The sequence below is a fragment of the Aquarana catesbeiana genome, linkage group LG01 (genome assembly GCF_042186555.1).
Source record: "Aquarana catesbeiana isolate 2022-GZ linkage group LG01, ASM4218655v1, whole genome shotgun sequence".
NCBI classification, from domain to species: Eukaryota; Metazoa; Chordata; class Amphibia; order Anura; family Ranidae; genus Aquarana; species Aquarana catesbeiana.
In genome coordinates this window covers 593,212,581-593,284,669 of record NC_133324.1, presented here as the reverse complement: position 1 = coordinate 593,284,669, position 72,089 = coordinate 593,212,581, and the positions used below count along the sequence as shown (strand labels likewise).

Sequence of the window (72,089 nt, the reverse complement as noted above, 5' to 3'; positions counted from 1 at the left end):
GGACCTCTCAGGTACGAGGGAACAAGCCAAGTGAGGAAAGAGAGGAGAGTTCGCCATGTCACAGCCTCTAAACTTAAACCCCCGAGCGGGAGCGTTGGGCTACGCCCCTAACGCCATACGAACGTGGCTGAGGTGGATGCCCACGCTGCGCATGCGCGAGCTCCTCCAGCCAACGTGATGACGCACTGCACGCCAAATCGTGGAACCGCAAGGATGCGGAAGTCACACGATGGGTGCAGGTGTATGGCGCCGATGTAAAGGTGGCCCCGCCCATACAAATTAGGAGGGGAGGGGACAGCAGGGGAGAGGGTAGCCCCCCATTTATACATCGCAGCTCCCGGAAAAGAGAAACAAAACCGCGGCCACCGATGGATACAGCACATAGGAGACACTACCATAAATCAGCTAGAGTGGCATAAATAAATGATATAGTACTCATATATAATGTATAATGGCAATTGGTAATAGTAAATATGACCACGAGAGCAGCGAACGGACCAAGTGGGCTAGTAGGTGTCTTCCACCTTAATAATTCAATAGAAAAAGAGGGCGGTCTGGATGCTGCCTCTTAATATAACACAACTCCATCCCTATTAAACATTCAAAACAAGAGAAAATTCGCCCATGGGACTTTAAATGAGTTGGTCATATAGGTCATGATGAGTAGTGTAAAGATTTATTGAAGTTCCATAATTTATAATGAGCATAAAAACATCATAGGGCATGATTAGACCATTGACATATTGATTACAGTATAAAAATACATAGTATACATATACAACTTAGTACTCGACGCGTTTCGCGAGCTCTGCTCGCTTCTTCAGGAGTTGGTGTATATGCAGGATATCTACAAAATAATAGGTATCAATATGATATAACATTCAATAATGATAATGGTCAAAGAAGAAGTACATGGCCTAAAGGAAATACCCCATACTTGCATTATGGTCAATGGGTCCATAGGACTGATCTACAAAGGCAACAGCGGAAGGTACTCCAACCGGGAGCTGAAGGTGCGTAGCCCGCAGTAAGCCGAGCGGGGGTCCAGTAGGGGGCGGACATGGCGAGGAAAATGGAAGAAAAGGAATGTTGTATATCCTAGGATGTCCCAGAGGCCACATATGTCATGACAACTGTAATAAAAATTATATGTATGTATGTATCTTCTAGAGTAATATAAGGGTATAAATAATATGATATCGCTCTCGTAAAGAAATCCATGACATAATAGGTGTGGGTGCAAACAGGAAAGAAAGGAAAATGATAATAAGAGAGTGTAAAGGATGCATGGTGTGAAAGGAAAAGAAAAGAATTGTGTTCCTTGGTGTGTCTCAATAGCCATATATAGTATGTTCACAATGTTGGCAATAAAATGTATGTAGATCTAATGGTAAACACCATAAAGGTGAGATAAATATATAGAGATAAGGTATCTTTGGATGTCCATGTAGTATACTAGAATGAAGAGAGAACACAAACAAGCAAGGGTGGATATGAACACAATACGAGGAGTAAGATGAAGACAAACCAAGATATAGAAAGAAAACTAGAGAGATGTATCTTAGTAATAAGTAATGAGTATAGCATTCCACACATAGTATGTGCAAGTGAGGTTGAGTAAAAATAAAATAACATTTTGCATGATAGTGATGTGCTTACCCATGTGTAGGACCTCTCAGGTACGAGGGAACAAGCCAAGTGAGGAAAGAGAGGAGAGTTCGCCATGTCACAGCCTCTAAACTTAAACCCCCGAGCGGGAGCGTTGGGCTACGCCCCTAACGCCATACGAACGTGGCTGAGGTGGATGCCCACGCTGCGCATGCGCGAGCTCCTCCAGCCAACGTGATGACGCACTGCACGCCAAATCATGGAACCGCAAGGATGCGGAAGTCACACGATGGGTGCAGGTGTATGGCGCCGATGTAAAGGTGGCCCCGCCCATACAAATTAGGAGGGGAGGGGACAGCAGGGGAGAGGGTAGCCCCCCATTTATACATCGCAGCTCCCGGAAAAGAGAAACAAAACCGCGGCCACCGATGGATACAGCACATAGGAGACACTACCATAAATCAGCTAGAGTGGCATAAATAAATGATATAGTACTCATATATAATGTATAATGGCAATTGGTAATAGTAAATATGACCACGAGAGCAGCGAACGGACCAAGTGGGCTAGTAGGTGTCTTCCACCTTAATAATTCAATAGAAAAAGAGGGCGGTCTGGATGCTGCCTCTTAATATAACACAACTCCATCCCTATTAAACATTCAAAACAAGAGAAAATTCGCCCATGGGACTTTAAATGAGTTGGTCATATAGGTCATGATGAGTAGTGTAAAGATTTATTGAAGTTCCATAATTTATAATGAGCATAAAAACATCATAGGGCATGATTAGACCATTGACATATTGATTACAGTATAAAAATACATAGTATACATATACAACTTAGTACTCGACGCGTTTCGCGAGCTCTGCTCGCTTCTTCAGGAGTTGGTGTATATGCAGGATATCTACAAAATAATAGGTATCAATATGATATAACATTCAATAATGATAATGGTCAAAGAAGAAGTACATGGCCTAAAGGAAATACCCCATACTTGCATTATGGTCAATGGGTCCATAGGACTGATCTACAAAGGCAACAGCGGAAGGTACTCCAACCGGGAGCTGAAGGTGCGTAGCCCGCAGTAAGCCGAGCGGGGGTCCAGTAGGGGGCGGACATGGCGAGGAAAATGGAAGAAAAGGAATGTTGTATATCCTAGGATGTCCCAGAGGCCACATATGTCATGACAACTGTAATAAAAATTATATGTATGTATGTATCTTCTAGAGTAATATAAGGGTATAAATAATATGATATCGCTCTCGTAAAGAAATCCATGACATAATAGGTGTGGGTGCAAACAGGAAAGAAAGGAAAATGATAATAAGAGAGTGCCATACACCTGCACCCATCGTGTGACTTCCGCATCCTTGCGGTTCCACGATTTGGCGTGCAGTGCGTCATCACGTTGGCTGGAGGAGCTCGCGCATGCGCAGCGTGGGCATCCACCTCAGCCACGTTCGTATGGCGTTAGGGGCGTAGCCCAACGCTCCCGCTCGGGGGTTTAAGTTTAGAGGCTGTGACATGGCGAACTCTCCTCTCTTTCCTCACTTGGCTTGTTCCCTCGTACCTGAGAGGTCCTACACATGGGTAAGCACATCACTATCATGCAAAATGTTATTTTATTTTTACTCAACCTCACTTGCACATACTATGTGTGGAATGCTATACTCATTACTTATTACTAAGATACATCTCTCTAGTTTTCTTTCTATATCTTGGTTTGTCTTCATCTTACTCCTCGTATTGTGTTCATATCCACCCTTGCTTGTTTGTGTTCTCTCTTCATTCTAGTATACTACATGGACATCCAAAGATACCTTATCTCTATATATTTATCTCACCTTTATGGTGTTTACCATTAGATCTACATACATTTTATTGCCAACATTGTGAACATACTATATATGGCTATTGAGACACACCAAGGAACACAATTCTTTTCTTTTCCTTTCACACCATGCATCCTTTACACTCTCTTATTATCATTTTCCTTTCTTTCCTGTTTGCACCCACACCTATTATGTCATGGATTTCTTTACGAGAGCGATATCATATTATTTATACCCTTATATTACTCTAGAAGATACATACATACATATAATTTTTATTACAGTTGTCATGACATATGTGGCCTCTGGGACATCCTAGGATATACAACATTCCTTTTCTTCCATTTTCCTCGCCATGTCCGCCCCCTACTGGACCCCCGCTCGGCTTACTGCGGGCTACGCACCTTCAGCTCCCGGTTGGAGTACCTTCCGCTGTTGCCTTTGTAGATCAGTCCTATGGACCCATTGACCATAATGCAAGTATGGGGTATTTCCTTTAGGCCATGTACTTCTTCTTTGACCATTATCATTATTGAATGTTATATCATATTGATACCTATTATTTTGTAGATATCCTGCATATACACCAACTCCTGAAGAAGCGAGCAGAGCTCGCGAAACGCGTCGAGTACTAAGTTGTATATGTATACTATGTATTTTTATACTGTAATCAATATGTCAATGGTCTAATCATGCCCTATGATGTTTTTATGCTCATTATAAATTATGGAACTTCAATAAATCTTTACACTACTCATCATGACCTATATGACCAACTCATTTAAAGTCCCATGGGCGAATTTTCTCTTGTTTTGAATGTTTAATAGGGATGGAGTTGTGTTATATTAAGAGGCAGCATCCAGACCGCCCTCTTTTTCTATTGAATTATTAAGGTGGAAGACACCTACTAGCCCACTTGGTCCGTTCGCTGCTCTCGTGGTCATATTTACTATTACCAATTGCCATTATACATTATATATGAGTACTATATCATTTATTTATGCCACTCTAGCTGATTTATGGTAGTGTCTCCTATGTGCTGTATCCATCGGTGGCCGCGGTTTTGTTTCTCTTTTCCGGGAGCTGCGATGTATAAATGGGGGGCTACCCTCTCCCCTGCTGTCCCCTCCCCTCCTAATTTGTATGGGCGGGGCCACCTTTACATCGGCGCCATACACCTGCACCCATCGTGTGACTTCCGCATCCTTGCGGTTCCACGATTTGGCGTGCAGTGCGTCATCACGTTGGCTGGAGGAGCTCGCGCATGCGCAGCGTGGGCATCCACCTCAGCCACGTTCGTATGGCGTTAGGGTCGTAGCCCAACGCTCCCGCTCGGGGGTTTAAGTTTAGAGGCTGTGACATGGCGAACTCTCCTCTCTTTCCTCACTTGGCTTGTTCCCTCGTACCTGAGAGGTCCTACACATGGGTAAGCACATCACTATCATGCAAAATGTTATTTTATTTTTACTCAACCTCACTTGCACATACTATGTGTGGAATGCTATACTCATTACTTATTACTAAGATACATCTCTCTAGTTTTCTTTCTATATCTTGGTTTGTCTTCATCTTACTCCTCGTATTGTGTTCATATCCACCCTTGCTTGTTTGTGTTCTCTCTTCATTCTAGTATACTACATGGACATCCAAAGATACCTTATCTCTATATATTTATCTCACCTTTATGGTGTTTACCATTAGATCTACATACATTTTATTGCCAACATTGTGAACATACTATATATGGCTATTGAGACACACCAAGGAACACAATTCTTTTCTTTTCCTTTCACACCATGCATCCTTTACACTCTCTTATTATCATTTTCCTTTCTTTCCTGTTTGCACCCACACCTATTATGTCATGGATTTCTTTACGAGAGCGATATCATATTATTTATACCCTTATATTACTCTAGAAGATACATACATACATATAATTTTTATTACAGTTGTCATGACATATGTGGCCTCTGGGACATCCTAGGATATACAACATTCCTTTTCTTCCATTTTCCTCGCCATGTCCGCCCCCTACTGGACCCCCGCTCGGCTTACTGCGGGCTACGCACCTTCAGCTCCCGGTTGGAGTACCTTCCGCTGTTGCCTTTGTAGATCAGTCCTATGGACCCATTGACCATAATGCAAGTATGGGGTATTTCCTTTAGGCCATGTACTTCTTCTTTGACCATTATCATTATTGAATGTTATATCATATTGATACCTATTATTTTGTAGATATCCTGCATATACACCAACTCCTGAAGAAGCGAGCAGAGCTCGCGAAACGCGTCGAGTACTAAGTTGTATATGTATACTATGTATTTTTATACTGTAATCAATATGTCAATGGTCTAATCATGCCCTATGATGTTTTTATGCTCATTATAAATTATGGAACTTCAATAAATCTTTACACTACTCATCATGACCTATATGACCAACTCATTTAAAGTCCCATGGGCGAATTTTCTCTTGTTTTGAATGTTTAATAGGGATGGAGTTGTGTTATATTAAGAGGCAGCATCCAGACCGCCCTCTTTTTCTATTGAATTATTAAGGTGGAAGACACCTACTAGCCCACTTGGTCCGTTCGCTGCTCTCGTGGTCATATTTACTATTACCAATTGCCATTATACATTATATATGAGTACTATATCATTTATTTATGCCACTCTAGCTGATTTATGGTAGTGTCTCCTATGTGCTGTATCCATCGGTGGCCGCGGTTTTGTTTCTCTTTTCCGGGAGCTGCGATGTATAAATGGGGGGCTACCCTCTCCCCTGCTGTCCCCTCCCCTCCTAATTTGTATGGGCGGGGCCACCTTTACATCGGCGCCATACACCTGCACCCATCGTGTGACTTCCGCATCCTTGCGGTTCCACGATTTGGCGTGCAGTGCGTCATCACGTTGGCTGGAGGAGCTCGCGCATGCGCAGCGTGGGCATCCACCTCAGCCACGTTCGTATGGCGTTAGGGGCGTAGCCCAACGCTCCCGCTCGGGGGTTTAAGTTTAGAGGCTGTGACATGGCGAACTCTCCTCTCTTTCCTCACTTGGCTTGTTCCCTCGTACCTGAGAGGTCCTACACATGGGTAAGCACATCACTATCATGCAAAATGTTATTTTATTTTTACTCAACCTCACTTGCACATACTATGTGTGGAATGCTATACTCATTACTTATTACTAAGATACATCTCTCTAGTTTTCTTTCTATATCTTGGTTTGTCTTCATCTTACTCCTCGTATTGTGTTCATATCCACCCTTGCTTGTTTGTGTTCTCTCTTCATTCTAGTATACTACATGGACATCCAAAGATACCTTATCTCTATATATTTATCTCACCTTTATGGTGTTTACCATTAGATCTACATACATTTTATTGCCAACATTGTGAACATACTATATATGGCTATTGAGACACACCAAGGAACACAATTCTTTTCTTTTCCTTTCACACCATGCATCCTTTACACTCTCTTATTATCATTTTCCTTTCTTTCCTGTTTGCACCCACACCTATTATGTCATGGATTTCTTTACGAGAGCGATATCATATTATTTATACCCTTATATTACTCTAGAAGATACATACATACATATAATTTTTATTACAGTTGTCATGACATATGTGGCCTCTGGGACATCCTAGGATATACAACATTCCTTTTCTTCCATTTTCCTCGCCATGTCCGCCCCCTACTGGACCCCCGCTCGGCTTACTGCGGGCTACGCACCTTCAGCTCCCGGTTGGAGTACCTTCCGCTGTTGCCTTTGTAGATCAGTCCTATGGACCCATTGACCATAATGCAAGTATGGGGTATTTCCTTTAGGCCATGTACTTCTTCTTTGACCATTATCATTATTGAATGTTATATCATATTGATACCTATTATTTTGTAGATATCCTGCATATACACCAACTCCTGAAGAAGCGAGCAGAGCTCGCGAAACGCGTCGAGTACTAAGTTGTATATGTATACTATGTATTTTTATACTGTAATCAATATGTCAATGGTCTAATCATGCCCTATGATGTTTTTATGCTCATTATAAATTATGGAACTTCAATAAATCTTTACACTACTCATCATGACCTATATGACCAACTCATTTAAAGTCCCATGGGCGAATTTTCTCTTGTTTTGAATGTTTAATAGGGATGGAGTTGTGTTATATTAAGAGGCAGCATCCAGACCGCCCTCTTTTTCTATTGAATTATTAAGGTGGAAGACACCTACTAGCCCACTTGGTCCGTTCGCTGCTCTCGTGGTCATATTTACTATTACCAATTGCCATTATACATTATATATGAGTACTATATCATTTATTTATGCCACTCTAGCTGATTTATGGTAGTGTCTCCTATGTGCTGTATCCATCGGTGGCCGCGGTTTTGTTTCTCTTTTCCGGGAGCTGCGATGTATAAATGGGGGGCTACCCTCTCCCCTGCTGTCCCCTCCCCTCCTAATTTGTATGGGCGGGGCCACCTTTACATCGGCGCCATACACCTGCACCCATCGTGTGACTTCCGCATCCTTGCGGTTCCACGATTTGGCGTGCAGTGCGTCATCACGTTGGCTGGAGGAGCTCGCGCATGCGCAGCGTGGGCATCCACCTCAGCCACGTTCGTATGGCGTTAGGGGCGTAGCCCAACGCTCCCGCTCGGGGGTTTAAGTTTAGAGGCTGTGACATGGCGAACTCTCCTCTCTTTCCTCACTTGGCTTGTTCCCTCGTACCTGAGAGGTCCTACACATGGGTAAGCACATCACTATCATGCAAAATGTTATTTTATTTTTACTCAACCTCACTTGCACATACTATGTGTGGAATGCTATACTCATTACTTATTACTAAGATACATCTCTCTAGTTTTCTTTCTATATCTTGGTTTGTCTTCATCTTACTCCTCGTATTGTGTTCATATCCACCCTTGCTTGTTTGTGTTCTCTCTTCATTCTAGTATACTACATGGACATCCAAAGATACCTTATCTCTATATATTTATCTCACCTTTATGGTGTTTACCATTAGATCTACATACATTTTATTGCCAACATTGTGAACATACTATATATGGCTATTGAGACACACCAAGGAACACAATTCTTTTCTTTTCCTTTCACACCATGCATCCTCTACACTCTCTTATTATCATTTTCCTTTCTTTCCTGTTTGCACCCACACCTATTATGTCATGGATTTCTTTACGAGAGCGATATCATATTATTTATACCCTTATATTACTCTAGAAGATACATACATACATATAATTTTTATTACAGTTGTCATGACATATGTGGCCTCTGGGACATCCTAGGATATACAACATTCCTTTTCTTCCATTTTCCTCGCCATGTCCGCCCCCTACTGGACCCCCGCTCGGCTTACTGCGGGCTACGCACCTTCAGCTCCCGGTTGGAGTACCTTCCGCTGTTGCCTTTGTAGATCAGTCCTATGGACCCATTGACCATAATGCAAGTATGGGGTATTTCCTTTAGGCCATGTACTTCTTCTTTGACCATTATCATTATTGAATGTTATATCATATTGATACCTATTATTTTGTAGATATCCTGCATATACACCAACTCCTGAAGAAGCGAGCAGAGCTCGCGAAACGCGTCGAGTACTAAGTTGTATATGTATACTATGTATTTTTATACTGTAATCAATATGTCAATGGTCTAATCATGCCCTATGATGTTTTTATGCTCATTATAAATTATGGAACTTCAATAAATCTTTACACTACTCATCATGACCTATATGACCAACTCATTTAAAGTCCCATGGGCGAATTTTCTCTTGTTTTGAATGTTTAATAGGGATGGAGTTGTGTTATATTAAGAGGCAGCATCCAGACCGCCCTCTTTTTCTATTGGATTTCAGTGAATGGACACTGCAGAAACACATAAAATCAGCTCGAGTGAAGAATTGGAACTTGTGTTTTAGAGACACATCTACAAATATCTCCAGCATAGCTTCTCTGGGACACATGGAGGAATTTGATGTGGCTAATTCATCGTCATGGGACTCTTATGCTGACAGGTTAGCGTTTTTCCTAGAAGCTAAAAGGTAGCCAATGCTGTGCAGAAAAGAGCTGTGTTACTGAGTGTTATTGGATCTAAGACTTTTGATATTGTCCGCTCATTGATATCTCCTGCTAAACCAAAAGACTATTCATATGAGGAAATACTGTCCGTGTTAAAAAATCATTTTTCACCCACTGTATCTGAAACAGTGAGGCGTTTCCATTTCAACAGACGAAACTAACAACTGGGTCAGAGTATTGCATCATATATTGCAGAACTGCGCAAGCTATCCGAAAATTGCAATTTCGATGCCGGTTTAGAATCCTTGCTTAGGGATAGGCTAGTGTGTGGAGTAAAAGATGAAGCACTGCAGAGGAGACTTCTAGTCAAACAGAACTTAACTTTTATTACTGCACAAGTGGAAGCGCTTGCATATGAGGCTGCATACCTTCATTCAAAAGAAATTCAATCCTCCTCCAGCAAAGTTAATTCACCGGATTTAAATCAAGTGGCAAAGGTAAATGTTAAATAAAAGAACTTTATACCACACACTGATGTCGCAGTTCCATTTACAGGGAAGTGTTACAACTGCGGCGGGAAACACAGGCGTAATACATATCGTTTTAGAAATGCAGTTTGTCACACGTGCAAACGTAGAGGTCACATACAAACAGTCTGTCAGACTAAAGATCAGTCTACAAATGTGAATACAATACCAACGGCAATCACACTCCATTAATGCTCCAATTGTTGTTCTGAATGATGAAACCTCTACGGGTGTTTATACAAATGACTATGTGTATAAAGTGGAAAACTCTTCATCGGGACTGAAGATTTACACCGAGATTGTGTTACAAGATGCAAGATGAAGTAGATTCAGGGTGTGCATATTCCTTGATTTCAGAAGAAACGTTTACCACTTTATGGCCTCACAATGCTCCTTCGATAGCACCCTGTGATATCCAGTTGGTAGACTACAACAAACAAGTTGCGGAAGCTGAGGGTCCTTGCTTTGTCCCAGTGAAATATGTAAATTTCAGAGGATGCATACGCTTAAAAATTACTAAGGGACAAAGAGCAAGTTTGCTGGATAGAGAGTGGTTTGAACCCCTTGGAATTTAATTATTGGGAGTTCATAATGTACTGTATCTCCAGTTACTCTACAGAGTGTTATAGAGGACTTTAGTGCAGTTTTTGAAGAAGGCCCTGGCATGTATAAAAGCCCAACATTTTTTAGTCATGTTTTATATATTTAGGTGAGGTTCGGGACGCATGTTGTCGAATCCACTTCCGATTCCGCTGTGATGGGGGAGGACTCATACAATTTTGTAATTGATGTATAGCTTATATATTTGGTAGCAATGTGGGGAGGTAAGGATATGCCCCAGTTGAAGACTACTTAGTCGAAACGCGTCGGCCCAGCACTTCCTGCTTCCCACATTGCTGTTTTTTATATTTTTGTGATCACTTTTATCCATTAATGTTTGGTATTTTTATCTTCAATAAACCAACATTGGTTGACCTGCGCCATGTGGAGCTTCCTTTTTTCTTTTCCCCCCATACTTGAGCGCTGATGACTACCTTCTGATTATCACTATTTTGGACTGTTGATCATTTTGGAAACCTCGCTTTGGAACCATCACCCAACCTCGAGTGGATCGGAGTTCGTGGTCATTACATTACCATCCAGCCTGGCATCATCTCACCACTGGGGATCCAGTACTATAAGTCTATCAGACGCAATGGGGCGTCCACCTGTTTCAGCAAGAGTACCCACCCTATCATCTGAATGTTTTCATATGTTTTTAGTGCATTTTTGGTCCATTGTGACCACTTATCTTTTGTTTCAGTTGAAGGTTGAAGAGAAAGTCCTTCATCTATTGGACACTATACATGTGGACATTTGGTCATTGGATCATTGCAGTTCATCGCTATTATTTCACAGCACTTTGATGTCACTTATATTTATTTTTGTCCACAGGATTTATTTATTTACACTTTATTTGATTTGAGGTGGTCTGGTTGATTTCATTTCAGTGCTACACTATATTTTTTTGATCTCACTACTTGGACTTGGTTTGTTTGTGTGTTAGCAGCTTATTATCATCTTTTTTCTAATGTATTTTGTTGGTTTAAGTGCAGTATTTTCACCCTTTCCCTCACATGTATAAAAGCCCTCCTGTTTTTTTCAAATTAGACCCTACAGTAACCCTAATTCATATTAGTTGCATTATCTCTCAGACCAAACATTGATGCTGAGATTACACGTTTTGTGGAGCAAGGTATACTTTAATCTGTAACACCCTAAGTGGTGTACCCCAAAAGTTCCAGTATTGAAGCCAAATGGTAGCGTTAGAATTTGTGCTGACTATAAATGTACAATCAACAAAGCACTGCAGAAACATCCATATCAAATTCCAGCTGTACATGAAATCTGACTATGTTAGCAAAAAGGGAAGGTATATGCCAAACTGGATATGGCACAAGCTTACCAACAATTACCTGTGGATGACGACGATGCGGATGCACAGACAATAATAACACACAAAGGAGCTTTCCGAGCAAAGCGTTTGCAGTTTGGAGTTTCCACTGCTCCTGGCATTTTCCAGAAATTAATAGAGGACCTCTTATCTGGACTTCCAGGTGTAGTACCTTATTTTGATGATGTTCTTATTGGAAAGGATTGCTTTTGGTCTTTGACTTCACAACTACAACTTGCTTTGAAACTTTTTCTTGATGCTGGTCTCAAACTTAAAAAAGAAAAGTGTGTTTTTGGGGTAAACAGCATGGATTTCCCTGGATACAGAATTGATGAACACAGAATTCATCCAACTGATTCTAAGCTATCCATAAAGCTCCAGTCCCAACAAGCAAGCTTTCCTAGGGTTACTTAACTTTTTACCATTCTTTTCTGCCCGACAAAGCCACTGTTGCTGAAACCCTGTATTGTTTACTAGATAAAAGTGGTCCATGGAAGTGGACTGACGTTCATTCTACAGCTTTCAATGCTGCAAAAAAGCTGTTCTGACAGTGCCGCATACACACGCCCGGACTTTATGGCAGACTTTGTACGGCGGACTTTTCGACTGACTTTACGACGGACTTTCCGAATGAACGGACTTGCCTACACACGATCAACCAAAGTCCGACGGATTTGTACGTGATGACGTATGACTGGACTAAAACAAGGAACTTCATAGCCAGTAGCCAATAGCTGCCCTAGCGTCGGTTTTTGTCCGTCGGACTAGCATACAGACGAGCGGACTTTTCGACCGGACTTGAGTCTGCCGGAAAGATTTGAAACATGTTTCATTTCTAGGTCCGTCAAACTTTTGGGGGAAAAAAGTCCGCTGGAGCCCACACACGATCGAATTGTCCGACGGACTCCGGTCCGCCGGACCAAGTATGCCATAAAGTCCGGTCGTGTGTACGCGGCATCACTTTTACCTGCAATGCATCTCCATATGGCATTGGAGCTGTTTTGAGTCATGTTTTGGAAACTGGTGTTGAGGCTCCTATTGCATTCTATTCAAGGACCTTGTCTATGACAGAGAGGAATTATGCTAAAATTGACAAGGAGGCGTTGCTATTGTGTCCGGGGTAAAAAAAAAAATCATGGCTATATGTATGGAGGTTTACCATTATAACAGACCATAAGCCTTTACTGGGTCTGTTCACCAAAAGTACTCCCACTGCTCAAATTCTTTCCCCATGAATGCTCAGGTGGTCACTCAAGCTGAATGCCTATGCCTGTGATTTTGAATATCGTCCTGGCAAGAATATCACTCATGCCGATGGGTTGAGCCGGTTGCCTTTTGTTTTCTCCTGATTTCCTTGTCCCTCCTGTGCCTGAGGTTCTCGTGTTGGAATCCATTCCAAACCCTCCGTTACATGCTAGAGACATTGTTGGTATGACTGCTAAAGATCCTGTGCTCGCCCGTGTGCTCAACTGAGTGTGGAGGGGATGGCCCAAATCAAAAGTTGAAGAGAAGTTCAAACCATTTTTAGTGTGCCAACATGAACTGTCTGCCTATAAAGATTATAACAAAGTTTAAAAAATACTGCGCTATAGGGTGTACAAGGAGATGAGCTGCAACTAAAAAGTGTTATACGACACTAAACAGATGAACTGAGCAAAAAGTTGAAAATGCTGAAATGACAAAATAACATATACTACCTAATGCTAGGTGCCAAGAAGCCACACTAGGTGACACAAATAAAGGTTATAAAGAACCCAAAACAAAGGTGCAAAAATAAGGTGCATCAAACTGTATGTAAACAAAATATGAATGTAAATACGTGATAATAAAAAAATACAAATAATACTTTGGAAGGAGGAGCTACGTTCTAACGTCACCGCTGCACGTCTAGTCCCAGAAGCTACGGGCTGTTTGGAAGTCGGCCGGCTCATCTTTTTATGCCTATCTTGCCCAATTACATCCTTCATTTTGTAAGTGTCCATTTGTCCTTTTTATATTTCAATAAATGTTAAGGTTTTATGCTATGTGGAGTTTTCTGTTTTTTTTGGTGAATTTACTGCCTACCCATTGATCCATCTGTTGACCATTCCTGCTGACGCTGAGGAGTCCAGTGCTTGCCAGTGAGATCCCAGGCTGGGGTTACAGCCACTCGCTCAGTGTGGTCCCCTGTAAAAAGGGACCACCTTTTTCTGGTAAGCGGCTGCTTTTTCTGTGGTGGAGGATATTTTTCACATGTCACTTCAGTGTGGAACTTCACGATGCGTCACTTTAGGATCAACACCTTTTTTGGACTTTTTATGATATGGATTTATTCTTTTCCAGTATGGATTGATTTTTTGTTATGTTTTTTCACTTTTCACTTAGTCATTGGATAATTTTTCATAATCAGATCTCTTTATTTTTTTTGTATTATTTGTATTTTTTGATTATCACATATTTACAGTCATATTTTGTTTACATACAGTTTGATGCACCTTATTTTTGCACCTTTGTTTTGGGTTCTTTATAACCTTTATTTGTGTCACCTAGTGTGGCTTCTTATGTCATTTCGTCATTTCACCATTTAGCGCGACTTTTTGCTCTGTTGCCTATAAAGATTGCCTATTATGGGGAAACAGAGTGGTAATTCCAAAGGCAGGACAAGCTCAAGTACTGCATGTTCTCCATGAAGGACATCCTGCAATAGTCCGCATGAAAGCAAGAAGTTCTGTTTGTGACCTAAAATGGATGAAGTTATTGAGAAGTGGGTACATAACTGTGTACCGTGTCAATCCACCCGCCATGCTCCACCTAAAGCCTCAGTATATCCCTGGGAAGTGACTAGGTCACCTTGGTCACGGTTGCATATAGATTTTGTGGGGCCTTTTCAAGTACAGTTTTTTTTTAGTTGTCAATTCCTTCTCAAAATGGCTGGAAGTTGTATCAGTTACATCCCCCACCTCAGCCACTGTCATAAGAGTTTTAGGAGGCTGTTTGCTACACATGGATTGCCAGATACAATTGCGTCTGATAATGGAACGCAATTTACCTGCTCAAAATTCAAAACCTTTATGGCAAGCAATCTTATTCAACATGTTACAATTGCACCATTCCACCCGTCATCAAATGGTCAAGCTGAACGTATGGTTCAGACCACCAAAGACTCAATGAAGAGAATTGTTCAAGGAGACTGGAATCAGAAAATTGCAAATTTTCTTCTGCAACAACATGTGACACCATGCTCAAGCACTGGTTGTAGCCCAGCAGAGCTCCTAATGAACCGTCATCTAAAAACATCTTTGGATCGTTTACACCCTGATCTGACATTGGAGTTACAAGAAAAGCAAGAACTGCATTTTAAAAAGGATACTAATGTTTCTGTGAGAGTGTTTGAGCCTGACAGTGCTGTCAATGTCAGAAACTATGCTGCTGGGCCTCGTTGGATACCGGCAAAGGTGCTTGTGGCTACGGGACCCTTGTCATACAAAGTACAAATTACTGATGGTAGAATATTACAAAGGCACGTTGATCAGATCCGAGAAAGAAGTGGTGAAATTGTACTGGCTGCTGGTTCTAGTGGTACTGGGATTCCAGTGATGCCAGATCATGGTGAACCATTGGTTGATATAGGTGCTATTCCTCCAGGAAATGTTGTTGCAGAGTCAGTTTCTCTCAGTCCCTCTAACACATCACAAGAAGAAGAATTGCACCCAACTGAGGGTCCCAGGGAACTGTCTCAAACAGTGGTCCTTATGCCGCGTACACACGAGCGGACTTTCTATCCTACTTGGTCCGGCACACTTTCCGACGGACTTTGTCCGCCAGGTGCGCCGGACTTTAAAACGAACGGACTTGCCCACACACGCCGGGATTTTCCGGCGGGCTAAGTCCGCCCGTCTTTCCGACGGACTTTCGCCGGAGTTCCGGCGGACTTTCAGAATGAACGGACTTGCCCACACACGGACAAGTCCGTTCATTTTGAACGTGACTCAGGTGCGACGGGACTAGAAAAGGATGTCAATCTTGCCGCTTTTATCGGCTAGATTGACACCTTGCGAGCCCCGTCGCGGGGCATACCAGGCCCTTAGGTCTGGTATGGATTATAAAGGGGAACCCCGCTACGCCGAAAAAACGGCGCCCCCCCTAAAATCCATACCAGACCCCGATCCGAGCACGCAGCCTGGCCGGTCAGGAAAGGGGGTGGGGACGAGCGAGCGCCCCCCCCCTCCTGAACCGTACCAGGCCGCATGCCCTCAACATGGGGGGTGGGTGCTTTGGGGGAGGGGGGCGCCCTGCGCCCCCCCCCCCAAAGCACCTTGTCCCCATGTTGATTAGGACAAGGGCCTCTTCCCGACAACCCTGGCCGTTGGTTGTCGGGGTCTGCGGGCGGGGGCTTATCGGAATCTGGGAGCCCCCTTTAATAAGGGGGCCCCCAGATCCCGGCCCCCCACCCTATGTAAATGAGTATGGGGTACATGGTACCCCTACCCATTTACCTAGGAAAAAAGTGTAAGTAATAAAACACACTACACAGGTTTTTAAAATATTTTATTAAACAGCTCCGGGGGGGGGATCTTCCTCCGGCTTCGGGGGTCTTCTTCCGGCTTCGGGGGTCCCTCCGCTTCATCTTCTCCCGGCGTCCGGTTGGTTCTTCTCCGCTCTCCGGCCTCTTCTCCCGGTGTCGCAGGTCTTCGGCCGGCCCCTCCGCTCTCTTCATGTAGCTCTATTGCGAGCGGAGGTCCGGACTTCTGGGCTTCTGGGCTTCTTGGCTTCTCTTCTCTTCCCCCAGATGTTGACACGACGCTCTCTCCGGCTGGACTGGTCTCTGAGGGCTGCGTTGTGACTTATATAGGCGGAGACCCCGCCCCCATATGATGTCACAGTCCTTGGGCATGCTGGGACTGTGACGTTTTAGGGGGGCGTGGTCGACCACGCCCCCTAAAACGTCACAGTCCCAGCATGCCCAGGGACTGTGACATCATATGGGGGCGGGGTCTCCGCCTATATAAGTCACAACGCAGCCCTCAGAGACCAGTCCAGCCGGAGAGAGCGTCGTGTCAACATCTGGGGGAAGAGAAGAGAAGCCAAGAAGCCCAGAAGCCCAGAAGTCCGGACCTCCGCTCGCAATAGAGCTACATGAAGAGAGCGGAGGGGCCGGCCGAAGACCTGCGACACCGGGAGAAGAGGCCGGAGAGCGGAGAAGAACCAACCGGACGCCGGGAGAAGATGAAGCGGAGGGACCCCCGAAGCCGGAAGAAGACCCCCGAAGCCGGAGGAAGATCCCCCCCCCGGAGCTGTTTAATAAAATATTTTAAAAACCTGTGTAGTGTGTTTTATTACTTACACTTTTTTCCTAGGTAAATGGGTAGGGGTACCATGTACCCCATACTCATTTACATAGGGTGGGGGGCCGGGATCTGGGGGCCCCCTTATTAAAGGGGGCTCCCAGATTCCGATAAGCCCCCGCCCGCAGACCCCGACAATCAACGGCCAGGGTTGTCGGGAAGAGGCCCTTGTCCTCATCAACATGGGGACAAGGTGCTTTGGGGGGGGGGCGCAGGGCGCCCCCCTCCCCCAAAGCACCCACCCCCCATGTTGAGGGCATGCGGCCTGGTACGGTTCAGGAGGGGGGGGGGCGCTCGCTCGTCCCCACCCCCTTTCCTGACCGGCCAGGCTGCGTGCTCGGATCGGGGTCTGGTATGGATTTTAGGGGGACCCCACGCCGTTTTTTCGGCGTAGCGGGGTTCCCCTTTATAATCCATACCAGACCTAAGGGCCTGGTATGCCCCGCGCTCGCCGCAATAGGAAGATTTGTTTTTCCTATTGCAGCGAGCGCGAGATGCAATACCATCCCCTCGTGTCGTATTTGGTCTGTCGGACCAGCCTACACACGAGCGGGCTTTCCGTCGGACCAGCACACACACGAGCGGACTTTCCGCCCGAAACTGAGTCCGACGGAAAGATTTCAAACATGTTTAAAATCTAGGTCCGGCGGGCTTTTGGGAAGAAGTCCGCCGGAAAAGTCCGCCGCCGCCCACACACGGGCGGATTGTCCGGCACACTCTGGTCCGCCGGACCAAGTATGCCGGAAAGTCCGACCGTGTGTACGCGGCATTAGGCGTCCAATGAGAAATATTCATCCTCCCAGTTATCTCAAAGACTTTGAGGTCTAGAGGGAAGGTGTGTTATAGTGCTCTCCATCCAGTAGGGAGAAGCATTGTAAATATGTTCACTTGTGTATATTTCTGGTAGAGCTATATATTTACCGTATTTATCGGCGTATAACACGCACTTTTTCCCCCTGAAAATCAGGGGAAAATCGTGGGTGCGTGTTATAGGCCGATCCCCGGCAATTTTGTGTGATCGGAGTGATCGCGGCGTTTGCCGCGATCGCCGCCGAATACACAGCCGTGTGTAAATTCAAATATGGCGCCGAGACTGCAGGGACTCGGCGGAGCCGAGATACACATACCCGAGAGTCCTCGGCTTTTCTCGGCGCCGCTTACAGTCCCGCCATTGGACCTGTGTGATGTCCATCATAGGGCGGGACTGGGCGGGACTGTAAGCGGCGCCGAGAAAAGCGGAGGACTCTCTGGTATGTGTATCTCGGCTCCGCCGAGTCCCTGCAGTCTCAGCGCCATATTTGAATTTACACACGGCTGTGTATGTCGGTAGGGATCGCGGTGATCACACAAGGCTGCACTGGGGCAAGGCTGCACTGGGGCAAGGCTGCACTGGGGCAAAGCTGCACTGGGGCAAAGCTGCACTGACATGGCTGCACTGACATGGCTGCACTGACAAGGCTGCAATGGACACTGGGGAAAAGCTGCACTGACAAGGCTGCACTGACAATTCTGCACTGGGTCAAAGCTGCACTGACAAGGCTGCAATAGACACTGGAGCAAGGCTGCACCGACACTGACAAGGCTGCAGATGGGCACAGATAACGCTGCATTGATGGGCATTTTAATGTAAGTTTTTCTTCCTTAAACTTTACTCCTAAAAGTTTTTTTCCTTAAAATTCCCTCCTAAACTTGGGGTGCGTGTTATACGCCGGCGCGTGTTATACGCCGATAAATACGGTATTTAGCATCTATGTTTCTGTATTCCTGTGTGTGATTAAGTAAAGAAGTCATGTGAATGCCTGGCCATGTCTATGCTTCAAATTAATTTTAAATACACAAATGTTTGGCAATCACAGCACAGCCTGTGGCAATGTTAGTAAACACAGACACGGGACCTGCGTGGATCTTCTCTCTTTGAACCCTTTTCAGTTCAGAGAAAGAAGAAAGCAGGTCCTGCGTGAGTACAAACAGCACATACACACTTGCAAACACCTAATTAGGCACATTAAAGTGGGGTTCCCACTTAAAAAGAAAGAAAATTAAAAGTCAGCAGCTACAAATACTGCAGCTGCTGACTTTTAATAATCGGACACTTACCTGTCCCAGGGTCCAGCGATGTGGGGAATGGAAGCCCCGCTCGTCCCCCCCCTCCGCTCGGCGGCACATGGATGCGCTTCTCCTCTTCTGACGGTTCTTAAATAACGGGGGGCGGGGCCACAGGGAAGTCCTGTCAAGTCACCATGCGTCAGAGGGGGGGGGGTCACCGGGTTGCCCCGCCCCCCGTTATTTAAGAACCGTCAGAAGAGGAAAAGCGTCACACAGCGGGAGCCCCCCTCCATGCCATCATGGATGCGGAGCGGCCCGAATAGAAGAAAAAGACAAGAAGATGAAGAGAAGAAGATGAAGAGAGAAGCGTCACACAGCGGGAGCCTCCCTCCATGCCATCATGGATGCGGAGCGGCTCGAGGAGAAGAAGGGAAGAAGATGCCAACGCTGCGGAGAAAGATGCCGGACGAGAACACCGGAGGAAGAACCAGAAGAACCAGAAGAAGAAGAAGATGGAGGAAGAAACCGAAGGAAGATAGAAGAAAGAAGAAGCATTTAAATAAGGGAATTGTCAAAAACTGTCTCTTGTCATTTTTAACATTTTTGACAGTTTTTTTGTGAAATGGTACCATTTCACACAGGGGGAGGGCCGGGATCTGGGGGTCCCCTTGTTAAAGGGGGCTTCCAGATTCCGATAAGTCCCCCGCCCGCAGACCCCCACAACCACCGGCCAAGGGTTGTGGGGATGAGGCCCTTGTCCTCATCAACATGGGGACAAGGTGTTTTGGGGGGCTACCCCAAACCACCCTCCCAATGTTGAGGGCATGTGGCCTAGTACGGTTCAGGAGGGGAGGGGCGCTCTCTCGTCCCCCCTCTTTTCCTGCAGCCTGCCAGGCTGCGTGCTCGGATAAGGGTCTGGTATGGATTTTTAGGGGGACCCCACGCCATTTTTTTTTTTTATTTTGGCGCGGGGTTCCCCTTAAAATCCATACCAGACCTGAAGGGTCTGGTATAGATTTTGAGGGGGACCCCATGCCATTTTTTTTTTTAATTTTGGCTGGGTTTCCCCTTAATATATATACCAGACCTGAAGGGCCTGGTATGGAATTTAGGGGAACCCCCACGTCATTTTTTTTTTTTAATTTTGGTTCGGGGTTCCCCTGTGGGGAATTCCCATGCCGTTTTTATCAATGAACTTTTATGTGTATTGTCAGACCGGCAATTCATTAATAGCCGTGAGTAGTTTTAAATTACTTTTTTTCCTTTGAAATGTCATTTTGCTGTCAGACTGTTCTAAACACGGGAAACATGCGCCCCTTTACAGGCATACTATAGACACCCCCCAGGTAGGAAATTTAAAGGGATATTACACTTTTATTATTATTATTTACTTTAAGCATTATTAAAATCACTGCTCCTGAAAAAACGGCCTTTTTTAAAACTTTTTTTGCATTGATCCTTGTCCCCTGGGGCAGGACCCAGGTCCCCAAACACTTTTTATGACAATAACTTGCATATAAGCCTTTAAAATTAGCACTTTTGATTATTCATGTTCGTGTCCCATAGACTTTAACGGTGTTCGCGTGTTCGAACAAATTTTTTGCCTGTTCGCAAGTTCTGGTGCGAACCGAACAGGGGGGTGTTCGGCTCATCCCTAACTGCTCTGGTATTTTAGCACCTCAACAAATGTGATAGGCAGGCAGAAATTAAAAGCTGCGTAAATTCCAGTGTGTATCCCATAGTTTGTAGACACTATAACATTAACATAAACCAATTAATATACACTTATTGGGCTTTTTTTGCCAAAGACTTGTAGCAGAATACATTTTGGTCTAAATTGATGAAGAAATTACATTTTATTGGGTATGTTTTCTAACAGAAAGTAAAAAATATATAAAGCTGAAAAGTGGTTTGAAGAAAAACTGTTTAAAATGGTGCAACACAGTGGCTTAATCATTAAAAGATTGTAATCTCTTGTGGGGACAGGCTTATATGAATGCTTGTGCTATATAAATACTCTGTAATATAGACATTTATTTATATTTTATTGTATTGCTTTGAAATAGTTAAACGTTATTCCGAAGAGTGTTATCTTCCTTTATTGTTATTGTCCCTCTCTAAGTTTCCTCTTAAAAAAAGAAAAATATAACCCTGTTTTACAGATGACTTTGTATTCTTTTTTAGATTCACTGTTACCCTATATTCACACCTAGGCATTTTTTGGTGCATTTTGTGGTTTGCAGAAACACACTACAGTCCATGTAACATGGTTTGCCTATAGACGTAGTTCACATTTGTGCGTTTTGCGGTGCTAAATTTTTTTGAAAGCATCAGGTACTTTTTTTCCCCCAGCAATTTGCGTTTTCCATGTATTAGACTTCAATAGAGCCACACCATGTTGTGTTATTTATGCGTTTTGCATTTTTTTTTCTTTTTTAACACACCGTATATAGCTGGTTACTATGGAGCAGGCCAGGAAGCCGGCCGCAGCGTCCTTAACAACTGATGAGTCATTAGCTGCCAGCTGATGACTTGCCCCCCCCTGTGATGTCAATGACCGGTGCATAGTGGGCCACTGATGTCACAGGGGACGGTGCCACAAGGTGACATCACCGGGTGGCCCTGCCCCTTACCTATTCAGGAACTGTCAGACAGAAGAGTAGTCAGTCGGCGGTTAGCCTTCGTCGTGGGAGGAACTTTTTTTTCTTTTTTCTTATACGGCGGTGCGGCAGTCAGCGTGATTGATGATGGATCTACATCGGGGGATATTGTTTTTTTATTTTTAATAAAAGAATTGTCAAACTGTGTGTGTGTTTTAATTTCTTTTTGACACTTTTTTTGGTGAATGAGTAGGGGTACAATATACCCCTACTCATTCACATGGGGGCTGGGATCTGAGGGCCCCTTTAATAAAGAGGGCTTCCGGATTCCAATAAGCCCCCTGTCCGCAGACCCCCACAACCATCGCCCAGGGTTGTGAGGAACATGCTTTTGTCCACATCAACAAGGGAACAAAGTGCTTTGAGGTCCCCATGTTGAGGGCATGCAGCCTGGTATGGTTCAGGAGGGGGGGCTCACTCGTCCCCTTCCTTTCCTGACCGGCTAAGCTGCATGCTCGGATAAGGGTCTGGGATGGATTTTGGGGGGGAACCCATGCCTTTTTTTACAAAAATGTTGCCATTTGGACCCCTCCAATCCATATTGGATTGGGGGGACCCCCACATGTTTTTTTTCCCTGATTTCTTGTAGCCACAATTCTTTTTTTTACATTCAGCTTTCAGCAGGGAACCTACTGGCAACCCACTGGGCCCACTCCTTAGCAACCAGCTATACACAGTGTGTTTAACCACCTTGCGCCCGCGCTATAACCGAATGACGGCTACAACGTGGGCCTTAATTGCTGGGAGGTTGTCAATAGACCTCCTCCCGTGCATGAGCTGCCTGAGCGCCCTGTGATCACGAGTCTATGAGACTCAGCTGATCACAGATCGATGTAAGGGGCCGATCACGGCGATCAGCCAATGACAGCTGATCACGTGATGTAAACAGATGATCGGTAATTTTTTTTTTCCTCACGCTGTCAGTGTGAGGGGAAAAAAGCCAATCACTGACTTATGTCAGAGGGACATCGATCCCTCACACAGAGAGCTGCGGCTGCCTCAGCTGCCTACCAGTGCCAGCTATCAGTACCTACCAATGCCACCTACCAGTGCCCACAGTTCCACCTACCTTTGCCCAACAGTGCCACCTATCAATGCCCACCAGTGCTGCCAATTAATGCCCATCAGTGCCTCATCAGTGCCACCGATCAATGCTGCCTATCAGTGTCACCTACCAGTGCCTACCGGTGCCCATTAGTGCCACCCATCAGCGATCACCAGTGCCCATCAGTGCCGCCTATCAGTGCCACCTATCAATGCCCTTTAGTGCCACCCATTAGTGCCCATCAGTGCCACCCATCAGTGCCACCTCTTAGTGCCACCTATCATTGCCCATCAGTGCCACCTATCAGTGCCCATCAGTGCCGCCTTATCAGTGCAGCCTTTCAGTGCCCATCAGTACAGACTATCAGTGCCCATCAGTGCTCATCAGTGCAGCCTCATCAGCGCACATCAATGATGGAGAAAAATTGCCTGTTTTCAAAATTTTATAACAAACTATAAAACTGTTTTCTTTTTGTTTTTTTTTTTAAATTGGTCTTTTTTAATTTTTTTAGCAAAAAATAAAAAACCAGCAGTGATTAAATACCACCAAAAGAAAGCTCTAGTTGTGTAAAAACAAAGATAGAAACTTCATTTGGGTACAGTGTTTCATAACCACACAACTGTCATTCAAAGTGTGACAGCGCTGGAAGCTGAAAATTGGTCTGGGCAAGAAGGGGGTTTAAGTGCCCTGTGTAACAGTAAAGTAACAGTAAAGTATCAGTAACATGATACACTGTATACTTAGCTGCTTTCTTCACAACAACCATATTCTTCTCTTTGCAAACCTTACGCAAAATCAATAAAACTTACAATTATAAAAAATTCAGACATTAAAGGGGTTGTAAACCCTCATGGTTTTTCACCTTAATGCATTGTATGCATTAAGGTGAAAAACCTTCTGAAGTGCTGTAGTGTTGCAGCCCCCCCAGCCCCCCGCCCCCATTTTTCTTACCTAAATGCTGTCATCCTCCAGCCAGGAACGAGCACACCAGTTCTAGCTCGTGTCTCGTGTCCTAATTAGATAGATTGACAGCAGCGCAGCCATTGGCTCCCGCTGCTGTCAATCAAATACAATGACGCGGACCGAGTTCTGCATTCTGTATGAATGAACACACGCACAGGTGTCCATCTTAGGAGAGCCTTCTCCAACGTGGACACTTGATGAGGGGAGGAGCCACCAGCGCCACCGGGGGACCTCCAGAAGAGGAGGACCGGGGCCACTCTGTGCAAAACAAACTGCACAGTGGAGGTAAGTATGACATGTTTGTTATTTAAAATAACAAAAAAAAAGAAATTAGGGTTTACAATTTTTCAGTAGGACAGTTCATCTTAAAAGTTGTTTGTAATCCCTTTTATTTGGGGTAATGCAAATGTAAAGAAATCAGTAAAAAAAATGGAAATTATGATTACTGACCCTCTTGTCAGAAAAACACCAATTTAGTTGTGCACATAACTGATATCTCTAAGGAAAAAAAGAGAGAAAAAAAAAGGAAACATTATGAAAGGAGGAAACACAATGAAAGCGAGTGCTGTGGCCGTCTGACACAACAGCCGGTATGGTAAATAGACTGATTTGGGAAATCTACAGGTGTGTTGATAGCTTAAGACTTTACATTTGTCCTTCCCACTCTTTGGGAAGCATTCTAAATAAACTTTTCACTTATCTGTAAATGTATTAAGCCACAACAGGTCATGTAATGCCTTTATCTCTTATTTGTTCAGTCCTTTTAAGCCAATGAAGGTCAGACATTTTAGCAACACTTGTGTCCCTGCCAGGAAGACTGAAGTCAGACAGACTTCTTCTGTATCAGAATATTTAGGATAATTAAATGTCATGTGGCGCTGTTTCCAAAATATGTCAGTGATGTTGCTCCAGGAGAAAGTTTTTTATTTTTATATCTAAGGAACATGGAAACCTTCACAGCATGTCATATTCTTTTTTCAAATTACTAACAAATATAATTGTTTCTCATTAGGTAATATACAAAAAGTATATAAACAAAATAATGCTGCACTGCCCACTCTGACCCCTCTTTCCTAAGAACCCTTTCACACTGAGCAGCCCCGGGCGTCATTGGTAAAACGCCGCAATTTTTAGCTGCGCTTTACTGTCGTTTTTGCAGCGCTATTCGGTCGATAGCAGGGTGCTTTTAACTAGAGCTGCACCATTCGGGCTAAAATGAGAATCATAATTTTTTTGCTTAGAAGAAAGATCACGATTCTCTCACAATTCTCACGGCGTAACATCATCTTTCACATTAAACAAAATAATTGGGCTAACTTTATTGTTTCATTTTTTTTTTTTTTTTTTAATTCATTGAAGTGTATCTTTCCCAAAAAATTGCGTTTGAAAGACCACTGTGCAAATACAGTGTTACATAAACTATTGCAACAATCGCTATTTTATTCCCTAGGGCTTCTGCTAAAAAAATATATGTAATGTTTGGGGGTTCCAAGTAATTTTCTAGCAAAAAAAATCTGATTTTAACTGTAAGAAACAAGTGTCAGAAAAAGGTTTATACTTTAAGTGGTTAAACTTCCTGCATATTCACACAGAAGTTTTATCCCCTTGATCTAAGCTGGAAGAGTTACAATGTTGTTAAAAACTTGGCAGACTGCTAGAGTGAGCAGAGAACTCTCTATACTTGTTACATGAAAGATTCTGGAAACACTGCAATACAGATCGTCAGAGGGGGTGAATCGAGATCGCGATCTTTTAACGATTGATTGTGCAGCTCTACTTTCAACCCCGGCTAGTGGCTGAAAAAGGGTTAAAACCGGCCGCAAAGCGCTGCTACAGCGGCGCTTTGCCGGCAGTTCGGGGGCGCTGCCCATTGATTTCAATGGGCAGGGGCGCTTTTGGAGCGATGAGTTCACCGCTCCTAATGCGCTCCAAAGAAGCTGCTGGCAGTGCTTTTTCTGATGCCCTGCCAGTGCACCCTAGGGCTTTCACACTGGAGTGAATGGAGCCGCTGTTTCAGGAAGCTTTGCAGGCACTATTTTTAATGCTATAGCGCCTGCAAAGCGCCTCAGTGTGAAAGGGGTCTAAAAGAGGCTAGATTAAAGTGCAACCAAACTCATCGATTTAACAGTTTAAAAAAACAGTTACATCCCGAGGCATGCCGAAATTGTAACTGTCCCTGTTGCTCGTCCTCTCAACCAAACTGTCAAACCATCAAATCACTGGTGTCATAACTGATCACATGTGGAGCACCATGGCAGTTGAAGATCAAACAAAGGCTAAGATAACAGCTTCCATGACTGAAAATGAGGAGGGATTAGATCCACTTTAAATGTTCCCCCTGGATAATCCTAAATCATATACAAAGATACCCAGCAGTATAGCACTACCACAATCCCCAGGAGGAGACAGGAGAAAATCTATTTGAAAAACATGCCTATTGCCTAAATCTGTGTTTTGCACACTCATTCAGGAGTGTTTAGGCACATCAAGCATTTGACCATTTATGGATTCCATTTGCCAGAATATTAATAATTTTCTTCCCATTGAAATGAATGAACACTCAAGCTCCAAATGCGCTGGTAATTTTTTTTCTACCTGTAAACACTCCTTTTCTAATAGGCCTGTAAATGCCTGTGTGCACAAACACATAGGCTAACATAGAGGTACATTAAGGCTGCATTCACACCAGAGCGAATCGTATTTGAGCGTTTTTTCAGCTTTTTTTCACGCGTTTTTTATGCACGATTTTGGTGCGTTTTTATGTGCAACTTGTGTGTGTTTTTGAGCTTTGGCGTTTTTTTATTAGCCAATAGAGAAAACTATCATCTGTTGCATTTGTTGCTAGGTATTTCAGCTTTTTAAACTTTTCTGTTAGCATTTATTTCTGTTTCTTTTTTTATTATTCATTTATTATTATTTTTTTTCCATTAGGGTAAGGGGTTAGAGTTAAGGTTAGGTTAGGGTTAGGATTGGGAGTTGGGGTTAGGGTTACTATTAGGGGTTAATTATTTATTTACTATTACTTGGTAATAATTTATTGAATTTATTTATTATTTATTTATGAATATTTTTATTTTTTATGTGTATTTATTTTACATTCATTTACTCATTAGTTATTAGTATTACTATTATTATTATTAGTAGTAGTAGTATTAGTAGTATTAACACCTTAACTCTAACAAAAAAATAAAAAAAAATCAGGAAGCTAGTTCAGCTAATACTAATTCTTCCACGTGATAAGGTCAGGGATTTAATTTAGAGTTCTCACTTAATATAATGCCTACGTGTAAATCTGTTATGAATGTAACTTTTGGCTGTTGAACTCAGTTAAAGCTGCTTTTGTTTTCTTGTAACTGTATTGCCATGGTGTTGAAGCTTGTGTTCGTAGCCCAGGTGACTCCTGTTGTTGTTTACCCTTGTCCTTTGTGGGGGTTGTGCTAATGCTATTGTTTGTATAATTGCCTATAAAAGGCCTTTGAAAGAGTAAAGACAGTAGTCCATTATGCTCAAGAACTGATACACGGATTTCTGACTCTGTGTCTTAATTCCTATAGAAGCAATAATTTGACAAAGCAATATAAACTTAAAGAAACTTATTTAAAAGTTGAACCTAACATTTGGCGCCCAAACAGGGACCCACCAAGTTGCTACAAGAGGTGGCTGAGCTACGCTGACGGAACGAAAGGACAGGCATTCCGGGAACCACAGATCAAAAAACCTGGCCAGGTAAGAAAAAGCTTTATTTTTCTTATATTCTGTGCTCCCCTGATTTGTGCCTATCCATTCTGTCAGTTACGGTTCTCCTGGTTTTAAAACACCAGCCTCTGTAGTGGTGAGTCTAGAATTACTGCATATTTTAGTTTATATTGCTGGAATTATTTGTTTGTTTTGTTGTCTGTGTCTGTCTTGTCTGTCTTGTTGAGAAAGTGAATGAGCCTTGTCAAGGATGGTATGAGTTAGAAGGGGATTGCCGAACTAAGCAACGGAATGCGCCTTACCTCACATGATTGGGAACTTGAGGGCTTGTGAGCTTGGGGGTCTGACGCTTATGCTTAACCTCACATCTAACTCATAAACCATAGACGGGTTGAGAGTATAAGCCCTGTCTGCTCCATAAAGCAGGGATAAGAGTGTATGAGAGGGATTCCCAGATACGGGGAGGGAATAAGATCTCCAAAAGTCCGGAGATCTAGTCGGATACCTGGCCACTTAAAGGAATGCTTGTATATGTTGTAGCCGCATTTTTGTATATGTTGTAGCCGCATTCTGGTTTGTTATTGGGCTAGCATATAAAGTAATTATTTGTTATTGTGCTAGCATATAAAGTAATTCGATTTCAGAAATCTCATTCCGGAAGAGGTTTCTAGTATTCTAGCACCCTAGGAGGAAGGCAACGAGGAACTAGTGTAACTTAGCTGGTTTGTTATTGGGCTAGCATATAAAGTAATTATTCATTCTTGTATATGTTGTAGCCGCATTATATTGTATACTAAGTGTCCCACACGCTACCTAGGCAGGACTGTTAGAATGGGCCAGAGGAACACAAAACCCCGTCAGGGAATTGTGGCGCACTATACGGTGCCACAGATAATTAAGAACATTTATGGGAAAACCGAAGCACAGGACTTAAAGGATGTCCTTCGTAAATTTAAGGTGAAAGGAGCAGCGGGCTTAGACCCGGATGTATGGAGTGAAATAAAAAGGGACAGACAAGGAGAGGTGTTAGAGAAGCAATGGATGCGTCAGGTTCAATGCTTAATTAAGGTCTCAAATAGAGCGAAAGAAGAGGGGTGGAAGTATAATCCAGATTGTGATGGTTGGGATATGAAAGATAGAAGAACAAAAAATGTCGAGGCTCCCAGCTCAGCCATCCCACCCCCATACACTGACGTAGAACGCAAACCACACAAGATATATCCGGTACTTGAGGGGAGAGGATGGGTTTGTCAGGATTGTGGAGCACAAAACCCAGAATGGGCAGCAGAATGTGTGCATTGTGGGGCACAAAAACCTCATCCAGAAACTGTAGCTCCCGTACGCACTGATACACGCATTGTTCAGGTAAACAATCCAGAATTTGGACAAGCAGCCCATCCAAATGCCCCACCTACTGTCACTCGTAGAATGCAAATAAGGACTTGGGCACCATGGTCGGCAGACACCCTTATGGCATTAATACAGAGCGCCCCAGACCCGGTAGCAAAGCCAGCTGCTTTTTGTAGATTTGTGACACAGTTAATGAATACACATGAAGCGACCTGGCAGGATGGGGAGGATCTATGCAGACACAAAATGACTCTGACCCTGTTTAACCAGTTTATGACAAAAATAGGTCCACACAGACCTGCAGGACAAGTTGATGGGGATGGCAACCTGGAGGCAGGACATGTCAGACATATAGACTCAAGGGCCCCTTTTATTGCTAGATTAGAAGCTTTTTGTCAGGCAAAACAACAGGAGAGGGGTCCATATCACCCATGAAGCAAATGCCAGGACAGACTGTATCGGAATTTTACTTATCTATGGAAAGTATGATGGCAGATGAGGGATTGGACTTGGCCCTGCCAGTCACAATCCGAGCCTTCAATAGACAATTTATGGAGGGATTAATTCCACAGATAAGTGAGAGACTGAAAGCCTGCACACCAGAGTGGAGGGCAACTAGAGATAGAGGGACGTTGTTACAAAAAGCGCAAGGCATAGAGGCGGACTTAGCAGAAACCAAAGGGAGGAAATCTCATGCTATCAACGCACTCGGGGGTCCCCAAGAGCAAGGTAGAGGTTCCTTTCGCAAACCCCTTACCTGTCACTACTGTAACAAGATTGGTCACATCAGACGCAACTGTAGGAAAAGAATAAGGGATGAAGGAGAGGAAGGTGTTGATTCTCCAGTTAATCAGAGAAGGAACCAGCCCAGGGACAACAAAAATAGTCATATCAGGCAGCAGGGAGATGGTCCACGAGCATGACTCACCCCGGTTTTAGAAAAATCCAAAACAACAATGCTTAAGACAAATATAACGGTTGGTAATAAGAAAATCTCTTGTTTAGTCGATACAGGAGCTTCACGCTCGTTACTTTCTGACTCTGAACTACTCCCTGGCCAAAAATCACCTGACACTTTACTAATAACTGGATATGATGGCATTTTAGCCGACGCCCCGCTTACAAAACCTCTGAAAGTTAAAGTAGGAAACCACATGTTCCTTTCACGCTTTCTGGTATCCAGAGGAGCCCCCACTAATTTGTTAGGAGCTGACATTTTGCAGAAAATAGGAGCTAACATTACCTATCACCCAGATGGCACTGTCACCTTAGCTATAGGGGATAATCAAGAACACATGGAGATGTGTAACCTGATACAATACCTAGAGGAGGAATCGGAATTGTCCGGCCCACCTCCTTCAGACTTAGATCAGATTTTGTCGTCCCTTCCAGGAGAACTATGGGAGAAACATCCAGCTGATGTTGGACTTTTGCCCATACCTCCGGTTACCCTACAGCTGATTCCAGGAGCAGTGCTTCCCCAACAAAAGCAGTATCCACTTAGTGCACCTCAAGAGGCGGCCATAGAAATGCAGGTCCAATCCTTCTTAAAAAGTGGAGTTCTAAAAGAGGTAAAATCACCGGCAAACACTCCCTTGTACCCGGTTAAAAAGAAATTAGTAGCCGGTAGTCCGGTTAAGTATAGAATGGTCCAAGACCTTAGAGCGGTCAACAAAATACTAGCCCCGATGACACCTTTAGTACCCAATCCACATACATTACTGTCACAAATACCATCAACCAGTATGTACTTTATGGTTATAGATTTAGCGAATGCTTTCTTTTCCGTCCCGCTTGCTGAAGAATGCCAACTTTGGTTCGTATTTTCAATAAAAAATCGGCAACTAACCTGGACACGCCTACCTCAGGGTATGGCGCATTCACCTACCTTGTATTCGCAAGCATTGCAAACGGTGTTGGGAGAATGGGTACCACCAGATTCCTGTGTATTGTTACAATATGTGGATGATTTATTGTTATGCTGCCCTGACAAGGAAACTTGTTTGGCCACCACCCTTAATTTGTTGCGATTTTTGGCAGAAAAAGGTTGCAAGGTTAATAAGAAAAAGTTACAAGTGTGTCAGGAAAAAGTTATCTTTTTGGGACATTGTATATCACAGGGTACGAGACATCTCACTGAGGAGAGGGTTCAAGTGATAAAGGGAATGTTACCCCCACGGAATTTCAAACAATTGCGTATGTTTTTAGGTATCGTGTCATATTGTAGACAGTGGATACCACATGCTAGCGCTTTGATGCAGCCATTATACGATTGTTTGAAAATTGTACCGTATGTGCTTACAGAAGTAGCATATGAGTCGTTTATCACTTTGAAAAAGTTGTTGATTTCTGCCCCAGCTATTGGTATACCAGATTACACCAAGATATTTAATCTGTACATTGCTGAGATCACTGGACATGCCACAGGTGTTCTGACACAGGCACATGTAAAACAAAGACCAGTCGCTTACTTTTCAGCAGCATTAGATCCAGTATCTAGAGGTTCACCGTCCTGTGTACGGGCGGTAGCTGCAGTGTCAATTATCATAGATAAGTCATCAGAGATTGTTCTAGACAATCCAGTCGTAGTGCATACCACACATGACATACATGCAATCTTGTCTCAGGTACAGCCCAAACACATTTCAATGGCTAGGCAACTAAGATTACAGTGTACTTTACTCTTACCTCCAAATGTTACTTTTCAGCGCTGTACAACCTTAAATTTGGCCACCTTTTTGCCTCTTCAGTCACCAGATTTGGCAAGGGGGAATGACAGTACTAATAGTACTAGTGAGAAAGGAAATGAGGAAACTGACACTCTCTTGTTTAAGGAAGTAAATGAGCACGATTGTTTTCAGCTCATGGAACAGGAGACAATGGGATTCCCACATGTTACAGATACACCGATTTTAAATGCTGAGCACACTTTGTACATAGATGGCAGTAGGTTTGCTGATGACAAGGGTAAATATCACACAGGGTATGCTGTAGTGACTGATACGCAGGTAATTGAAGCACAGGCCTTACCAGCCCACATGTCAGCACAGGAAGCAGAATTAAAAGCTTTAGAACAAGCCCTAGAATACTTAAAAGAACGAGAAGGGAATATTTACACTGACTCTGCCTACGCTTATGGTGTAGCGCACGATTATGGCCACATATGGAGGGCTAGAGGTTATCTGACAGCAGCAGGTACACCTGTAAAACATGGAGAAGGGATTAAGAGAGTCCTGAACAATCTTCAAAAGGTTAAACGAGTGGCCATCATGAAGATAGCGGCACACACGAGTGCAAAAACAATTGAGACAAAAGGAAATGCATTTGCAGATTTGACTGCAAAACAGGCAGCTCTAGGGGAAGGAAGCCCTGAGACCTTAGCAGCGGTAGAGGTGAGTATCCCAGAACCAACATGGCAGCAGCTGAGTAAATTACAGGAGCAAGCAGGGGAGAGCGAGAAAGATAAGTGGGTCAGAATGGGAGCAGCACCAGACCTTGACAATGTATGGAGGGAAGGGGGCAAAATATGCCTACCTGCCTCTCTGTACCCAGCAATGGCAGGGGCAGTTCACCTACCCACACACGTCAGTTCCAATTCCATGTATAGGATTGTGAACCAAGGATGGCTCGCCCCTGGATTCAGTAGCACTGCAAGAAACTACTGTGCAGCCTGCCAAATCTGTCTCCTGAATAACCCAGGACAGAGAGTAAAAACCCCACGAAAACACCAGGTCCGGGCCCAATACCCCTTCCAGAGACTGCAAATTGATTACATACAAATGCCTAAGAGTGGCCCCTTTGAATTTGTCCTCGTGTGTATCGATTTATTCTCAGGTTGGCCCGAAAGTTATCCAGTAAAATCAGCTACAGCTAAAGCCACAGCTAAGAAACTGATCACTGAGTTAATACCTAGGTTTGGTCTTCCTGAAACCATAGAATCAGATAGGGGGACACACTTTACAGGAGAAATCATGCAGAATGTGATGACCATGTTAGGGGTTCAACAAAGTTTTCACACCCCTTACCACCCACAGAGTTCAGGATCAGTGGAGAGAGTAAATGGGACAATAAAGTTAAAAATACAAAAAGCCATGCAGGAGTTAAACAAGCCATGGCCTGAATGTCTGCCTTTGGCTTTATTCTCTATAAGGTACACTCCAACAGGAAAAACAGGATTATCCCCATACGAAATACTTTTTGGGAATGCACCTAGATTAGGTCTATACTTTCCACAGAGTATGCAATTGCAATGTGATAGTTTGACTGCATATGTGATACAATTACAACAACGTCTAACTAAGATCCACAAAAGTGTGTATTCTTCTCTTCCAGACCCTAATTCAATAACAGGTACACATACGCTGCTACCAGGGGATTATGTATATGTAAAGAAACACACCAGAAAGACATTGGAACCCAGGTTTGAAGGTCCTTACCAAGTACTCTTGACCACAGCCACCTCAGTAAAGCTGGAAGGAAAACCTACCTGGATACACGCATCACATTGCAAGAAACAACCCGAGAAAACAACATGATGAAATATCTACTTACATATTTTTTGTTGAAGATTGTTGTTTTACAAATATATGCATGGACTCCTGGTATTAATGTACTTGAAGTAGAGGAAACAATGACTTTCGAATGGAGCATAGATGACCCTAAAATGGCAAATGTATCAGGATATGAGATAAATAAGGATTACACTGTGGGTAATTATACTGTTGAAGGACATAGGCGACCGTTTCATGTAGATGTAGGTATAGCATGGATACAGGCAGACCCCCTCTCAGAAGTAACTGTAACTTTCCAGTGGAACGATAATATGGGTTTCCCCTTTAACAATAGTAAGAACCATAGGTGTCATAAAATATCCCTTTCACAGACATGGAAACAAGCCCGGGAACGGGTAGTGGGACAAATGTACCAAATATTAACAGTCATGGCAGAAGGAGGGAATATAACCGAAGGGATGTTTAATCTGACAGATATTACCGTTAATCAATCCAGTACTTTCCTCTGTGCATCTTGGTGGAGGGAAGAGAGAAATGATGGGTGGTATTGGAATGCAGAGGCCTATGGATTTCACATACAAATGGAGGAAGAAGTAACGCCAATAATTGAATCTTCCATATTAACACCCGTACCAAACACTTGCATAAATGTATCAACATCACAACAGAAAACAAAAATAAAATTCAGTATCACCTTTCCCCCGATACCGGAGTGTAGGTATAAACGAGAATGGTACGACACACTATTGGGACTGACAGGTACAGGGATGGGAATTTTAAACTCGGTCGAAATAGAAGAAATGAACAACAGATGGAAGCATGCAGGGGGACACATAGCTGACAGCTTGACTATCACAAGCAAATGGTTACCCACCACTTTTGAAACCCAATTGCAAGAAATACCCCTATTACAATTTTTGGGAGGGTTAATAAATCACACGATAGGAGCAGAGCTCCAGCTGTGGAATCAAAATCAACAGTTTGTAAATTTCACACAGTGCTCTTTTAACCTCTTATCCTATCATATACAAATAAATAGGGCCAGGACTGAACTACAGTTGGGAAATTATCATACCTGGATGAAATATTTTAAGGGTTTAACTGACGATGGTGTATGGTTCCAAGTAAAAGGGGATAAGATAGAATGTAAGGAGAAATGGTGTGTAGGAAGGTTTGAAGCATACCGGGTAGCAGATGTAATGGAAATGTGTAAAATAGTGGTCATGCCACTAGTAATTAAAGACGAGTTTTGGTATCCAGAAATATATGGGAAATATGTAGATAAAGGAAACAGAACCCATGATTTAACTCTATGTGAAGGAACCAATAAGGGAATGGTATGTGGCAGAAGTTCCCCAGTATATGAACCTTGCTTGTTAAAATACCAAACTAGCATATGCAAAATGCAAAGAACACCGATAAATGTGAACAATAGATTCATAGAAATAGGACCCCAGCATATTTGTATCATTACTAATGATAACCGCACCATGTCAGCATTAAATAAATCGGCGCCGTTTGCGGGATGTATAAAAAAGATTAAAATATTACAATGGGGTAACGACACCTATCTTTTTGAACCAGACGCCGATAAGATATTCTCTTCAGTCTATGAGGTACATAATCTCACTGACACTACACCCTTTATAATTTCTTTAGACCCACTAAAACAGGTTTTGGAACAATCAGAGTTGTTAAGACAACACATAGAAACACTAGAACATACCCTACAGAATAACCTTGTATCTGCAATTATTGACAAAAGGTAGACTAGTACATCTTTCCTCACAGATACAACAGGATACTGCACCACATTGGTGGGATATATTTAGTGGAATGTCTTCTACAGCAACCAATACCTTTCACTGGTTGTTAAGTCCAATGGTAATTATTATTCTAATATTAATATCACTTACAATCACGAATATATGTGTATACAGGAAAATAAATAGGAAAATTAGGAGAATAGACAGGGCATACCGATAAATGTGTATTGACATCACCCTACTCCTATAAAACTCCTCTTCTTGAATTTTAAGATGTTGGTAATACCTAGGGGGATGGGTTCTACCCCTCTGACAACTCGCGGTCAGGGAAAGGACTCTGGGGAAAAACTGACTAGAACTTATTCATGAGGACCCAGGGGGAAGGAGAGGATGATGTCAAAGGGGGAAATTGATAAGGTCAGGGATTTAATTTAGAGTTCTCACTTAATATAATGCGTACGTGTAAATCTGTTATGAATGTAACTTTTGGCTGTTGAACTCAGTTGAAGCTGCTTTTGTTTTCTTGTAACTGTATTACCATGGTGTTGAAGCTTGTGTTCGTAGCCCAGGTGACTCCTGTTGTTGTTTACCCTTGCCCTTTGTGGGGGTTGTGCTAATGCTATTGTTTGTATAATTGCCTATAAAAGGCCTTTGAAAGAGTAAAGACAGTAGTCCATTATGCTCAAGAACTGATACACGGATTTCTGACTCTGTGTCTTAATTCCTATAGAAGCAATAATTTGACAAAGCAATATAAACTTAAAGCAACTTATTTAAAAGTTGAACCTAACACACGGCTAATGCAAATTCTTCTGCAGCTAATGCTAATGCTTTTCCCAGGATTTGGATATTCAATTGCTTAAAAGCAGAGTTTTTTTTTTTTTAACCACTTAAGGACCGGAAGGATTTACCCCTTTAATGACCAGGCCATTTTTTGCAATACGGCACTGCTTCGCTTTAACTGACAATGCGCAGTCATGCAAAGCTGTTCCCAAACAAAATTTGTCCTTTTGTTCCCCACAAATAGAGCTTTCTTTTGGTGGTATTTGATCACCTTTGCAGTTTTGCTATAAACAAAAAAAGAGTGCCAATTTAAAAAAAAAAACAATATTTTGTCTACAAAATAGGGGATAGATAGAAATAGATTGATGGCATTTTTATTATTATTATTTTTTGAACTAGTAATGGCGGTGATCAGCGATTTTTAGCAGGACTGTGACATTGCGGCGGACAGATCGGACACTTTTGACACTTTTTTGGGACCATTGACATTTATATAGCGATCAGAGCTAAAAATAGCCACTGATTACTATGTAAATGTCAATGGCAGGGAAGGGATTAACACTAGGGGTGATCAGAGGTTAAGTGTGTTCCCTGGGAGTGTTTCTATCTGTATGGGGGCTGGGCTGACTGGAGGAGGAGAGAGATCGCTGATTCTGACCACTAGGATCAGCAGGTCTGTCTCTAACTCCCCTGTCAGAAGGGGGATCTGTTTGTTTACATTGACAGATCCCCGTTCTGGCTCTCGTTCTCGCAATTGCGGGTGGCCGGTGGACATCGCGGCCACCAGCCACGCGCATCAGGTCCCCCGTCGTACAGCGGGCGCATGCCTGCTATGGTCCTTAAAGGAGCCATCGTACACCTTCAGCGATTTAAGGGGAACATATAACAATGGCGCCTGGTTGGCAAGTGGTTAAACAGACCTTTCTTCTCTTCTAAAAAAAAATTAAAAAAATAAAAACATTTCCCATCTCTCCTAGTAATTTCTAATAGTGCACACTGCTTGCTTTTTTTTTTTTTTACAAATACTCGTTATTGTATATATGAACAGTTGCATGCTTTCTGCAAGCCTAAAATGTGGACAAATCAAACAGTTGAACTGCTGTATATGTAGCATGGAAAATATTTTTTCCTTTTTTTCTGTGTAAAATATACACTTAGATGTAGATTTTTGGGATGGAAATCTGCATGCTGTGTGTTTTTACAACAACTATCTAAAGCCCACTGGACTTTTTGTGAGTCGCACTAACACCCTTATTAGTGGTTATTATGGATTTCTACAAGAACGAAAGAGTATATTTTCCCCACCATGCTCAGATGCTAGAACATGCCTCTTTAACACAACTCCCTGATCCTGTTTTATTGTTTTTATTTCAAATTGCGTAAATTGGTTTTATCAGGAAAAAAAGAGTAAACGAAAAAACTAATTTCAATGCCATTCAATGTTTATCCCTGTATTTTTTCAGCTATCGATATTTATTTGTCTTACAATAAATTAGAGATCTTTTTTCTCTAGAGAGTGTTAAAAATGGCATCAGTTGTAGCTAAAGAGCTTATGCCAGACCACAGAACATTCTGCAATCGCTCCCAATGAAACAAAGTGTGCTAGGGTGGAAGCAAGCTGTTCTGGACAAAGTTGAAGCAATAATACTGAAGGTTTTGGCATAAATAACATGGAAGTTGTGACATATCAACCCGTGTAACACTGTCCTACTATAGTTAAAATATACCATTTGACAAAGAAAAAATAGATATTCATCCCCACCAATAGTTAGAAAACTAAAAAGTCAATCTACTGTGGCATTGGGAAAGTAAACATTAAAATCTGATCTCAAATAGAGTTGGGCGAATGGTTCAGACCAAGCAAAAGTTGGACCCGAACATCGCCTGTTCGCTCATTCGGCAAACACCTAAAATTGCGGGGCATTTGGCGCGATGTTTGCCCCCCTGGGCGCCCCAAAATACACTGCGTGCTGCACAGGGCATTCTAGGCCCTAATTGGGCAAAGCTTGGCACAGGACGATGCATGCTGGATAAGTGTCATCACAAGGAGAGGTGCCACCAGGTGACATTGCCAGGTGGCTCTGCCCCTTACCTTTATAAGAACTGTCAAACGGTGGGGCCTGCAGTAGGCGGTAAGCCTTCATTGCGGGCGGAGTGTTTTTTTTTTCTTTTTTCAGGTCCAGCAGTGGCGGCGGTGTCGTGATTGACGATGGATCTACATTGGGGGACATTTTTTTTTTAAAAAACGTTGTGAACAAGCAAGCTATCGCTTGTGAAACGTCTACCATTGCCTGTATCTGTCTGACCCTTTTTTGACAATAAAGATGACATCGAGATAATTTGGAGTTCCAGTGTGCGACCAATTCCTTGTCTTGTTACACTCCTGAACCTTGCACTCTGTACAACACACTCCTGAACCTTGCACTCTACAACACACTCCTGAACCTTGCACTCTACACAACATACTCCTGAACCTTGCACTCTGTACAACACACTCCTGAACCTTGCGCTCTGTACAACACACTCCTGAACCTTGTGCTCTGTACAACACACTCCTGAACCTTGTGCTCTGTACAACACACTCCTGAACCTTGTACTCTGTGCAGCACACTCCTGAACCCTGCACTCTGTACAACACACTCCTGAACCTTGAACTCTGTACACCACACTACTGAACCCTGCACTCTGTACAACACACTCCTGAACATTGAACTCTGTACAACACACTCCTGAACCTTGCACTCTGTACAACACACTACTGAACATTGCACTCTGTACAACACACCCCTGTACCTTGCACTCTGTACAACACACTCCTGAACCCTGCACTCTGTACAACACACTCCTGAACATTGCACTCTGTACAACACACTCCTGAACCCTGCACTCTGTACAACACACTCCTGAACCCTGCACTCTGTACAACACACTCCTGAACCCTGCACTCTGTACAACACACTCCCGAACATTGAACTCTGTACATTACACTCCCGAACATTGAACTCTGTACAACACACTCCCGAACATTGAACTCTGTACAACACACTCCTGAACATTGCACTCTGTACAACACACTACTGAACCTTGCACTCTGTACAGCACACCCCTGTACCTTGCACTCTATACAACACACTCCTGAACCCTGCACTCTGTACAACAAACTCCTGAACATTGCACTCTGTACAACACACTCCTGAACCCTGCACTCTGTACAACACACTCCTGAACCCTGCACTCTGTACAACACACTCCTGAACCCTGCACTCTGTACAACACACTCCCGAACATTGAACTCTGTACAACACACTCCTAAACATTGAACTCTGTACAACACACTCCTGAACCCTGCACTCTGTACAACACACTCCTGAACATTGAACTCTGTACAACACACTCCTGAACCTCGCACTCTGTACAACACACTACTGAACCTTGCACTATGTACAACACACTCCTGAACCCTGCACCCTGCACGTAGCATCCTCCTGCACCCTGAACATACCATCCTCCTGCACCCTGCACGTAGAATTCTCCTTCATCCTGCACGTAGCACCAGCATATAGGGGGCACACTGATGACCGACATACAAGAGGCACACTGACCACCAATATGCAGGGCCAGTGGTTACCAGTATCAAGTAAAACAACCACCATGCAACTAAAAAAAATTAAAAGCAATTCTCTTTAGCTGTTTCCCTCATCTAACGCAAATCAATAAAAAGCAAAAATTGCAGCGCTGCCCTACACTTCATCTATAAAATTCTACAAATGGACTTATAAGTGCATTGGTAACACCTATAAATGAATATCCAGTGCAAATCAACTAATGTATTGCAATATAGTAGTGATGGTGTCACCCCCTCTGCAAAAATATTTGAGAAATTGCAGAATGTCAATGTGAAAATAATGGTGAAACCTCCTACATACAATAATATTAACAGAGATGCAAATGAACCAGTGTATTAGAATATAGTAGTGATGTTGTCACCTTCCCTGAAAAAAGGTAAGAAATATCGCAGGGCTGCAATGTGCAAATAGTGGTGAAACCCCCTATATATAATCATAATAAAATTTAAAATATGTACATCAATTGTACATTTTACTATGATTATATAAGGGGGTTTCACCACTATTTGCACATTGCAGATCTGCAATATTTTTTACCTTTTGCAGAGGGGGTGACACCATCACTACTATGTTCTAATACACTGGTTGATTGCATCTATGTTATTATTTTATGTAGGGGGTTTCACCATTATGTGAACATTGCAGCTCTGCAATTTGTCAAATATTTTTGCAGAGGGGGTGACATCATCACTACTGCATTGCAATACATTGGTTGTTTTGTGCTGGATATTCATTTATAGGTGTTATCATTGCACTTATAAGTCCATTTGCACTTATAAGTCCATTTGTAGAATGGTATAAAGGAAGTGTAAGGTCTTGCTGCATTTGTTGGCTTTTTTATTGGTATACAGAGGCCAGGACATACTGATGACCATTGTACACCATGAAGAAACCTCCACTTGCTGGTCACACACACTTTTTGGCCACACGCACAGGTAGCGCACCCAAAGTTTTTTCTCTATCTTATCTTCTTAACATTTGGTAATCATATCCCAAAAAATTTTAAGAAGTATCTTTTTTTTTTATCTCATTGACTAAATGTGAGAAATAACATATATATCATACAATCATTCCATAAACACATACCGCATACACTGCATATATGATTTGAGGAAAATATGCTTCTAAAATAGTTTACCATTTGTCAATAAAAAAAAAAAAAAAATGTCGCCGGATTATATTTTAAAAATCTGGTCACCTTAGTTTAGATGGCCCCTAACCAGGGACTTAACCATACCTTCTTTTTTTTGTTGAAAAACAGTGAGGATACCAATCACTAATTCTAATGAGATCACTGAACAGTGGGTACCAATGGGGACAGAGACCACAGACCACTGAACACCAACATTTTAAGGGACACTAACTGTCAACAAAAGAGGGCACTTACTCCTGACCACTGTACACTGTACACACCACTGTATACACTTATTTGTACATCACATAGTCCCTACTGCTGTTTTTTATAGGCTACATAGTCCTGACCGCTGCACTGTATAAGTTTAGCCTTTTCTGCTACAATCTATACACTAAAAAGCCCTGACCACTGCATTGTATAAGTTTTGTGGTACATGACATAGTCTTGACCCCTGTACTGTATACAGTGCCTTGTAAAGGTATCCCCCCCCCTTGGCATTTTTCGTGTTTTGTTGCCTCACAACCTGGAATTAACATGGATTGTTTGAGGATTTGCATCATTTAATTTACAGAACATGCACGCAACTTTGAATATTTTTATTGTGAAGCAAACAACAAATAGGACAAAATAACAGAAACAGTCATGTGCATAACTAGTCAATACTTTGTACGCAGCTCCAAGTCACTTTGGATAAGTCTCTATGAGCTTGCCACATCTTACCACTGGGATTTTTGCCTATTCCTCCTTGCAAAACTGCTCCAGCTACTTCAAGTTGGATGGTTTGCACTTGTGAACTGCAATCTTTAAGTCTGACCACAGATTTACTATTGGATTAAGGTCTGGGCTTTGACTAGGCCATTCCAACACATTTACATGTTTCCCCTTAAACCACTCAAGTGTTGCTTTAGCAGTGTGTTTGGGGTCATTGTCCTGCTGGAAAGTAAACCTCCGTCCTAGCCTCAAATCACACAGAGTGGTACAGGTTTTGCTCAAGAATATCCCTGTATTTAGCACCATCTATCTTTCCCTCAACTCTGACCAGTTTTCCCAGTCCTGACTGCTGATGATGTTCTTTGGGTGATATGATGTGTTGGGTTTGCACCAGACATAGCGTTTTCTTTGATGGCCAAAAAGTAAAATTTTAGTCTCATCAGACCAGAGCACCTTCCTTCATACATTTTGGGAGTCTTCCACATGCCTTTTTGCAAACTGAAAATGCGCCATTTCGTTTTCTTGCTGAAAGTAATGGCTTTCTTATGGCCATAAAGCCCAACCCTATGGAGCGTACAGCTTATTGTCATCCTATTTACAGATACTCCAGTCTCTGCTGTGTAACTCTGCAGCTCCTCCAGGGTTACCTTAGGTCTCTGTGCTGCCTCTCTGATTAATGCCCTCCTTGCCTGGTCCGTGAGTTTTGGTGTGCCGCTGTTGTGCCATGTTCTTTCCATTTGGTTATGATAGATTGCTCCTAGGGATCATCAAAGATGTGTATATTTTTTTTTATAACCTAACCCTGACTTGTACTTCTCAACTACATTGTCCCTTACTTGTTTGGAGAGTTCCTTGGTCTTCATGGCAGTGTATGGTTAGTGGTGCCTCTTGTTTAGGTGTTGCAGCCTCTGGGGCCTTTCAAAAAGGTGTGTATATGTTATGACAGATCATGTGACACTTAGATTGCACACAGGTGGACATCATTTCACTAAATATGTGACTTCTGAATTGGTTGCACCAGAGTTTTTTATGGGCGTCATAAAAAAGGGGGTGAACACATACGCACATGCCAATTATCATTTTTTTATTTCTGAAATATAGTTTTATGTATATTTTTTTCTAATTTGACTTCACCAACTATTGTGTTCTGATCCATCACATATAATTCAGATTAAAAAAAATTGAACTGAAGGCTGTAATGTAACAAAATAGGTAAAAAGCCAAGGGGGGTGAATACTTTTGCAAGGCACTGTATATTATGTTATATATTATTGTAACGAGCCCCTTGCTCGCCCGGTTCCACTCTCCCAACACTCCTCTGCTGCTATAGATACAGACTGCAACGTCTGATGGTTCGGTCATCCAATGCTCCGGGATTAGAACTATATAACCCTTACCACTGCACTTTAAACTTTTTGCTATACATTACATAGTTTTTTACTCGGTACACTATACTGTAAGTCCTGAGTGTTCATTGTCTCAGCAATTGCTAAGTGTTAGCTCTATGTTTATATTCTGGGTACAGAAAAGTTTCATTTTAAATAATTATCCTTCATTGTGTGGCTTTGAGACGGTCACTTGTGGCACAGTATTAGAGGCAAGTGTATACAACAAATGGGTTTAGACTTTATTTTATCAAACCCCTTTAAGCCACTCCCATTATTGGATGTGATCCAAACATGGCTACCACTCACCGTGGTGTGCTAATTGTGCCACAGAATTGCATTACTCGGCATGTTACCTTCCTAGCAATGCTGCTAGCTGCAGGACTTTTCTCATAGCAGGTTTCCCGATAGTCACTTATACCCCGTACACGCGATCGGACTTTCCGACAAAAAAAACGTGAATTTGGCTCCAACTTGTCTTGCATACACTCAGTCACACAAATGTTGGCCAACAATTACGAACGTAATGATGTACAAGACTTACGTGATATCTCCATTACGAGCACTAGTTATATCTCCGGCTCGTACTTGATTCCGAGCATGCGTGGACTTTTGTCCGACGGACTTGTGTACACACGATCGGAAAGTCCGACAACAAACATTTGTTGGCTGAAAATTTGAGAACCTGCTAGCCAACATTTGTTGGCGGAAAGTCGGACAACAAATGTTCGATGGAGCATACACATGGTTGGACTTTCTGCCAACAAGCTCACATCCAACATTTGTTGTCGGAAAATCTGATCGTGTGTACGGGGCATTAGAGTTTTCACCATGCTCCTGTGAAAGGATGACAAGACAAATGCAGATTGTAGAGGCAGGAACAGATTTCTGTCACCCTATAACAGAAAGTGCCCAAACAAATACCTTCATGGCATGAAAGCTGAAGATTTTTAAATTATTGACATTAACTTTTAAATTTACAATACCTTCTTAGTGCTTATATGAGATTTTAGTGATTGGGTTGATGTACATATACAAACATAATCTTATCCTTTACTGTAGGATTGCGGTCTCTGCTCTGGAAAAGGGAATTGAAAAATGCATGGAAATCAAACTTTAAAAAGGGAGGCAAAAAATTGCGTGCATTTTTCATAAAAGGGGAAAGAGTAAGTGCTTTACAAACTTTGTAATATTATGGCACTATTCATCTAAGTGGACCTTCAGACTAATGGATATTATGACAATTTATCTAAAATGTCACAGTGTTATAACATTGTAGAGGCAATGTTTAGAATACAGTGATAACATACAGGGTCAAATCATGCTTTAAAACAGTGCTTATCCCATTTTGAGATCTGGAACAATTGCACAAATTTACATAATCTAAACTGAAATAAAAAAAATAACTCAGAAACATTTTCTGCATTACAGCCTGATCAATAGAAGGAAAAAACAGGACAGATGCATCACAATATTAAAAAGATATTTGATGTTGACACAATAATTAACTACAAATACGTTTAAACATTAATTCCTTTCATCTGTTTGCAATTCCTGAAAATGCTGTTTAACGCACAAAGTTACCTAATATGATACGAACAGTGGGGAAATCTAAATGTGTATTTACCAAGTAAATATTTTTGAGTAAAACAACTTTGATCCATAAAATTTGCCAGTTCTTGACGTTAACCAAGAGTGTTACTCGTGCTCAGAATTTATAATGATTTACAGTATAATGGTTTAAATAGTTAACTTCAAACAACAAATGGGTTTACCTTAACTGATTCCTTAATGTGTTAACCTGAACAGTTCTGGGCTTTTCTGGTGCTTCTGGGATCCCATGACTGCCAACATTTTTCAGGATCACAAGAAAGCGAATCCGTTCACCAATCTTCCCTTTGTGTTGGGAACCATAATCTTCCCACTCTAATCACTTCCAGGTTAAAGTGTATATAAACCCAACATTTTATATTCCTGATATGTGTCTGCTGTACCATGCACTTGTATAAAAAGGTATCCTGTCCTCTTTGTATTGCTTCCTTTGTGTGAAACCCCTGGTCTTCCTGCCAGTCCCTGTGCTTTCCTATTAACAACTGACCACACTAAGCAGAAGAACACAGCGTGATCAGTTCTCTAGGTTTGCTAGGAACTCAGCCTGCTCTCCTCCGATCAGACTTGTCGTGGCACCCCCCCTCCCCCCAGAACAGCCTGTCACTGAGAAGAGCAGTGTACTGTTGCTTCTCCTCCCCCGAACTCTTATGCAGCTAAGAACAGAGGGAATGTGATCAAAAATGTTTTTCCTTTCATTTCTATTTTGAACTGAATGGGTTGTTTTACAATGTGATAGTTTACAATCACTTTAAGGCTATCAGTTCCTGGTCAGATGCAGCCAGAGAAGGTGTCCTTGATTTGTTTGATAGAAGGGCAGGGGTTAGATCAGGAGTTTAATAGACCCCCAATGCCTTCATAGAGTAGACCTGTCACACCAAATGTAAGTATCAAAAATGACTTGTTGGCTTCCTTGTGATAGTAATAAAGTTAAGTGAAAAGTGTGCTAACAAAAATTATCTTATTTAATCAAATAAATAAAAAAAACATTCCACAAAGTGTTATTAACTCCCTCCCGCCCAATGTACTGTAATTTGATGGTCGAGTGGAAGCCCTGTTATCTGGCGCAGTCTGTCACTCGCTGATTGTATATACCATGAGGCAAACAAGGCATTTACCTTGGGAGGCATTTTTCAGGGGGGCGGAACCGCCCCCAGGCAGCAGGGACACTATGAGCAGTGGCGTCACTATGGAGGTGTGGAGGGTGCAGACCACACCTGCGTGACACCCGCCAGAGGGGTGACACCAGGGGCAGTCATGAACTGACTATTCAGTGACAGGGGAGCAAAGCAGATTCCAGAAGTAGCTCACTTGGCAGCATCGCTAGTACACACAACTGGTAAATAGGGGCTGGCAGGCTGCGGGAAGGTGAGAGTCCAGTGTAGTTTTTTTGGAGGGGTATGGGAGAACCTTCTGGTGTAGTATGGGGGGATAGAGGAGCCTCCTCTCTCTCATCCCCCTCCCTCTCTCACCCCCTTCCCTCTCATCTCCTCTCTCACCCACTCTTTCTCTCCCAACCCCCTCTCTCTCTCTCTCACCCCCCTTCTCTCCCTCCACCTCTTCCCCTCTCTCTCACCCCCCTCTCTCTCACACCCCCTCTTTGTCTCTCTCACCTGCTCTCTCACCCCTTTCTCTTTCACTCTCTCTCTCACCCCCTCTCTCTCTATCACCCCCTTCTCTCTCTTATCCCACCTCTCTCTCACACCCCTCTCTCCCCCACCATGAAGAGATGGAGCTCTAATAGGAAGAGGTGGAGCCTAAACAGGAGGGCGTGAAGTTTACAGATGAATAGGTGGATCTTAAACAGGAAGGGGTGGGGCAAATTTAGATGGGGCACCTGATTTTAGTCTTGCCTAGGGTAGCACAAAACCAAAATACACCACTGGGTACCATGTGATCGCTGTGGCCAATCACAGCAGATCACGCAGCAATTGTACATAATGAAACGCTTTAATTCATGTCTTTCATTGTGTACTATTGTGATGAGCTCTGTAACTGATCACAGTGATCACATGGTACAGATAGGGCCTATCACAGCCTATCTGTATTATGTGATTAGCTGTGGCCAATCACAGCTAATCACATTAGTAAACACTGAATGAATGGTTTTCAATCAGAAAAAATGGTTGTTTAAAACTGTAGAAATCAGTTATAAGCAATTATAGTGTGTAAAAAAAAAAAGAAAAATCCTGATCACCTCTCCAGAGTAGTACAGTGTAACTATGGTAACACTGCATTGCTCTGGTCACTGTATGTTTAAAAAATGTAAAAAAAAAAAAGAGAAACATACTTTTACATACCGTCACCAGTCAGTGTCCTTGATCACCACCACATCAGTTATAAGATGACGCTATATTGCACTGGGGACAGTATTTTTTTTAAACTTACATTTTTTATTGAAGTTTCACAAAATATATATACATATATTTGTACAAACTTTTGCATGTATGTGCATCGTGAGGCATTGGTGATTATTATTATTATACATTATTTTTATAGCGCCAACAGTTTACGCATCGCTTTACAATGTAGATGGGGGACAGCACAATTACAGTACAGTTCAATACAGAAGGAACAGGAGGACAAGAGGGTGATGCAATATACAACATACCAATCTATAAAACATTGGTTAATACAGGTGCATCAAAACAAAATCCTATAACAATGTGTATTACAGTCCAGGTTTCCGATCCAGATATATGAAATAATGGGGGGGGGGGGGGGGTGGTATGACGGGGTGGTGGTCAGCTTTATACTAGAGCAATTAGGCAGAAAGAAGGCTGTGTTCTTAAAGTAAGGTAAGTATCATTAGGTTCAATAAGAGATTGGTACTGTGCATTTAGTGAAATAAGGAAGTAATGTCAGTATTAGAGTAGGTGAGCCACGGGCCCATTCTTTCTGGAATTTAGGCAGAGTTAGGTTTGCCTTGGTGAACATGAGTTCCATCTGCAGTTAATTAAGGAGTTAAGGGAATAGTTGAGGAGAAGGTGGCAAGATGAGATTCCAGTTTCTTGTTATGGAAAGTCTAGCCGCAATTAGGACGTGGGTGGATGGTTATATGGTGAGAAGCGTCCCATTTTTCCACGCCAAGCCTAGTGATGCTAGTTGGAGGGTGATTTTGGTAGAGTTGCCTGTGATGTTATTGATGAGGGCTTAAACAGACTGGCAAAAGGGAAGGAGCACAGGGCAGGACCACCAGACATGTATCGTGGACCCTATGTCTCCGAAGTTCCTCCAGCAAGCAGGTGAGTGGGATGTCGAGAACTGGGATAGTTTTGATGGGGTATGTAGCGCTGACAATATTTGTTTTTAAATATTTGTAATGCTGTAAGGTTAATAAGTTGGTATATGGAGCCATCTAGCGGCCAAAATATATAATTACAGCACCTTTGTGTTTCTTTTATTGTTCAGAAGTTTGACATGGAAGTATTTTGTTTGTTTACATCTGGAAATTAACTTGATCTACCCATAATGCTCAGTGACTTCCACAAATCTCAGGGTGAAGAACTGCATTGTGGGAAGACTATAAAAAGGCTGGGAGCGACCATCTTAGGTCTCTTGTTCCTGGGACGCGTGGCAGCAGGACTCTGTGGGTGTGTGTGTCCCACAGGGTTGCGGCCTATCCTGTGAAGAAGCGGAACAGCAGCCAGCGATCCTGTCATTGATCACAGTGTGCTGGAGCAGCAGAAGTGATTGTTCCGGAGACCCGTGAGGGAGGTAACCGAGGACTCCCGGTCATCAATAAGCTGAACAGTGCAACAGCTTGATTGCAACTCCATACAGACTGAGAACTTGCGGAGCGGAGACACCCATCTGTCTGGATCCAGTGCGGTGAGAGGGCTAATGCCTAGAAGTTTGTTCCACGCAACACACATTCAGAGTTATTACAGAGTGTTGCTGGGACTGATAGTCCCATGGAACAATTCAATTGGGAAAATCACATTTGCACATTTGACTTACAATCAGATTTCAACATCCAGGAATTGATACTGGATGTTTGTTCCTTTCAAGTAAAAGTATTCAATCAATTTGCCTGATTGTAATTACTTTTGTGCACCACTTTGCACCAAGAATTTGGCCAAAGGGAAACCTTGTGGATTACAAATATTGATTTTCTTAGCTAGCAGAAGACTGAAGACGACAGGACTATTTCTTCCATCGTGGGGCTCCGCATTTAGTCATAAAAGAGAGTGACTGTATTGTCAAAGCAGGGGGAGCTCCCTAGTGTCTATATTGTGGGGTATTTATATTCCTGTGTCTTTGCGCTTGCTACAGTGTGCTGGAGGTGGGAAAGTGTCCGGAGTTAAGACAATTTCACTTTGAACACTAGTCCCACCTGGAGACACACCAAGAGGGGGTCTATTCAAGAACATATGTATATATATGTATGTGTATGTATACAAAGAAATTGGTGAATATTTACTGTACTCTTGCACTACGTTGGTGTGATAGTGTAGTCACTGCAATAATTTTTAAATACTGTTTCAGTAAAAGAAATCAAGTTTGTCAAATCACAAATTTTCGTGTGCAGTGTTGTCTTTCTCCTGCAGGTGGAACAACAAACACCCAGGTAGAGGTATATGTGTGTATAATTATAGTAGAGATATTGAAAGTTAAAATCTGTATTAATATCACTATAACACTGCACTACAGCTGTGTCAAGGGGATTGAACAGGTTTAAGGGGCGTAAGATATCAGAGAACAGGCCCGATCAAAATCAGCAGCTCCTTCGGGGGTAATTGCTACAGGTATAATACCATTGGTGGAGAATTTTTTGTGCTGTTTCCCAATGCGATATGCATCTAGAGACTTTCAGGGTGAGGCGTGATGCTAGGTGCCAGGATGTTAGGTTTGTTGATAAATTTAGGGTATCTTCCCATTTTTTCATTGATGGAGTTTTTCCGGGGTTTGCATGGATTCCAGCGGTTTTTAGAAAATGGAGGATCCTTTTAAGAGTGATGCAGGGTGTTCGTAGATTTGGATGAGGTCAGCTGTGAGGGTTTGATCCGACCATGTGATAGAGGCCAAGACGTGTTGCACTCTTAGGTATTTGAAGAAGTCCTAATTGGGAATGCTGTATGTATCATGTAGGTCTTGGAAAGAGCATATTTTTCCTTTGTGTAGTATGTTGCCGATCGTGGTTACGCCTGCTGTTATCCAGGAGGCTAGTGACATATCAGAGCATATTATTTCTAGTGTAGATAGAGGAAAAGATTCCTTTTTTTTCTTTAGAAAAAGTCTGTTAGATTGTTGACAGATTTAACTCCAGATTTTGGTAGTTGCATTTACTGTACTTAAGAAGGACGGCATTGGTTGATGTTGTAGTCAGATAGCAGCCAGCAAGGATTTGGTGGGGGGGCAGAGGGCAGTTTCTTCTATCTGTGCCCACAAAGGACGAGTTGAGGATGACCACCAGTGTTGGGTTTGGTTTAGTAGAACTGCTTTGTAATAGTTCTTGAGATTAGGAGCTCTGATCCTTGCTTTGGATGCCATTGTGCACATGATGTAGTGTTTCATTCTGTGGCGTTTGCCTTCACAGATAAAGTAGAGTAGTGGGACTGGGAGAGTTCAGAACAGATATAAGAAGTGAGACAAAAGAAACATTTTGGATAGTGCTATCCTCCCCGCCCAAGAAGCCTGAGTGGATTTGAGGGAGGTGCAAATGTCCAACAGTGTCTTAAGAAGTGCTTCATAATTTGTACGGAGGATGTTGCAGGAGGGGACATTTATATGTATCCCTAGGTATGTAAGCATTGAGGCTGGGGTCCATGGAACGGAGTTAGACAAGTGATATTTGCTTTTGTAGTTTGATCTAGACATATGCCCATTAAATTGGATTTGGAACAATTGAGTTTGTTTTAGGAAAGCTGGCCAAACTGTGTCAGAAGGTCATGCAAGGCTGGTAGAGAGTGAAGAGGATTAGTCAGAACTACAATGACATCATCCACGTATAGTCCTAATTTGTGGGTAGTATCACATAACTGTAGTCCTGATATTCTTGGGTGGGCTCTTATGGCTGCCGCGAGTGGTTCCATAACTAGAGCAAATATTAATGGGGATAGGGGGCATCCCTGTCGCATACCGTTTGAGATTGTGAAAGGGTCATAAGTCATACCAGATGTCCATACCCTCGCTGATGGGTATTAGTATAGGGCTAGTATTGCTGTGCTGCTGTTGCCTGTAAATCCAAAATTTTAGAGGACTAGGTTGAGGTGGGACCAGTGGACTCTGTCAAACGCCGTCTCTGCGTCCAAAGATGGGAGCAGAGAAGGCGTTTTGTGGAATTCAGCACATTGTATGAGGTCTAAGATTCTCCTAGTGCTGTCAGACGTTTGACTTTTGGGATAAAGCTGACCTGGCCTGCATGTATTAGCAAGGGGATATGTGATGAGATATGGGAGGCTAGTATCTTTGCATAAATTTTAAGGTCAGTGTTTAGGAGTGAAATAGGCCTGTAATTGGGTGGGTTGTCGTGAGGATTACCTGGTTTTGTAATTGTGACTATGATGGCCTCTAGGGATTCCTTTGGGATATTGCCTGTCTGCATAATATGCTTAAAGGCATTGCAGAGGTGTGGTGTCAGAATATCTGCATATGTTTTAAAGTATTCATTACAAAAGCCATCAGGTCCCGGAGCCTTATGTGCAGTTAGTGAGGCACAGTCCCGGTGCCTGATTTCTTTTGTGGGTCTTAGCCTGGCTGTTCCATTTAGGGCTGTTAGCGGGCATTTAGTGTGCTGAGAGCCACATTGTAGACCCAGTGTGGCGTGGGGAACTAGAGTCAAGCGGCTTAACAATTACAACTTTACAAAACTCGTCAATCCTCTCACAACATACTTTGGACTGTCTACTTTCCAAAGTATGCGATAATTTTGGGGATATTTGTACTGTCCTGGCATTTTCGGGCCTCAAGAAATGAGGTAGGCCATCAGTACATCAGGATTGATCGATTTTCAGATATACTGTATATACCATAGTTTGTGGACTCTATAACTTTTCTTCAGACTAATATACACTAATTTGGGTTATTTTCACCAAAGAAATGTAGCAGTATACATTTTGGCCTAAATTTATGATCAAAGATTATTATATTATAATAGAAACCTAGGGAAACATGAGTTTTTATTTTTTTTTTCAAAATATTTGGTCTTTTTTCATTTATTTATCAAAAAGTAAAAAACCCAGTGGTGATTAACTACTAGCAAAAGAAAGCTCTATTTGTGTGAAAAAATTATAAAAATGTCATATTTCATCAGAAAGGTACAGTGTTGCTTGAGAGCCCAATTGTCATTTAAAATGTGACAGCGCTGAAAGCTGAAAATAGACCTGGACAGGAAGAGGATAAAAGTGTTCGGTACTGAAGTGGTTAAGCAATGTTTGAGGAGAGGAGTGTTATTTGTAAATTTTACTTACCCAGTAGTGTCCTTAGTTGTAAAAGCTGCTGCAAAAATCTCTCCTTTTTCCAGTTCATCTGTTGTCTGCAGGTTTCCCGTTCTTTTACTGCTGTCTGATTTGAAGTAGTTATCCCCACAGAGGTGAGCTCAACCTAGTATGTGTCGTCGCGACACTTGTCCTGCTGTATATGGATCTGGATTTTTCCATGCATGGTTTGATTGCCTTGGATTGATATATCACGCTTATTGTATCATATACCATGTGAGTATTTTTAATCTCTTTACTTAAATAAAGCTCCTTTCCGGTTTTACACTATGTGGACGTCTTTTTGTTTTATATCAATGATGACAACCCATTTCACCATATCCATTGTGATGTACCTGGATTTTATGTGATTCATTAAGATGTTCCTGGATGACATATGATTCCTAGATGCTTGATATATGTGGCTTTACTATACTAGGCGCATTTGACTCCGTAAATAAGTCTTTCAACTCTGGTAAGATTCCATCTTATATTGGTGGTAGATCACATGGTGGAATTGGATCACTATTGTTTCTATACCCGGAACCACTGTCACAATTGCACAAAATTTATCTGGACTGTTTTGAATTACCACATATTCTCAACACTTAATGTATAAATATTACTATTAGCACTGCATATTTTGTGTTTTATGCTCTAATATATTCGATTTCCAAAGGGTTTCAGTATTGTTGACAGTCATCACCAGGACAAATACAGTGGGTGAATTTCCCCAGTGGGCACACAGACAGCAAGAAAAGCTAACTAAAATGTAACACTTCCCCACCCTATACAAGTCTAAGAGAATAGTTTGGTATTTTGGCTTTTTATACATAAACTTTCAAACCCAATTGAACTTCCAATTTAAAGCAGCTAAAAACATTCCAGGTGCTTCAAAACAAAAGATTTGCAACGTGTTTCAGTTGTTTTGGTTTTTAATTTAAAAATCAGCCGCAGCCTAAACAGAAAAAAAACATGTTCCCGTAAAGCATGCTACAGGGAAAGACACTTCCTCTGTGATGAAGCAGTTGTCTCTCTTCAGAGGTCCCACACTTACCTCCAATCTGCTGTCACACAGTGTATGCCAAGATTACACTCCTACTGCTGAATGAGGAAGTAAAAATTCTAACACTATGTTAGAATTCTAAAAAATATAGCAGCAGATATGCATGTAAATCTTATGTAGGGAGCTTTGTTTCATGTCTGTGTATCTGAGGCCGTTCACTTCACTGGGTATATGTGAGGGTTTACATCCACTTTAAAGACTATTCAGTGCTTAAAGAGGGAGTCCCGCGAAAAAAACAATTTAAATGTCAGCAGCTACAAATACTGCAGCTGCTGACTTTTATAATAAGGACACTTACCTGTCTCAGGGTCCAGCAATATCGGCACCCGAGGCTGAACCGTCGCTTGGCTCTCGGGTGCTGCCACCACCATCTTCTGTAAGGGAATCAGGAAATGAAGCCTTGCGACTTCACTTCCCGGTTCCCTACTGTGCATGCGTGAGTCGCGCTGCGCAATCAGAACGGTCCCTGCTGTCTCTGGGACCCGTGTGTGTCCCAGCAGACAGCGCGGGGGGACGGGAAGTGGCGTAGACTCCAAAAAGCGGAGGTTCAATTTTTGTGTGAACCTCCGCTTTAATTTACAAAATCAAAGTATGAGGACACACAATCCTCTGTGTCTTAAAGTGATACTAAACAATATCCTTATTCTCCAAAATTAAGCCATACACGTCCTCTAAATAATGGCCCTGTAATCTATTTTTTCATTAAATTGCATTTTTCTTCCTCATTGTAATGTCCTCAGTGAACTCCTGGATCTCTCCCTTCCATCACTTCCGGTTTTAAGAAATTTGCATGTTAGTTGCAGCCATTCATATTGCTCTATACAGTACACACTACAAATTCTATAGTCCCTAGTCAATCTCAGGAGCAAGCAAGAGAGGGTGGCTACTTTCCTGCATACAGTGGGACTATGAAGAACAAATATAGCCACCCTTTAACAAGAAGTCTGATCACAGGAGCAAAAATAAATTAATTTGGCAATTTGAAGGAAGCTGATAGCACTGGAATGTAAGTTTTGGTGTTAGGAATACATACTTGAATAGAATATACACTATATTACCAAAAGTATTGGGGCCTGCCTTTACACTCACATGAACTTTAATGGCATCCCAGTCTTAGCCCAAGTTCAATATTGAATTGGCCCACCCTTTGCAGCTATAACAGCTTCAACTCTTCTGGGAAGGCTGTCCACAAAGTTTAGGAGTGTGTCTATGGGAATGTTTGACTATTCTTCCAAAAACGTATTTGAGGTCAGGCACTTATGTTGAACAAGAAGGCCTGGCTCGCAGTCTCTGCTCTAATTCATCCCAAAGGTGTTCTGCCGGGTTGAGGTCAGAACTCGGTGCAGGCCAGTCAAGTTCCTCCACCCCTAACTCGCTCATCCATGTCTTTATGGACCTTGCTTTGTGCACTGGTGCGCAGTCATGTTGGAACAGGAAGGGGCCATTCCCAAACTGTTCCATCAAAGTTGTGAGCATGAAATTTTCCAAAATTGCTTGGTATGCTGACACCTCAAGAGTTCCCTTCACTGTAACTAAGGGGCCAAGCCCACCCCCTGAAAAACAACCTTGCACCATGATCCCCCCTCCACCAAAAAAAAAATGTAAGCTCTAGTGGCTGTAATGCCATTGAATATATTACCTGAATATATTACATATTACAATAATATATTACATTAAAAACTGTATTTTAACCGGTTACCGACCAGCTCACGGAGATATACTGCAGGAGTATGGCTCTCCTGGGCGAAATCCCGTATATATAAGGCTTTGCCCCGGAGAGCCACCAGAGGGTGCGCAAGCGCCACCGGAGGCACGCGGGCTGCACAGCAGGGGACCCGATGTGTGTGGCCACACGCAATCATGTGCATGAGAGCCAGCAGGGGGATTTGTGTGTGTAAATTGTGTGTCAGAGGAAAGGAGACAGATCGTGTGTTCCTACAAAGTAGGAACAGCGATCTGTCATCTCTCCTAGTTAGTCCCATCCCCACACAGTTAGAACACAATGAGGGAACACACAGTTAACCCCTTGATCGCCCCCTAATGTTAACCCCTTCCCTGCCAGTGACATTTATTCAGTAATCCGTGCATTTTTATAGCACTGATCACTCTATAAGTGTCAATGTTCCCCAAAATGTGTCAAAAGTGTCCAATTTATCCGCCGCAATGTCGCAATACCACTAAAAATTGCAGATCACCGCCATTAGTAGTAAAAAAATTTTTAAAAAATAAAACGCATAAAAATGTCATAAATCATTCCCATAGTTTGCAGACCCTATAACTTTTGCGCAAACCACTCAATATCCGCTTATTGTGATTTTTTTTTTACCAAAAATATGTAAGAAGAATACCCATTGGCCTAAACTGATGAAGAAATTTGCTTTTTTTTTTTGTTTGTTTTTTTAATTTGGGGGATATTTATTATAGCAAAAATTAAAAAATATTGTTTTTTTTTCAAAATTGACGCTCTTTTTTTTTTTGTTTATAGCCAAAAAAATAAAAACCACAGAGGTGATCAAATACCACCAAAAGAAAGCTCTATTTGTGGGGAAAAAAGGGCGCAAATTTTGTTTGGGTACAGCATTGCATGACCGCGCAATTGTTAGTTAAATTGATGGAATGCCAAATTGTAAAAAGTGCTCTGGTCAGGAAGGGGGTAAAATCTTCCAGGGCTGAAGTTTAAGGAAAAAATATAAAAGCCTTTTTCTTCATTTTTTTTAATTCAGCAGCTTAGCAGATGCCCCCTACTTATTCTTATGTGGTAGTACAATGTTGTCGTCAAATTTAGATTTCGTTTTAGTCTTAGTTGTTTGACTAAAATGCAATTTTAGTTTTAGTCGTATCTTAGTCATCTGAATTGTTTTAGATTTAGTTGTATTTTAGTCATCAACAAAATAACACTGGTGTCCAGCCAAATAAAGGTGAGAAGTAAAAAATGAAAAAACAAACCCCAGCTGTATACAAGCGTCATGGTTCCTCACATTTAACAATTGGGCTGTCGGTGGCATTTCTATACTGTTTACTGCTATGCTTTCTGCACACTCACGCCTTATGCAATAAAGACTACAAGGAAAAAAGTGATGATTTTAAAAACTAAACTTCTGACTGTATATACATTTACCTATGATAGGTCCCCCCAGACTGCATAGGTTAAATGTTTGTTTGGCTAGTGGGGAAAGAAATATGTAAAAATACTTACCTTATTATACCTAGAGCGTCAGACAGTGGGGGGCGCACTGTCTGTAAGGGGAACAAGGACTAAGGAAAGTTTTTGTACTTATTATTTCTCCATTTTACACAATTGATCCATAAACCCATACAGTTTGGGGGAACTCCACTGCATGAGTACATTTAAAAGCAACCTCGGGATGGCCTTTAAAATGATATTAAAGGTTTGTAATTTTAATAATAACACACATGTTATACTTACCTGCTCTGTGTAATGGTTTTGCACAGAGCAGCCCCAATCCTCTTTTTCTTGTGCCCCCAGCCAACACTTCTGCCCCCTTGAACAGTGCCCCAATAGCAAGTCGCTTGCTATGGGGGCACGGGTACATGCTCACTCCCGAGCCCCGCTCTATATATCCCTAAGACACATAGAGTCGTGGTTCGGCCCCACCGCTCGCTCTCTCCTCATTAGGTCAATGGCTGTGATTGAACGAAAAGAAGAGATAAGGGGAGCGCTGTATGATTGTGAAAAACTACTAGTGCATATACTGTAGATTCCATTCAGTGTAGACTACAAAAAGTATATTCAAGTATATAATAACCAGCCTACCTATGTGAATTAAACATAGATAAAACAAAAAAATATTTTAAAACTAAAATCAATAAAAGATAGTAGTATTCAATAATAATTGTGCAACCATAACATGATATGTGATGCCAAAAAAATTTAAAAAGTTGTATATAAATCAAATATGCAATATATAAAAAAAAAAAGTCCATCAAAGGTGAAAAATTGATTGAAGTGAAATCCTGATGTGAATCTTGATATCAAGAAGTGAGCAGCAAAATCCCTTCACCATCACTGAAAAACACCAATGTGCTCATGGAAATGGGTGTCAGCTTACCAGATGGAGTTGACCAATTTAATGAAAAAAAGGTCAAATAGACTTTAGCAAGATAATGCTTGCTACAATGGAGAAACTTTGGACCAGACTCTTGTCCTCACATCACAGGGTCTCACGTACAGGATATAAAATAGATGGAGAGGAACCAAATATAGTGTAACACCATTTATTTAAAACTTAATAAAAACAAAACATAGCCAAATGGCTACTCACATATAAGGTGCCATCGCCCAGCACTGAGGCCAGGGGCGGATCCAGAGTCTAGTCTCGGGAGGGGCACTGCCAGAAAATACGTTTTTTTGTGGGCAATTTATCGAGGAAATGGCTGGTGTTGGCGCTTCAATTATCCCAGCACCATGGTTGTTATTTCTATTAATATATTGTAATATAAAATTTAATGGTTCAACTCACCATAATGCAGAATCAGTGGGAGCCCTGAGCTTGTCACTTGCCACCGTCGCCTGGCACACATTGCGGATTATCACTTGCCACGTCACCTGCCACACGTTGCAGATTGTCACTTTCCACGTTACTGGCCACACATTGCGGATTGTCACTTGCCACGTCACCTGCCACCAGATGCAGATTGTCACTTGCCACGTCACCGGCCACACATTGCGGATTGTCACTTGCCACGTCACCTGCCACCAGATGCGGATTGTCACTTGCCACGTCACCTGCCACACATTGCGGATTGTCACTTGCCTGCCACCAGATGCAGATTGTCACCTACCACATGTTGCGGATTGTCACTTGCCACGTCACCTGCCACCAGATGTGGATTGTCACTTGCCACGTCACCTGCCACACCTTGCGCATTGTCACTTGCCACGTCACCTGCCACACATTGCAGATTGTCACATCACCTGCCACCAGATGCAGTTTGTCACTTGCCACACATTGACGATTGTCACTTGCCACGTCACCTGACACCTTGCGGATTGTCACATAGCTGCTAAGGTGGTGTTTTGCTTGCCTCCTTTCAGATTAGGCAGCAGAGAGATAATGTAATCTCTCTGCTGCCCACACTGCCTGTACATTGAAGGCAGAAGTTACTGCAGGGATGCGGGGCAGTGAGAGATGATGTCATCTCTCTGCTCCCCTGCACGCCGGCTCGCTGATTGGCCAGCCGCCCCCACTCACACCACCTAGCCTGCTCTCACCCGCCCAAGCCGCCCGGTCCTCCCGCAGAGCCGCCCGCTCCCGCATCCGCTCGGGGAGCTGCCCGCTCCCGCACCCGCTCGGGGAGCCACCCGCTCCCTCATCCACTCGGGGAGCCGCCCGCTCCCGCACCTGCTCGGGGAGCCGCCCGCTCCCGCACCCGCTCGGGGAGCCGCCCGATCCCTCATCCGCACGCTCTCTCACCTGCCCGCCCGGCCCGCAACAAATTTCTCGGGGGTGGCAATTGCCCCGTTGCACCCCCCCTGGATCCGCCCCTAACTGAGGCTAGGAAGCGTATCTTTGAGTGGGGGAAATTGCTCTGTAGGAGAAGTTCCCAGATGATCGCGGCAGCAGCGTGCGTTCCACTTTTGAAAGTGGAACGCACGCTGCTGCCGCGATCATCTGGGAACTTCTCCTACAGAGCAATTTCCCCCACTCAAAGATACGCTTCCTAGCCTCAGTGCTGGGCGATGGCACCTTATATGTGAGTAGCCATTTGGCTATGTTTTGTTTTTATTAAGTTTTAAATAAATGGTGTTACACTATATTTGGTTCCTCTCCATCTATTTTATATCCTGTACGTGAGACCCTGTGATGTGAGGACAAGAGTCTGGTCCAAAGTTTCTCCATTGTAGCAAGCATTATCTTGCTAAAGTCTATTTGACCTTTTTTTCATTAAATTGTTCAACTTCATCTGGTAAGCTGACACCCATTTCCATGAGCACATTGGTGTTTTTCAGTGATGGTGAAGGGATTTTGCTGCTCACTTCTTGATATCAAGATTCACATCAGGATTTCACTTCAATCAATTTTTCACCTTTGATGGACTTTTTTTTATTATACATTGCATATTTGATTTATATACAACTTTTTAAATTTTTTTGGCATCACATATCATGTTATGGTTGCACAATTATTATTGAATACTACTATCTTTTATTGATTTTAGTTTTAAAATATTTTTTTGTTTTATCTATGTTTAATTCACATAGGTAGGCTGGTTATTATATACTTGAATATACTTTTTGTAGTCTACACTGAATGGAATCTATATGCACTAGTAGTTTTTCACAATTATACAGCGCTCCCCTTATCTCTTCTTTTCACTCATACATTGATGAATTCGTTCATCTTTTTTAGGGTGTAGCTGCTCTATTTAATACATATATATTTTATATATTTTTTTGGCGCGGAATTGCTCATTATTAGTTCAATGGCTGTGATTGACAGCAGTGGAGCCAATGGCTCCCGTTGCTGTCTCAGCAAATGAAGAGAGAGGGACCTAGGACAGCCGAGGCTCCCGTGCACACTGCTGGATTGAGAGGAAGCTCAGGTGAGTATTAGGGGGGCTGCGTGGGGGACAGCACATAAAAGGCTTTTTACATACATGCATTTAATGCGTGAAGGTAAAAAAGCTGTCAGGGACATGGCATGCGCAGACATGCATTAGCAGGTGCCCGTCTTGCCGGGCTTAGGCTAAAGCCTATGCGCATGCTCGGATAATATTAGCGCTAACAGGCAAACACACATTAGCGCTAACAGGCGAGCACACATTGGCACTAAAAGGTGAACGCATATGCGCATGCGCGGGAATACGCACACACGTTAGCCATTAATGCTGGCGCCAAATGGCCTATATAGAGACAGCAGCTGCACTGCAGCTTTGCCCTGTGTTCTGATCCTGTGCCTGTATCTGATCTAGTATTTGACCCGGCTTTCTGACCCGCTGCTGTCTCCAGTCTTGACCTTTGGCATGCCTTGACCCTGATTATTCCTGCCTTTCTGCCTGATTTCCTGTTGCCAAACCCAGCTTGAACTCTGACCATTCTCTGCCTGCTGCCTTATGATAGACTGATCCTTCATGTATGACCTGGCTTGTCTGACTCTGCTCCAGTCTTTCTGCTTCCAGCCTGTGTAGCTCCAGTACTGCTGTCCTGCATCTACCGCTTACCTGCATCCGCTGTCCTGCATCCACAACATACCTGCATCTGCTGTTCCTGCTACCTTCTGCTGCTCAGCAATCCAGTCTGGTCCTGCTACTCATCAGCTCCCACTACCGCTACCAACAGAGGACTTTGCAGGTGCTCTTACCTCACTGTGCTCTCGCGGCCACTGTTGCAACTCCAGTGATCCTTGAGCCGGGGCTGTACGAGAGGTCTCCCTCTACTCGTCAGGCTCTCACACACGGTACGTAACAAAAGCCTTCAGCCTTTACAACCACTTTTAGTGTAGTTACCAAATGCAAATAATCAGCATTCACTCTGCTGAAATCAGGCCTGTACAAGATGAATTTTGATGAGTTTTTGTAAGTCACTGCACTTAAAAATTTGCTCCTTACACTTGCAACACAACTGCTAACTTATTGAATACCGACCATTATACATGAATCTACATAAAACCATGTTTTTCTCAAATTATATGTTTTATTTCCCAACTATTAATTTTAATTAACTTGCAGTTTTGTGTATGAAAACAAATCTACTGTGTTAAGTATGCCAAGTAGGGTAGTGTATTTCAAAATAATTGATTGCTATGATTTGCAAATGCCAAGGACAATTTTGCACTGTCATTTCCTGCAGTGTCTCAGTGTTTTCCAGACAGACAACAAATGGCTATTAAAGTTACAACAATGTCTCAGTACTGCAAATGCATCTGAAGGTCATTGCCAAATGTATTGCAAAGTTTATGAACGTATTAAAATGAAGGCACCGCAAGTTCCTGAGTATATGAAACTCCTGGATGCAATAAAGGTTTTTCATTTTTTTCCCCATAAATTAGGTAAATTGATGTTGTGGGGGAAAGACATGCCTTTTGCCTAACAGTTCCTTTGTTAAAAGTGCTAGCATCATTAAAAAAAAACAAAAAAACTTGCCTTGAGCTGTTTACTGTAAATCACAGCTTTATATTTGACATAGGATATTCCAGTTATAAGTGGATGTTTACTCTGCACAGCTCTTTTCAAATACCTTAGGGCAGGGATCCTCAAACTACGGCCCTCCAGCTGTTACAGAACTACACATCCCATGAGGCATTGTAAAACACTGAAATTCACAGACATGACTAGGCATGATGGGAATTGTAGTTCCTGAACAACTGGAGGGCCGAAGTTTGAAGACCCCTGCCTTAGGGAGTCTAATTATTTTTTTTCATATCATAAAATAATAAAAATAAATAAATAAACAGGAAATATGAGACACCCTCTACTATGCATTTATTTAGTTTATACTAAATGTCATGAACTTTGGCTTGGAAATGCAGTAAAAAGCAATGACTGACCAGCTCTTTGTTAGTTTTGCATGCAAAAGTTCAACAAACATATGTAGCGCTTTCCCCAGGAGGGGCCACTGAGTATACACAGCTCTCCCTTACCTGTTCAGAGGCTGCCAGGCCTAGCCAGGCCTAGATGCACAGCAACAAAATGCTCAGTCTAGGGCAGCGTGGCTGGTCCATGCATCGGCCTCTAATCTCCATGCAGGGCACCGGACACATGGATTTCTACAAGGTTTTTTTTTTTTTGAAGCACATGATTAGAGCCTGAGGCTCCAATTGGCGTCAAAAAGGTTGGGCTCGGGTGCAGAGCACTGCGCCCCGAGCCCATCCACTTGTCACTTTAGCGAATCAACATTCGCTATTATCTTCCTGCTTCTCTTCCCGGCCAATCAGGACAGAAAGCAGGTCCCAAGACCGGATTGGCCGGGAGGAGAATTGACCGGATTGGGCAGCAGGAGAAACCGCTGAAGCCGCCCGCCCAATCCAATTCTTAAAATGAAGCACCCGCTGCCACTGGTCTAGGGGTGTCTTTTTATTGCAGTACTTGAACACAGTTGGGTAGAGGGACGAGGGTGCCTTCAAGGCACATGCAGGCATTAGCAGACAGATCTAGCTCTTCAGTAACACAGGCTGCCTCCCAGGGGTGGAGGCCCCAAGAGAGAGCCTGTGTTAGTAAAGAGCTGTTGTTATCAGGCCTCATGATGAGCTTGGCTGAGGGCCTAAAGGACCTGAATTTAGGAAAAATTGCTTTAGGAAACTACCCTAAGAAGCTGGGCTGGAGAAGGACTCAAGAGTGTTGCAGGGAAGTTGGTTCAGGAGCTGTCTCTGAACATTGTGAGTAGGATCTTTTGCCTAATGCTTCAGGTATGCCTGTGTTTTGAGAGTTATGCCGCGTACATACGAGCAGACTTTTCGACCGGACTGGTCCGACAGACCGAATCCGGCGGACAATCCGACCATGTGTGGGCTCCATCGGACCTGCAGCGGACTTTTTCGGTTGAAAATCTGACAGACTTTAGATTTGGAACATGTTTCAAATTTGTCCGACGGACTCGAGTCCAGTCGAAAAATCTGCTCATCTGTATGCTAGCCCGACGGATGAAAACCGACACTAGGGCAGCTATTGGCTACTGGCTATCAACTTCCTTATTTCAGTCCGGTCATACATCATCACATACGAATCCGTCGGACTTTGGTGTGATCGTGTGTAGGCAAGTCCGTTCATTAGAAAGTCCGTCGGAAGTCCGTCGAAAGTCCGTCGGAAGTCCGTCGGAAAGACTGTTGGACCTTTGTTGCTGAAAAGTCCACCCATGTGTACAGGGCAAAACAGGCCGTTTTTACAACCTCTCCTGAACGATTTAACTTGACAGATAGTAACCCATGTTCAAAACGTCAGTTTTGCTGCATTTATATGCCGCGTTTAATGGCATTTTGCCGCATTTGCGTTTAGAAGCATTTTTTCAAAATAGCCAAAAATTAAAAATGCCTGTAAACGAAGCACGGCTAAATGCGAGTTACCGCATTTAGCCGCGTTTATAAGTGTTTGGCGCATGAAATGCCTCTAAACTCAGCGTCTGAACCCATTTTTTTGCATTCCAAAAAAAGCCTCTAAACTCAACTGCCTAGAAACGACTATAAACTAACCTTTGTACATGTACTGATAAGATAACATAGAGGAGAGTTCAGGAGCAGTTGAAAAAAACTCCCAACTGCTCCTAAACATCCATTTAGCAGCAGCAGTGTACATGAGGCCTTAGATGCCAGAGGTTGTTAAAAGCACTGTAATAGCTCTTAGAGAGTCTCGGATTAACTACTTGTCCCCTCTGCCTCCAGCAATATTTAAGGTTGCTACTGAAGGACTTTGCCTGAGAATCTGTACTCTACTGCCTGCATGTACATCATTGCTGTACTACTGCAAAATCAAAAATAAATAAATAAAATGAACATCAAAAGATCACCTCAAGTGTCAAAGTGAATAAATTAAATGTTCATAAATATTTAAAGTAACATAATGTCCATCATTCCTCATTAAGTGATACAATGAAGTGTCGCCAGTGAACCTTCCACCTCAACACACACAGCCTCTTACTAAAATGACAGACCCCAGGTCTGACAAAGCGTTGGTCTTGAAATATGGATCCTCAATCACTGGGACACATGCGGCACCTCCAAACAAGAGTTCACTATGATCTCCCTACTCACAGAACATCCTATAGATAGATACATTGAAACAATGTAACATAATGTACCACTGGGATCACCTTGGGAACATCTGTTCAAACGAAATGCACCTCAGGTGCCAGGGGTGTTTACATTATTTCAATGCGCTATCCATAGGATGTTCTGTGAGTAGTTTTTAAGGTATTTATTTAATAAACATCTTGCATCGCGGGGGTGTGACCGGCAAGTGAGCAGGATGGCTGATTAGAACAGAAGCTCCTCACACCGGCCACTAGTACAAGCATCAGCCAGCTTCCTGCTATCTCTCACCACATCCCCCCAGCCTGTGGATATCATCTGCAGCACCCGAGAGGTCATGTCGCTAAAGTGGAAGGAGGATCGGCTGCCCCGCAAGCTGATAGCCTATATGTACCACCCGACGCGAGGTGCATCCAGTCCTCTGCATGAATCATCCACAGCTCTCCTCCCCACGCAATCCATGCAGTCTGCACCCTCCATTGTGAACCAGGAAGCCTCCCTGAGTACTGGAATGGAGCCTCCACTTTTTCCTCCAGGCACCCCAGTATCTAGCAGCCCTGCTAAGGCAAAAATGCGCTTGGATGTCACTGCAGCCAGTTATGAGGTAAGCCATATCACCTCTTTAAATCCTACATTGCCAGTGCAAAATCCTATGCCTGACTCCATAGCTGCCTTCCCTACTATGGGACAACCAGTGATGAATACTACATTAAAGGATATGCTAATGTCCTTAAGAAGCTCACTACAAGCTGATATGCTTTCTCTCATGCACAGATTTGGCCACAGCATAGATGTACTGGAGACTAGGGTCACCCATATTGCAGCTAACATAGGAGACATTACTAACACTGTGAACGACATCATTGATACTCAAGAAGACCGGGCTCGGGACACTAAATGGTTAAAAGATAAAATTGCGGATATCGAGGATAGGTCCAGACGCAATAACATCAAAATTCACAGCGTACCGGAATCGGTGCAAAACTCTGACCTGTCCTCATATAACCATGGTCTAATTAAAACCATACTACCTGAAACAAAAAATATTGAGCTGGTCATCGACCGCATCCACAGGCTGCCCAAACCTACATTTCTCTCTGCCGCAGTGTCTAGAGACGTGATCCTTCGGATTCACTTCTTTCATGCCAAAGAGCAATTCATGCAAAAAATAAGAGCACTAGGCACCCTACCTGACCCATATGGCCAACTGCAAATATTTTCAGACTTATCCCAGCATACCCTGAGCCACTGTAGACAGCTCAACAACATCACCAAGACACTGTGTAACAACCAGATCCAGTACCAGTGGATAGCACCAGCCAAAATCTTCATCACCTATAATGGATCAAAGCACACAGTGATATTGATTCAAAATGGAATGAGCCTCCTGCAGGAATGAGACATTATTCCTGATACATTGAAACAACCCCCATGTATCAGAGCTCCGACAGGAACCTGCAAGCTCATCCGTTACCCCAAAGAGTCAACAAACCCCGCTAAATAACTAGCAGACGCAGGATCACCCACACAAAAGCGGTCCGACATGTTGCTCGCCCACAATCGGTCTTACAAACTTCCCCCCACTCTTACATTCCTTGGCACCGGTTGTGCCTACCCACAAGAAGTAATTTCTAGGCAGTGTCCTAGAGTTCTCTTATTTCTTTTCATTCTTTTACTCAACAAGTTAACTTCAGAGACTATTCAAGGTTGCTAAGAGTTACCCTTTGATGATTTGCATCTAAGAGAACACCCACTGCTCAAACATCAATTCCTCCTCTTTGCATACCATTGATTTGGGATATCCCCTCTGATCAAGGAACAAGAACAGCAAACCGCAAACTTTCCTCTTCAGATACGTTATCACTACTAATGCTACATGGCCATCAAGATTCTATAAATTAATATAAACAGTCTTAATCACCCTGCTAAGAGATCGTCTGGAAGCTAGCATCACAAACCAAATGTGATATCATCTGTGTTCAGGAAACGCACTTCTGCGGGTCCAATCCTCCCTCATGTAGGAACAGAGAATTTGATACCATCATTACAGCCAATGCCCTGCAAAAAAAGAAAGGCACTTTGATAGCCATCAAGAACTCTACACCCTTTCAAATGCACAAATGTGGTAAGGACCCGGATGGACACTACCTTATAGTAGTAGGAACCATCAACAACTCACCATACACTATCATCTCAGTTTACGCTCCCAATGTCCACCAGCTGAGATTTATCCGCAAATTACACAAAAAAGTTCTTGCTGTTCAACAAGGTGTTGTTGTTTGGTGTGGCAACTTCAATATCACCCCAGACCCACACATTGACACTACATCTATTCCTAAATGAGGCAAACCAGCTTTAAATCCACTGATATCTAACCTGCGCCTATACGATGTATGAAGATGCCAGCACGTAGAAGTAAGGGATTATACGTTTCTCTCACCTCGCCACAACACATATTCCTGCATTGATCTTTCTTTTGGACCAGTGGACTTTGCAAAAAGTTTCATCCTTATCTATACTTCCTGCTACTTGGTCGGACCATTCCCCAATATGTATTACTATAGAGGATAAACTTAAAATGTTGCCAAGCTTCCTTTGGCAGATGAACACTCGCATTCTTCAGTCTAAGCTATTCTCAGACTCCCTACACAGTCAAGTGATAGACTTTTTTGCCCAAAACTCGGGATCAGTAAGAAGCCCTCACACTTTCTGGGCTGCGCACAAAGCTTTTGTGCGTGGTTTCTTCATACAAATGGGAGCTCAGGATAAGAGGATGAGCAGGCAGCATGTGGACGAAATCTTAGCTGATATTCAGAACACAGATTCCCTTAATAAACAATACCCCTCTATGGTGCTTAAAACCAAAATTTTTAAACTGAGGCTTGAACTCTGTTCTTTCCTATTAGAATACTTTGACAAGACCCAAAAACACATGCCTGGGGAATAAAACCAGGGAAACTTCTAGCTCAACAAATTAAACGTTACCAAACCAAAACTCATATCCCTTTGCTCTACCACCCCATCACTAAACAAAAATTAACTGACCCGCAAGCTGTAGCAAATGCATTCATGAATTTTACAAAAATCTTTATAATCTGAAAGGCGACAAATCAGCAATTCAACCAAATGACGCCTCTATTCAGGCATTTCTATTTCAGGCATGTTCAACTTCAATAGCCTATAAACTAATAGAACTAATTCCAAACCTGATACATCCTGATCAATCAGGATTCACAAAAGTACCTCAAACTTCTGACGCTACCCACAGAATGATCAATATTATCATTCTTATTATCATTCATTATTACCATGCAGAATCCTGTGGAGTGCCTTCTCTGCTTCTTTCTTTGGATGCAGAGAAGGCATTCGATAGAGTCCATTGGGGTTACCTAGAACAGGCATTAAAGACATTTGGATTTCAGGGCCACATTCTATCAGAAATGTTAGCACTCTATTCATGTGCCTCAGCCCAGGTATATTGTTCCTCTATGTTATCTATACCCTTTAGCATCTCAAATGGGACAAGACAGGGGTGCCCCCTCTCACCCCTAATATTTAATTAAATGATGGAACCACTAGCGGAAAAAGTTAGATCTATGCATGACATTACAGGGCTAACAATTGGATGACAAGAACACAAGATAAATCTGTTTGCTGATGATGTAATTCTCATTCTTTCCAACCCCACATATTCCCTGGCTTCGGTAAGATACTCTTGAAATTTTTGGCCAAATATCTTATTTTAAGGTTAATGCTTCTAAATCGTTTATAATCCCCTTGGAAATTTCCCCTGAACGTCAGTCTTTTATAAGTAAGCAATATCCATACACATGGCTGAAAACTCAATATCCTACTTAGGGATCGAACCAAACACGTATCATCCCTATTCCAAGCTAACTATGTCCCCCTCCTGAACAATCTCCCTAAGGACCTTGGAAATCTTTCAAAATATAACTTTACATGGACAGGAAGGCTTGCGGCTTTTAAGATGGTTAAACCACCACAAATCCTCTACATTTTTAGATCCCTCTCTATCCCTGTACCAGCATATTTCTTTGCATCCTTACAAAGCATAATTGGTAAATTTATCTGGAAAATGTCCAAAGCCAGGAGCTCCTGCTCCAACCTAATAAAACACAGATTAGTGTGTGTGTGTGTGTGTGGGGGGGGATGGGTGCAGGATACATAAATCTAGGAGACTATTAATATGCATCTATCCTATCACAACTCAAACCTTGGTTCATAAGCAACATAGTTTGTCCCTGGAGGGATATGGAATCTAACCAAATTCCTGTCGATGACCTATATGTCTGGCTCCTTAGCAACCCCCGCCAAAAAGCTAAGCACACGCAATTCTCCCCTACCATCTCTGCCTCAGTGGCAGCATTCAATCACTACATAGTTAAGGCCTGTATGGGCGATACACCCTTCCAAATACCAGTACCCATTTCAATTATCCCACGATTTATCCCAGGTTTCTCAGTTCAAAACGGGCAGAAACAAGGTATAAAACATCTTTCTGATTTATACACAAGTGGATCACTTAAAATGTTCGTTGACCTGAGAAAAGAATTTGCCATCCCCGCCACAGATTATTTCAAATATATCCAAGTCACACATTGTCTAATAAGTAAACCACGCCTACAGCTGTATGTCCACCAAAAAAATCTAGAAGTACCTTTACACTACAGCCAAGAATGTTAAAGGTATATCATTATTCTATGGCCTATTAGAGGCCAAAAACACTTTCACCAAACTCCCCCCCAATGCTAAAATGGGAAAGAGATATAGGTAGCTCCTTCAACCCCTCACAATGGTCCACAGCATTAGCCACTAGTTACAGAGCAGCATGTGCCTCCAACCTCTGGGAACTGACACTCAAAGTAAACCTCCGATGGTACATTACACCAGCTCAAATCCACAAATATGCTCCTTCCGTAGCACCCAGCTGCTGGAGGAATTGTGGGGAACCAGGTAACCTTCTTCATATTCTCTGGGGATGTAACAAAATATTGAAATTCTGGGTAGAGGTTTTTGCACTCATTTTAAAAGTAACCAAAACTCCAACAGTCCCATTACCAGAACTTGACTTGTTAAACATAGGAAATTGAAAACTTCCTCCTCACCTTAGATATGCGACCACTCATATCCTTTTAGCCGCTAGGCTCACCATCACCAGACACTGGAAATCTGCAGATCTGATACTAGTAGATGAGGTAATCTCTTTAGTGCACACACATGGTGCCTATGAACGCATGTTTGCAGCCTCAGTGGGGGGACTGGCTGCCACTACCAGAGTGTGGTTACCATGACTTGAATGGTTTCAGGCCGACCTGTGTAATACCGCTTAACTGATCTAATGCTTTTGCACTGCTTTATGACTATTATAAGCCACAAATTAGTTCTCTTTGAAAGTTATGTTTGTTCTGTTACTCATGGCTACCTTAAAAACGTGCTGCAAATTTTTACGTTCTCTCCGTAGCAGCCAAAATAACATGCTATAATCTACTGTTCATGTATTTGTATATTGATTAAAATCAATAAAAATGTATTGAAAAAAAAAATAAACATCTTGCGGTACTGCACCATTGGAGGCTTATATGTTTTTCTTGCGGGGCTTAATTGCAGAGCGAGAGAGGGAGATCATAGTGGAGTCTTCACTGGAGGTGCTGCGTGTATCCCTGTGATTGAGGATCCATATTTTGAGACCCATGCATTTTCATGCTTTGTCAGACCTCTTATAATCTGGGGTCTGTCATTTTGGTAAGAGGCTGTGTGTGTTGAGGTGGGGGGTTCACAGATGACACTTTATTGCATCACTTAATGTGAAATGATGGACATTATGTTACTTTGAACATTAATGTACATTTAAGCACTAAATGCATTTTTTTTTCTTTTCTACAATGTCTGCATGTGCATTGGAGTATCCCTGTACCTGCCAGCTTGTGTTCAAGTACTGAAATAAATCTTCAAAAAGACACCCCTAGACTGAGCCTGCATTTTCCTGGTGTACTCTGGAACTGGTATCTGGACCTGGAAGCCTCTGAGCGGGTAAGGGAGACCTACATATTTCCAGTGGCCCCTCCAGGATGAGCGCTACATTTGTGGGCTCGTAAGTCCATGATATCCCAGCTTGTTCATGCTGCCATTGCCCATAGCAACTGAAAGAAGATTGTGGATTTTGTACTGTATGTACTTTTATGAACTGTGTAGTGAGGATGAGCCAAACACCCCCCCCGGTTCGGTTCGCATCAGAACATTCGAACAGACCGAAAGTTTGCGCAAACTTTCGAACCCCGTTAAAGTGTATGGGACTCGAACGTGAGAAATCAAAAGTGCGAATTTTAAAAGCCAATATGCAAGTTATTTTCCAAAAAAGGGTTTGGGGACCCGGGTCCTGCCCCAGGGGACATGTATCAATGCAGAAAAAAAGTTTTAAAAACGTCCGTTTTTTCAGGAACAGTGATTGTAATGATGCTTAAAGTGAAAAAATAAAAGTGAAATATTCCTTTAAATATCATGCCTGGGGGGTGTCTATGCCTGTAAAGTGGCGCGTGTTTCCCATGTTTAGAACAGTCCCTGCTCAAAATGACATTTCTAAAGGAAAAAAAGTAATTTAAAACTGCTTGCGGCTTTAATGTAATGTCTGGTCCCCGCAATATGGATGAAAATCATTGAGAAACACCCCCCCCCAGCCCATTACCAGCCCCTTTGGGTCTTGTATGGATATTAACCACTTCAGCCCAGAAAGGTTTTACTCCCTTCCTGACCAGAGCACTTTTTACAATTTGGCACTGCGTCGATTTAACTGCTAATTGCGCGGTCATGCAATGTTGTACTCAATTGAAATTTGCGTCCTTTTTTCCCCAAAATAGAGCTTTCTTTTGATGGTATTTGATCACCTCTGCGGTTTTTATTTTTTGCGCTATGTTGGATAGTGACATGGTTTAATGTCTTACATCTGGTATTTCACTTCCTGGTTGACACAGCCAGATAACCTCAGTTGGAAGGAAACACATCAAAGCTTTGTAACCAGAGCAACAATGGCTTGGCTCAAGCCCACCTGCTGTGATATGTGTGATTGCAAGCTTCAAAGAGCTCTGGATTTTTGACACAGGGCTAATGGAGCTGCCCCTAGTGGACAATACAGCATGCTTCCTGGAGAATGGGCAGACATTTGAAGGAATACCTCGCGGCAATATCTATTGGATGGAAGGAAAATGGGGGTGGCTACGAGGGGGTGTGTATGTTTGAATGAAGGGAGCACACAGGCAATTGTTCTGTCTTTTTGTTACTGCAAAACCTTACCATGAGGCTGTCTATCTGCCATCTTGGGACTTTGCTCTGAATGCTGGCTTTGGCCTAAACTCCATGCGGCACAGATCTTTCTCTTACTACACCTGGAGACCAGCCGAGAGGACGTGATAGGTATATTCTTATACTGTGTTATGATTGTAAGCTTTGTAATATTGCAATTTCTTGTAATACCTTTATGTTAGGTTTTTTTCCTAATTCTGATGTTTTAGTACATTCCTATTTTCTTGGGAGATAAATGTAACTTGTTTACTAAGCAGAGGTGTTTGTTACATCATTGTGCTCATCAGACTCTTACAGATTAGCAACTATAGGGACTAGACAAATTAATACATGTATGCAATAGTTACATAGGAAATATTTGATTGTATAATATTGCAGCGATTACATCATTTGGCACCTCAAAAGGTGTGTAGTATTTTTCTTTTTTTTCTGCACAGAATTCACAAACCCTAATGTATTATTGTTTTTGAGTCCCTGTAAGCATAAATCCAGAACTGAAAATCATCTCTAGTGCGGACAAGATTGGCGCTGGCTCGCGAATTCTGAAACCACGCTTGGATGGTCATGAAGATTCTGTGAAATATTTCTTTAGGGAGACGAACACGTAGAACCTGATGAGATCTTTGGCTGATATATGTATATATGTTAAACCTTTGTATCGTTAATGTGCTTTAGGCCTGTAACCAGTCAACGGTGCTGGTAAGTGAGGGATTGATCATCCCTGATTCTGATGTAGCCTGCAGATTGACAGGATAAACCACACATCTTTGTGGAAAAAGTGGGAGAAATATAGATTTTTATTTTTAAAATTTTTTTTTTATTAATTTTAATTTTTTATTTTATTACTGGCTTATTTTTTATTTTTCCCCATGTGAGTGTGAAATAGCTCTCTGTTCCAATAGAAGTTCAATGTGGCCTGCAATCTAAGGGGTTTAAAAATCAGTGGTAATATAGTAAGGCATTGACTAAGAGTGTGCCTTGTGTCTTGTAGGCTGTAGAACTGCAAGGAACAAATTCG

The 72,089-nt window shown here is 42.6% G+C and overlaps 1 long non-coding RNA gene across 1 annotated transcript; it reads left to right on the top strand.

Annotated features, from left to right (window-relative positions):
- The first annotated feature begins 27,629 nt into the window (after positions 1–27,629).
- On the top strand, positions 27,630–34,687 carry LOC141107395 (uncharacterized). Its single transcript, XR_012235892.1, has 2 exons — positions 27,630–27,725; positions 33,378–34,687. It is a non-coding gene; the product is annotated as an uncharacterized lncRNA (long non-coding RNA).
- Positions 34,688–72,089: the final 37,402 nt, after the last annotated feature.